The sequence below is a fragment of the Rattus norvegicus genome, chromosome 5 (assembly GCF_021556685.1).
Source record: "Rattus norvegicus strain SHRSP/BbbUtx chromosome 5, alternate assembly SHRSP_T2T, whole genome shotgun sequence".
Classification (NCBI taxonomy): domain Eukaryota; kingdom Metazoa; phylum Chordata; class Mammalia; order Rodentia; family Muridae; genus Rattus; species Rattus norvegicus.
The window spans coordinates 38521318-38593406 of record NC_141538.1 but is presented as its reverse complement, the minus strand read 5'-3'; the positions used below and the strand labels follow the sequence as shown (position 1 = coordinate 38593406).

The 72089-nt window shown below is 40.6% G+C and overlaps 1 protein-coding gene across 1 annotated transcript; it reads left to right on the top strand.

The window, feature by feature from the left end:
• Window positions 1-12189: 12189 nt before the first annotated feature.
• On the top strand, window positions 12190-61336 carry Atp6v0d2 (ATPase H+ transporting V0 subunit D2). The gene is made up of 8 exons (NM_001011972.1): window positions 12190-12416; window positions 27694-27865; window positions 48565-48743; window positions 51010-51089; window positions 52401-52478; window positions 57971-58147; window positions 59383-59457; window positions 61019-61336. The coding sequence occupies exons 1-8, from the start codon at window positions 12287-12289 to the stop codon at window positions 61178-61180; spliced, it is 1053 nt and encodes a 350-aa protein (NP_001011972.1). The 5' UTR covers window positions 12190-12286; the 3' UTR covers window positions 61181-61336.
• The last annotated feature ends 10753 nt before the right edge of the window (window positions 61337-72089 follow it).

Below are 72089 nucleotides of genomic sequence, written 5' to 3'. Positions count from 1 at the left end.
GGTAGGCATGGTGCAGGCAGGGCTGAGGATTCTATATCTTCATCTGAAAACTGATAGCAAAATACTGATTTCCAGGCAACTAGGAAGAGGGTCTTAAAGCCCACCTCCAAAGTAGGACACACCAACATGGCCACACCTACTCCATCGGAGCCATACCTTCAAATGGTGCCACTCCCTGGGCCAGACATACACAAACTGTAACAACAACCTAGAATCCAGTGGAGGAAATTTCCCAAGGAAATCTGACTGGGCCCAGACCTACAGCTCCCCTTACAGATATGGAGCTTGTAGGAGTTGGAAGCCTTTAGTTGTATTAATGTATTAATCTCAAAATGGGGTTCCTACCCTGCCTTTGATCATTCATTTCCCAGGTAAACGACACAAAACTTTTATATTTATAATCCGCACTGGAGCTGGACAGAAATCTACCCTCTATGCTATTATATCTATTTCTCTATCAATAACCCTGAGTTATAACTTCCATGTTCCATCTGAGCTGCTCTTAACTTCAACCGGCCAGTCCTCACGGCCATGTTTTCATGACTCACTTACCCCATGACTTCTCCTCCTCTCTCCACTTACTGCTCTCCCCTTCTCCTCATGCTCTCTGCTCAGACCCCAAGCCTGGCAACCCAAACCCTGCCTATCTCTCTTCCACCTAACTATAGCCTGCAAACATTTCTATCCACCAATCAAAGATAACTTGAGGGGTAAGGTTAGATAGCATCACTTGTGTACTCAAAGATTCTCCCGTCCCTGGAAGCAACCAGGCTTTAGGATAGTATTTAGCATTACAACAAATAGCAAAAGACCAAACCTCAATAGGATTTCTCCTTTCAACTCCAAGGACAAGGATTCCCTCCTCCCTTGTTCTTCTTTTATCAATGCACTGCCTGCTTAAAGATATCAATGATGACTGTTCTGGACATATTAAAAAAACATCAAAGAAGTCTGTATTCATATTATCCCAGCACCATTAAGATTATTCCAATAAGAGAAAAAGAACAATTCAACTCCATTCAGACAAAAGACAAGAGTCAGTTTGGATGCTGGAATGAGCCAATGCCAAAACCCTGGAGGTCACATGGGGAAGGATGTCCTCCCAGTATGCCATCCACGCTTACCTATCAATCTTCCAAAAGCTTGACTCCTCCCCTCCTACAGATACTGGAAGTAGGATCGAATCTTTCTGGATGATTTAGAAGATTTGAATTCAGTAAGGGAAAAGACAAGACAGAGAACTTAGACACATCTAAGTTCTACAATCTCAAAGATACTGCTTGGTATTTAGGCACATTGAAAGGGACATTGAAACTGCCTTTGTCATTGGTTTATCTTTCTTAAGTCCAGTTCTCTGCATAGCACTTTACCTGCCAAGGACCTGGAAGTCCTACTTGGTTTCATAATCAAACCTGCGCCCTACAGGACTCTTGGGCCAACAATGCCAATTTAGGCTCTATTGCCCTTCTAGTGTCTTGGCTTTGACCTTCCTGCTCGACTGCAAGCCTTTCTCCTCCAACCATTCGTCATGGTGTTTATCTCCTCAGCATAAACAAGAATATGTGCTTTAACATACTGAGATACTTCAGCTGAAGTGGCAGGATCATGAGTTTGAGGAGACCCTAACTTAAATTTTGGCTATTTGAACTTTGTTGGTGAATTGTGCTAGACATTTGGGGTGGGGGATGCTGATTTTCCTTTCCCTACCTCATGACAATTGTTTGTTCTATGATAATTTTTCCTTCCAAATTTGCTCTTTTTTTTCCTTCAATAGTTCGTATTTAATTTTTTAAGTTCATTTTAAAACAAGGTCTCATTATTTAGCCCAGCCTGGCCTGAATCTCTCTCTCTGTAGATCTCATTGACCTTGAACTTTCAGTTACCCTCCTACCTCAGCCTCCTAATTACTGGAATTACAAAACGAACCATCACACTTAGCTAACTTGTTTTTGGGACATGGTCTTGGGAACCACTGACTGGCTGGCCTAGGAGCTAAGGATGGCCCTGAACTTCTGATTTTCCTGCCTTTCCTTCCTGAACATTGGACTTGCAAGGAATGTGAAACCACACCTGGTCTATGCAGTTCTGGCGGATCAAATCCAGGGCTTCCTGAAACCCAGGCCAACATCCTACCAACTATGCTCCAACTCCAGGCCTTAGTTTGCTCTTTAAAAATATGTTCCATTTTTGCCTGACATGCCCAGACTCACTCATTGTCATATTTCTCTCTCAGTGATGAAATAGTCTATGGAATCAAAACTAATATTATTTAGGTTTATCTTTCCACTTGGTTTACATTTACTACTGAATACAGTATCCTAACTTTACGTACCAATCATTCCATCTTTTCCTCCATTGTTTCTGCCTTTCGTGAACTCCAAATGGCTTCCTGATGCTCAGATGCACTGTGTGATGTGAGAGTTCTTTTGACAAAACCTTTTCTCATTTGTGCTCCCTCACAGGTATGAGATTCACAAATTTCATCACAAGGGTCAAAAGTCATTACAGTGGCTCTCAGTGCTTTTGAGAATGTACAATAGGAAAGCAAGACCTCACTGTCTCCTATAAAGTTCACTCACCCTAATCTTTATAATCTGTCCCTATTACTTCGCATCTTACCAGTCAACCTGTTGGTTACCCGTATGAAGTCCCACACGGACACTATTTACTATTGTTCAAAATGATGAAACACAGCCTGCACCCACAAGAGCAAACCCATTTCAGAAAACAACAAACACAGCTCTAAGTCAAATTGAGTAACACTCCTTCTTTAAAAATTCATAAAATAAACTTTATGAATCACTTTTAGGTAATGGAATGAGTCAGAAACGGGATAATAACAACTCTGTTTTGATCACATTTCTGCCACATATCAATCTGTAATCCTATTTAATGTTTTTCTTGTTCCTTCAAATGAGGGCTTCTCTTTTTAAGATAATAAGGTCAGCTTTTATTATGCTATCATGAATTCATCATTTCCTACATGTTCAAAACAACTAGCTTATATGGTCGTAGAATACTCATAAACCAGAGAATTTTTCCCAAGGGGAAAAAGGCATTTTAAATATCTTAAAGCCACTTTAAAGTGATTTTTAAGAGAATTTGACTTACCAGATCTTAAATAAAAAATCCATACCCTGAAGAAGAGAGCCAACAGACCCCAAGTTCCCTGGGAAATTGTCTTATTTTGCAAAGAAACAGATTTTTTTTTATGCTTGAAGTGTCTGAAAACATAATGACCAACTTCAAAGGAACCACATCCTTTCCCACTCCAGTAGTCAGCGTGATATCATATCACATGATTCCCAAGGTGTCATGCTAACACTGTAGGATTGTTAGGATAAAACCTGCCTAGAAATCTTTCCTTTGAGACACTTTTTGTAGCCGTATAGTATAAAATAATGACCCTTCTACTCACTATAAATCATGTTAGTTCCTATTTCCTTATAAATAATACACTTGTCATGATAATGTCATTTAATTTTCCCACCCATAAGATTTTACGGGTTCACCATACCACTTAATCCTGTACCAAGACAGGTCCTGGGACCATGGCCAACAAGGCAGCAGATGAGAAAAGAAAACATTTTTTAGGTTATTAAATTTTAAAACACAAGTGAATTAAAAACATAATTTAAGATAAAGATTAATTGAATATTTCTGAAATAGCATAATAGGGAAGTTGAAAGGAAACCATGAGAAGAAGAGCTCTAAGCAAAATGGAACCAGTGACGCAGTAGTGGAACATGGGAGCCTCAAGAACAGAAGGGGCAACTGGAAGCAGGAAACTGACCAGTGAGGCAGGGGGAAGAGGGATGAGAGAGGGTTACTGGGAGATGAACAAAATGAAATATAATGATGCATATATATGGAAATGGTATATTGAAATCTATTTCTTTGCATACCAACCTAAACTTCAAAATAATAAACTTAAATAAAATATCATACATTATTATACTTTATAATTATATATATTATATATTATACTTTAAAAATAAGTGTTACATATAAGAATTCTTAAATCATTTTCCAAAGAATAGTACTCTCTCCGATTCTCAAGGTGTTAATTGCCCACAGAAAGGGATTGTGTCCAGTCTAATGTTTGGGAATGAATTGGGTTAAAGTTGGGCAGTTTTTTTTTTTTTATTTATTTATTTTTTTTTATTATCTTGAGTATTTCTTATATACATTTCAAGTGTTATTCCCTTTCCCGGTTTCCGGACAGACATCACCCTCCCCCCTCCCCTTCCTTGTGGGTGTTCCCCTCCCAAACCTCCCCCCATTGCCACCCTCCCCGCATAGTCTAGTTCACTGGGGGTTCAGTCTTAGCAGGACCCAGGGCTTCCCCTTCCACTGGTGCTCTTACTAGGATATTCATTGCTACCTATGGGGACAGAGTCCAGGGTCAGTCCATGTATAGTCTTTAGGTAGTGGCTTAGTCCCTGGAAGCTCTGGTTGCTTGACATTGTTGTACTTTTGGGGTCTCGAGCACCTTCAAGCTCTTCCAGTTCTTTCTCTGATTCCTTCAACGGGGGACCTATTCTCAGTTCAGTGGTTTGCTGCTGGCATTCGCCTCTGTATTTGCTGTATTCTGGCTGTGTCTCTCAGGAGCGATCTACATCCGGCTCCTGTCGGTCTGCACTTCTTTGCTTCATCCATCTTGTCTAATTGGGTGGCTGTATATGTATGGGCCACCTGTGGGGCAGGCTCTGAATGGGTGTTCCTTCAGTCTCTGTTTTAATCTTTGCCTCTCCCTTCCCTGCCAAGGGTATTCTTTTTCCTCATTTAAAGAAGGAGTGAAGCATTCACATTTTGATCATCCGTCTTGAGTTTCCTTTGTTCTAGGGATCTAGGGTAATTCAAGCATTTGGGCTAATAGCCACTTATCAATGAGTGCATACCATGTATGTCTTTCTGTGAGTGGGTTAGCTCACTCAGGATGATATTTTCCAGTTCCAACCATTTGCCTACGAATTTCATAAACTCGTTGTTTTTGATAGCTGAGTAATATTCCATTGTGTAGATGTACCACATTTTCTGTATCCATTCCTCTGTTGAAGGGCATCTGGGTTCTTTCCAGTTTCTGGCTATTATAAATAAGGCTGCGATGAACATAGTGGAGCACGTGTCTCTTTTATATGTTGAGGCATCTTTTGGGTATATGCCCAAGAGAGGTATGGCTGGATCCTCAGGCAGTTCAATGTCCAATTTTCTGAGGAACCTCCAGACTGATTTCCAGAATGGTTTTACCAGTCTGCAATCCCACCAACAATGGAGGAGTGTTCCTCTTTCTCCACATCCTCGCCAGCATCTGCTGTCACCTGAGTTTTTGATCTTAGCCATTCTCACTGGTGTGAGGTGAAATCTCAGGGTTGTTTTGATTTGCATTTCCCTTATGACTAAAGATGTTGAACATTTCTTTAGGTGTTTCTCAGCCATTCGGCATTCCTCAGCTGTGAATTCTTTGTTCAGCTCTGAACCCCATTTTTTAATAGGGTTATTTGTTTCCCTGCGGTCTAACTTCTTGAGTTCTTTGTATATTTTGGATATAAGGCCTCTATCTGTTATAGGATTGGTAAAGATCTTTTCCCAATCTGTTGGTTGCCGTTTTGTCCTAACCACAGTGTCCTTTGCCTTACAGAAGCTTTGCAGTTTTATGAGATCCCATTTGTCGATTCTTGATCTTAGAGCATAAGCCATTGGTGTTTTGTTCAGGAAATTTTTTCCAGTGCCCATGTGTTCCAGATGCTTCCCTAGTTTTTCTTCTATTAGTTTGAGTGTGTCTGGTTTGATGTGGAGGTCCTTGATCCACTTGGACTTAAGCTTTGTACAGGGTGATAAGCATGGATCGATCTGCATTCTTCTACATGTTGCCCTCCAGTTGAACCAGCACCATTTGCTGAAAATGCTATCTTTTTTCCATTGGATGGTTTTGGCTCCTTTGTCAAAAATCAAGTGACCATAGGTGTGTGGGTTCATTTCTGGGTCTTCAATTCTATTCCATTGGTCTATCTGTCTGTCTCTGTACCAATACCATGCAGTTTTTATCACTATTGCTCTGTAATACTGCTTGAGTTCAGGGATAGTGATTCCCCCTGAAGTCCTCTTATTGTTGAGGATAGCTTTAGCTATCCTGGGTTTTTTGTTATTCCAGATGAATTTGCAAATTGTTCTGTCTAACTCTTTGAAGAATTGGATTGGTATTTTGATGGGGATTGCATTGAATCTGTAGATTGCTTTTGGTAAAATGGCCATTTTTACTATATTAATCCTGCCAATCCATGAGCATGGGAGATCTTTCCATCTTCTGAGGTCTTCTTCAATTTCTTTCCTCAGTGTCTTGAAGTTCTTATTGTACAGATCTTTTACTTGCTTGGTTAAAGTCACACCGAGGTACTTTATATTATTTGGGTCTATTATGAAGGGTGTTGTTTCCCTAATTTCTTTCTCGGCTTGTTTCTCTTTTGTATAGAGGAAGGCAACTGATTTATTTGAGTTAATTTTATACCCAGCCACTTTGCTGAAGTTGTTTATCAGCTTTAGTAGTTCTCTGGTGGAACTTTTGGGATCACTTAAATATACTATCATGTCGTCTGCAAATAGTGATATTTTGACCTCTTCTTTTCCGATCTGTATAAAGTTGGGCAGTTTTAATTAAAGAGTAATTCCTGAGAGCTCATTGGCTGTCCATCTCTTTGAGTTCCTCAAAGCGAATGCATCTATCACTGTAACAGAGCCATCGGGGCTAGATATGAAATAACAGATGAAGGGCTAAAAAGCCATGTGCTATCAAGAACAAGGATGATGGGCTCTTATCTGTGAAGATAGTTGTGGTTTAGTGAAAACAGTGAGAAACTGGAAGAGTCAAATGTGTGTGGAATCTCTTAAGGGAGACTTTTAGCAATAGTCACTTGGTAACATTTTTAGCTGACCCCTCTTAAGGTGAACCAACTGAAAAGACACACTTGCTCCAATGTTCTGATGACCTCTTGTGGTTCAAAAGCAAAACCTCCCCTTGAAAAATCACTTCTGACACCCTGGGTAGGAAGAAATATTTTGGTACTTCAGTGACAACATTCCATGCCCCCTAACTTATCTTTAGGAGTCTCTTTCTGGGGTGCTTGTTACTAAGCCCTTACACCATATATTTCTGTAGAGGTTTAGTTTTTCACAGAAACAGTATTCATTACCCTAATAGGCACGGTCCCCAGTTGAGGGATGAGGCCACTCACACACCTCAAAAATATTAATTCAGAATTCCTCCTGTCAAAAGGAACTGCAGGGACAGACTGGTGCAGAGACTGAAGGAAAGTCCATCCAGAGACTGCCCCACCTAGGGAATCCATCCCATCTGCAAATACCAAACCCAGACACTTCTGCCAATGCCAAGAAGCACTTGCTGACAGGAGTCTGGTATAGCTGTCCTCTGAAGCTCTGTCAGAGCCTGACCAATACAGATGTGGATGCATGCAGACAAACATCAGACTGAGCATTAGGACTGAGAAGTTAGGGCAAGGACTGAAGGAGCTGATAGGAACCCCATAGGAAGAACAACAATATCAACCAAACAGAACCTCTGAAAGGTCCCAGAAACTAAACCACCAACCAAAGAGTACACAGGAAGGACCCATGGTTCCAGTCGGATATGTAGCAGAGGATGGCCTCGTATATTGCATCACTGGGAGAGGAGCCCCTTGGCCCTTTGGAGGCTAGATGTCCCATCATAGGGGAATGCTAGGGCACTGAGATGGGAGTGGATGGAAGGGTGGGGGGCACCCTCACAGAGGCAGGAGAGGGAGAGGGGATGGGGGTTAGTGGAGGGGAAACTGGGAAGGGGGTAACATTTGAAATGTAAATAAATAAAATAACCAATGTAATTCAAAGTATGAGAGAGAGAGAGAGAGAGAGAGAGAGAGAGAGAGAGAGAGAGAGAGAGAGAGGCTCTAAGAGTGGTGGCACGGCCTGAAGTCCCAACTCACAGAATGCAGAAGCGGCAAATGCATCTGTTTGAAGCCAACCTGTGTTATATAGCAGGATTCCATCTTGGAATAAATAAAAGTAAAACAACTATACAAAAAGGTGACTATCTTTCTCAGGTAACTCATTTGTTTCTCTGCTACTCCTACTTCAAGAATCTAGACTCAGAATTAGATTAAAAATGTCCTTAGGTATTGGAAGTAAACAGACAGTTGAGGATTTTGAGTGTTTTACTTTTGTTTTATAGTTGGGCCTACATGAATATTCTATTAACACAGGGGGTTTGTTTCCCTCCTTTTTCTCAGCAGATTGAGATATCTCCTAATAAGTCATACATACAGTGGTCTCATTGAAGAGTACGGAGCAGTCAGGAGGGAAGGCATGAACTAAATCAGGTCCAATTTTAATTAGTGTATAAACAAAAGAATAATGTTTGTTCCAGTACAAAAGGTGAACCTTAGGTTAGGCATTTCTGTAGTCACCAACAGGCCAGGTTTAACAACTAACCTCATGAAAGTCTTTAATCTTCTCTTCAGAATAAATCATTAAAACACTCAGAACTTCAGCTCACTTAGGAGGCTGGTACAATCAAAATACTTTGTATAGATGTATAAAATTCTCTTGGAATGAAAAGAAATTAAGCAATATAAAATTCTTTTAACTCTTAAAATTGTCTATTTTGGATTAACTGGTCTTGCTTTCAACCTCAGAAAGACGAGTGTATTTCTGAGGTAGCCATGGAAAGCCAGTGGTCTGGTAACAGATGAAAAGGTCCAGGGAACCAGGACTGTGCTCCACCTTGTGGTATGACAACTATTTGAAACCCAAGTCCAGAGAGTAAGTTTACTTTGCTTGGTCTTTCGGTATTGAAGACAAGCACAAGTTTCCTGGATTTGCTTACTGGACTCCACTTCAATCAAGTTGAGGTCCTTGAAGAAGAAAATATACAAAAAGTAAAGTCTGTGTGGCTGTTGAAGTCAGTGCGTCAGTGGAACATTTTCCTTAGACTGATAGGGGATGTTTGTTCTGGGTTTGTTAGGTTTGGTTTTTAAATAGAGAGGTAATTCAGGGAAAGTAGCTACATATTCATCCCTGAAAGAACTGAGCACATCAGCTCATAAGTCTGCCACCAAGAAACTGACCTCAGCTTCAGGAAAGGAGTGCCCATGCACACACTGCACAGCACAGCACAGCACAGCACAGCACAGCACAGCACAGCACAGCCCAGCCCAGCCCAGCCCAGCCCAGCCCAGCCCAGCACAGCACAGCACAGCACAGCACAGCACAGCACAGCACAGCACAGCACAGCACAGCACAGCACAGCACAGCACAGCACAGTGCAGGGGCCTTTTCTCAGACTGCTCATGGCTCATCTATGTTGTTGACAATGGCAGGATTTCCTTAGTTTTGTAATGATAACAACAAACACCTACATCACTTTCTTTCTGCACTCATTTGGTGATGGGTGCCTCAAGTGTTTGCAAGTCTTGGCTATTCTCAATAGCACCATAATAAAGCTGGCAGCAAAAATAGCCTTTTGACATACTAATGTCAAGTCCTTTACTACACAAATACAGTCGTGGAACTGAGAACACAAATACTGTTTGAGCTCACTTACATGTGGCCTCTGAAAAGCTGAAGTTTTAAACAAGGGGTAGAACAGCCAGGGATGGGGGATTGGAGGGCTGTGGAGATGGCAGTCATGGGGGACACATTTTTTTCATGGATAATGTAATGTGATGGATATAGTTAGTAATAGTGTATACTTGAAATAAAAGTGGAACAATAACAACATGTGGCTGAACTTTGTTCTACAGAATGGGAATATTTTGTTTTGTCTTGTGTGCTGATTCACATAAAAGCTTTGAAATACTGTGAGTGGAGAGGAGGCTCAGAAGTTGAGAGCATTTCCTGCTCTCACAGAAGGCTAGGTTTACGTTTCCTGCATCCACATCAGGTGGCCTGCAACTGCCTGTAATTCTAGCCCTAGGGAATCTGATGTCTCTGCTGTCCTACTCAGGCACCTGCACTAATCAGCAGACATCATACACACATATATATGTATTCATATGAATATGTGTCTTAGTTAGGGTTTTACTGCTGTTAATAGACACCGTGACCAAGGCAACTCTTATAAAGGACAACATTTAGTTGGGGCTGGCTTACAGGTTCAGAGGCTCAGTCCATTATTGTCAAGGCAAGAACATGGCAGCTAGAACAAGAACCAGGCATGGTACAGGAGGAGCTAACAGTTCAACATCTTCATTCGAAGGCTGCTAGTGGAAGACCGACTTCTAGGCAGCTAGGATGAGGGTGTTAAGCGCATGCCCACAGTGACACACAAACTCCAAGGCCACAGTTACACACCTACTCCAACAAGGCCACACCGCCTAACAGTGCCATTCCCTAAGCTAAGCATATACAAACCATCACAATATACATATATAAATACCTCTTTCTAAGTTTCTAAATATTAAAAGGAAAGGTCCATTTTGCCTGTTTTCATGGGATACATACTCCTATCATGGTAGGCCAAGAAGAATTGCACGGGAGCACACTGATGGGTGGAATGTTTCCCTCTTGGGTAACGGGGTAGTTCATTGCTATAGTTTGCTAAGAGTGTTCTAGGGCTTGATTCAATAATTAGAACACACACAGAAAGGAAGAATGAAAAGAGAAAAATTACCATTCAAATCAAATAGATCCAACATCAAGGAAAGAAGTAATAGAGAAACATAAGAAAATGATAAAACATTGTTGTCACATAATGTGTAAATTTCCATCCATTTTTAACTATGTAAAATGACAATGTACATCCAAATTAGACCTGTGAAAATGATGAAGAAGCTCATACGAATGATTCATGAGAAAGCAGGTTAAGGATGTTTGCAGATGGTGGGATTGTAGGAGAGCTGTGGCAATATAATAAGAACCTTGATCTCCTGTCAATCGTGGAGATTCAAACATGAACCGTGAGCAGAGCTAAGAGTTTGATTCTCTGTGGTTAAAAAAAAAAACACAGCAGAATTTGCATGGATTAGAACTTTTCTACTTGCCAGTATTTCCTTCGGAAATACTGAGGGAGCCCAGAGAAGTTCTGACACCTTAACTCTATGTGAGCCCTTGACAGAATACATAGGAAACCCTGTCCCAGAAAATCATGGGGAAGACATTTGCGAGTTTGTGAGCTGAGTCTATGGGAAGAAGAAGCAACCCTTTTAGAGTGTCCAACTCAGCAGTTAAGTACCCGCTGCGTTAACATCTCCTGCGTGGCCAGCTGTGCTTTCTGAGCTGCCTTGCGGCTTTGGAAATCTAACTTGTTATCTGTGACTTGGGGAGTCATAGCAACTGTCTCAAAGTAACCATGGGGAGCAGGGGGCGGGGACAAAGAGCATATAATCAGCTGCCGAAATGTGCAAAGGTAGTAGTTTATTAGAATGTAATTGTAAGGCTCTGAATATAGACTGGTTAAGAAATACCTGGCAGCCCTTAGCAATGTCAAGACATTGCTAATTTGTTTAACAAATACACTATATTACAGAATTATCTTTTCTGTCTATAAACAGTTGTTGTTGTTGTTCTTGTTTTCTTTTTAAATGCTTTTTTGCTTATTTTTATTTTTTGAGACAAAAGTTTCATTCTGCAACCCAAGCTCTCCTCACATTCATGGCTAATCTCCAAGTATAGTCTCTCAAGTGCTGTGTTCTAAAGGCATGAACCATCAGCATTTTTTCAGTGTTTTAAGAAAGGAAACTTTTGGGTGGGGTGTTGTGGCTCATGCCTTTAATCTCACCATTCAGAAGCTGAGGCAGGTGAATTTCTAAGAGTTCAAGGCCAGCTTGGTCTATAAAATGAGTTTCCAGACAGCCAGGGCTGCTACACAGAGAAACCCTGCCTCGAAAAACAAGAAACTTTTGTTCATATTAACAGCCCCCCCCCCAAATGAAATAAATATAGCTTAGGATTGTTGTTCAGATGTAGGAAAGGTACATTTACAACAGCATCCTGGTGTTACTGGCAAAATTGGGCATGACCTTGGACTGTGCCAGGGAAGAAATGCCAGGACCCCTTCTTTCACCTCTCCTCCTGACAGCGAATTCTCTCCGGGTGCTCTTAGACCATTTGGCTGACTCACTGTTGCTGTAAAAACAAAGTCGTATGAGGCACTGTGTTGACTGCCTCTGAAACTGGAGCAAACTAGTCAGTAGCACCCTGACTATCAGCTGAGCGACCACGACACCCACACTTCCCCAGACCAAGGCCAGTTCAGTGGCTCTCCAGGACTCAGAGCCGATTCAGCCTGAGCAAGATGCTTGAGACGGCAGAGCTGTACTTCAATGTGGACCATGGCTACCTGGAGGGCCTGGTGCGAGGGTGCAAAGCCAGCCTCCTAACTCAGCAGGACTATGTCAACTTAGTGCAGTGTGAGACCTTGGAAGGTAAGCCTCTCACCTCATCCCATTCCAACAAACAAACAAACATGATGTTGCTCTCTGGGAGGAGGGGAAAGGGATTGTGATCTCCTTGGCAGAAGTCCTGAAGAGGTTTTTGGTCCTGGTGTTCAGATTCCCAGAGGCGTCAGTTGTGAAAAGAAAAAGATCTCTGGTTCCCATATTCTCTAGATGCAATTTAATATTTCTTTCCATTATGAGAGCAGTAGGGATAAACCATGTGGTATAATCATCACCTGAGACACTTGACACCCAGAAACCCAGAAACCAGCGTCCCCTGAAGTTGTCGCAAAAATTTTCAAGTATATTAAAGTTTCTATGGTTTGCGATCAGAGTAGATGGTACATTCATCTTTTAACTTGATTTCTAACGTCTCAATAAAGAATAGTTTTTAAGATATTGTGATAATTACACTTTAAAGTACTGTGTTCCCTTTGTTGTCCTATCTATTTTTATCCGCGTAATTGCAAACACTATTGGTAAGAACCTTAGCCAACCAGCTTAGAGTCTGTGTAGAAAAAAGAAACAGGTAATACGTTTGGCTTGGGGAGAATTTTTTTTTTTGGTTCTTTTTTTCGGAGCTGGGGACCGAACCCAGGGCCTTGTGCTTCCTAGGTAAGCGCTCTACCACTGAGCTAAATCCCCAGCCCCTTGGGGAGAATTTTTATCTACCTCCAGTTTTCCAGTATTGATTTGAGAGTTTGCCTGAGATTTGCCTTTAGGGCTGAAGGGCAAGAACAAAAGAAAAGAAAAGCCAGGAGTGTAGTGGATCTACCATGGGTTAAAATCCTGACTTTGACCTCTGCTACATCTGAGTTGGTGACCTGGTTTTTCCAAGACTCTGAGCCTCCCTCAGAAGCCCTCCCATACACACTGGGTAATAATTCCTATTCAGTTACCAAGGGAAAAATAGCTAAGCTCCATAAACAATAATTTCCCTCAGTTCACATTTTTTCTCAAGCCTTCACAAAGAATGTACATGGGTAACCATTTTTATTAATAAACCTGCTTTGCTTATTCATTTTCAGAGACATCTAGATTATTCTAGAAGACGTAAGCAAGCACTAAGGAAAAAACTTTTAGAAAAGGAATTAATTAGTAGGTGTTGTGGGGTAGAACAAACCATATTTAAAAAAAACAAAAATCTGATGGTGACTTTGCTGGCTTCCTTGTAAGGCTGAGGGGAGCTGAGATCACTCTTGCATAGTTGGGACTGGTTACAGCCAGAGTCAATTGCCCAAGGTCAGATCAGCCAGCCTTGCTCTACCCTCCATTTTCTTTTTTTTTCTTTTTTGGTATAAATAGATCTTTCAGATGATAATTCTATTGACTCCAAACAATGTTACATAATTCCAAGTACAGCATATTCAGTTGGGAGTTTGGTGACTAGAAAATGTTAATTGCTTATAAAAATGCATGTGTAACTTAAAGTAGGGGGAAACAGGAACCTTAACACAGGGCAGAATACTTAGTCAGAGAGAAGTCAGCCATTTGAATAAATTTTATAGAGTTTTGAGTCAAGCCTCTAAAAGCAATAAAACATGCTAATTGAAATCCAACCAACACTTAAGGTGGCTTTTGACACCAAACACATACTGCTCGAAGAAGAATTCAGAGAGAAATCAAAGAAGTTGTGTCAAAGTCAGAGAGATGATTCTAGGACATGAAAAGTAAAGAGGACACAAATCAAGATTTAAAAGTGACTGCCAGGGCCAGTAAGATGGCTGAGTGGATCAGAGTAAGTTCTGCTCTTACAAGGGGACCTGAATTCAGTTCACAGCATGCTCACTGGACAGACAGCTCACCATCATCTAATCTTGCCAGCTCCAGGGGCATCTGGTGCTTAATGCCTCCCAAAGCACCTGCCTTCACATGCAGATACCCAACCCCTTACATACATATACACAGAGTTTAAAATGAAATGAATCTGTTTGGTTTTTGTAAGTTACAAGACTTTTTGTCATAGGGAGTTATAACCAAAAGATTCCATTGAAAATGAAAGAGAAGAGAAGAAGGAAATGTATATAGCATATATCTAGCCTAGAAGAGTCACCTAGCTGAATTTAGTATCAAAAATTTTCAGACCCTTTTGGAGACTTCAGGATGCTTCTATACGTGTGCCCACACACATAACTTCCCAAACAATGCTAAAGCAGTGATCCTCCTGACAGCATCCCTGTATCCAAGTTAGGAACCCTGCCTAGCATCATTGCTGTATAATAACTACACTTCATGATTTTCTACCTTTCTTTTCAACATGCAGCTTTTCAATTATTAAATTTCCAGATATCTGTCTATAGACTCAGAACTCAGAAGAGCAGGCTGACCCAACAGAATCTCATGATAGTTTATAGGGATTGCCTCCAACCATTCATGATTCTGTGTGCCAGTGTGCCAGACTACTATTTGGAGGTACCCAGAAATACTGAAAATCAAAAATCAGTAAACCACATTTGAGTTATTATAGGTGCTGAAAAAATACAAATAAGAAAACATTTTTACTGAATTCTGTTATTTATTATTATTATTATTATTATTATTATTATTATTCGAATCATTCCATTTGTTTACATCTCAAATGAGATCTTACTTCCTGCTTACCCATCCACAAGCCCAACAACCTACAACCTCGCTCTCCTTCCTCCCATTTGCCTCTGTGAGGGTGCTCCCACACACACACCACCCTCTCTTGCCCCACCCTTCCAGCATCCTCCCTACACTGGGGCATCAAATCTCCAATGGGTCTCCCCTTCCACTGATGTCAGACAAGGCCATCCTCTGTTACCTATATACCTGGAGCCATGGATTCTTCCCTGCATTGTCAGCTGCTGGCTAAACCTCCCAAGAAGCAGTCATACAGGATTTCTGTCAACAAGTGCCTCTTGGCAACAGCAATAGTGCCAGGTTTGGTGTCTGCAGACAGGATGCATCATCGGGTAGGGCAGTCACTAGATGGCCCTTCCTTAAGTCTCTGCTCCAGTTTTTGTCCCTGTTCTTCCTTTAGACAGGAATGTTTCTGGATTAAAAACTTTGAGATGGGTGCGCGGCCCCATCCCATCACCAGGGGCTGTGCCTATCTACTAAAAGTGGTCTCTTCATATTCTATCTCCCCTTCTCTGCTAAAATAAGAAAACTTTTAAAGACTTTTTAAAATGTGTACATGTGTATGTTGCATTTGTATGCATGAATGTATGTGTATGCCACATGTATATGTGTCCACAGAGGTCAAAAGAGAGCATAGGATGCCTTGGAGACCACCAAGCACAAGGTGGAGGACCACCTTATATGGTGAGAACCAAGCTGCAAGAGTAGCAAGCACTCTTAACCTCTGAACCCTACCTCAAGCTTCTCAATTAAGAACTTCTTGTCTTCATATAGCAGAGGACACTGAAGCTTAGGATGACTGCAAGTAGCCTACAGGCCAGCAACAGCAGCAAAAATGTCTTTTTGTGCATTAAAATTCTACTCAAAGGCACATAATGTGTATCAGGAGATATGGCTCAGTGGGAGAGTGCTTGCCACTAGCCCAACCATGAATAAAGCTCTGGGTCACATCTCCAGCAACACACACACACACACACACACACACACACACACACACACACACACACACACACACACACACACAGATCCATGAATACAGCCATGACGTTTTGATGTTAACTCTGTTTTGCTAATAGAAATAATACAGACTGCCTACTTAGTTCATTTCTAACATGTTAGAAAATAGTCCCCAAAAGCAATGTATCTGTTACTTCTTTGAATACGCAGGTACCTCATGAGCTAATTCAGGGTTAAGAATCAGTCAAGGGTGGAAAAAATTTCCTGAACAAAACACCAATGGCTTATGCTCTAAGATCAAGAATCGACAAATGGGATCTCATAAAACTGCAAAGCTTCTGTAAGGCAAAGGACACTGTGGTTAGGACAAAACGGCAACCAACAGATTGGGAAAAGATCTTTACCAATCCTACAACAGATAGAGGCCTTATATCCAAAATATACAAAGAACTCAAGAAGTTAGACCGCAGGGAGACAACCCGATTAAAAATGGGGTTCAGAGCTAAACAAAGAATTCACAGCTGAGGAATGCCGAATGGCTGAGAAACACCTAAAGAAATGTTCAACATCTTTAGTCATAAGGGAAATGCAAATCAAAACAACCCTGAGATTTCACCTCACACCAGTGAGAATGGCTAAGATCAAAAACTCAGGTGACAGCAGATGCTGGCGAGGATGCAGAGAAAGAGGAACACTCCTCCATTGTTGGTGGGATTGCAGACTGGTACAACCATTTTGGAAATCAGTCTGGAGGTTCCTCAGAAAATTGGACATTGAACTGCCTGAGGATCCAGCTATACCTCTCTTGGGCATATACCCAAAAGATGCCCCAACATATAAAAAAGACACGTGCTCCACTATGTTCATCGCAGCCTTATTTATAATAGCCAGAAGCGGGAAAGAACCCAGATGCCCTTCAACAGAGGAATGGATACAGAAAATGTGGTACATCTACACAATGGAATATTACTCAGCTATCAAAAACAACGACTTTATGAAATTCGTAGGCAAATGGTCTGAACTGGAAAATATCATCCTGAGTGACGTAACCCAGTCACAGAAAGACATACATGGTATGCACTCATTGATAAGTGGCTATTAGCCCAAATGCTTGAATTACCCTAGATGCCTAGAACAAACGAAACTCAAGACGGATGATCAAAATGTGAATGCTTCACTCCTTCTTTAAATGAGGAAAAAGAATACCCTTGGCAGGGAAGGGAGAGGCAAAGATTAAAACAGAGACTGAAGGAACACCCATTCAGAGCCTGCCCCACAGGTGGCCCATACATATACAGCCACCCAATTAGACAAGATGGATGAAGCAAAGAAGTGCAGACCGACAGGAGCCGGATGTAGATCGCTCCTGAGAGACACAGCCAGAATACAGCAAATACAGAGGTGAATGCCAGCAGCAAACCACTGAACTGAGAATAGGACCCCCGTTGAAGGAATCAGAGAAAGAACTGGAAGAGCTTGAAGGGGCTCGAGACCCCATATGTACAACAATGCCAAGCAACCAGAGCTTCCAGGGACTAAGCCACTACCTAAAGACTATACATGGACTGACCCTGGACTCTGACCTCATAGGTAGCAATGAATATCCTAGTAAGAGCACCAGTGGAAGGGGAAATCCTGGGTCCTGCTAAGACTGAACCCCCAGTGAACTAGACTGTTGGGGGGAGGGCAGCAATGGGGGAAGGGTTGGGAGGGGAACACCCATAAGGAAGGGGAGGGGGGAGGGGGATGTTTGCCCGGAAACCGGGAAAGGGAATAACACTCGAAATGTATATAAGAAATACTCAAGTTAATAATAATTAAAAAAAAAAAGAATCAGTCAAGGGCAAGTGCTGGGTTCTAAGTTAAGGACATAAGGACTTCTGTTTAGTTTTGTGGAGTATGCACTATATAAACTATGGGGTAAAGAAGAAAAGGCAGTGCTTGTTGTCACAGCACAACGTTGAAGCAAGTGCATTTCACAAAAGAAAAGCTAACCTGGTAAAGGCTAATCTTATTTCCCTTTTTTAAAGTCTGTCGTCTTTAAACATCTTCTGATGTGATAGCAATGGACTGTTCTAGAATCACTTACAAAGAACACAAAGTATTTCAAGTAAGTTTAGAGGGCAGAAAAATATTGTCTAGGAAAGCTTTAGAGAGTCTTCATATTCAGGATTGTGCTGGCTTGAGAGCCAATGTGCTCAGAAATACTCACCCAGTCCAAGTCTGACCCTGACTAAGGCAAGCACTAGTCATGGGAGCCACTGAGTCAGTCTTTCCTGGGAACAAAAGAAGGAAGCTGTTACCATGTTAAAAGCTAACACTATGTTCAGAATCTCAATTGCAAATGCTTATGCAAATTGTCTTAGCTCTTAGAAAACGACAAGATGGAGACAGTAATACCTGAAGCTTAGTAGTGAGTAATATTTTTTCTGAACATGATGATAGTGTGTGCTGGCTCTGGGTGTGGACAAGACTCCAGATAGTATTTTCATATTGTTTGCTTTGCCAGCCTCTTTATATTCCTAACAATTGGGTCTCTTTAAAGGGATTGATCTCCAGTTTTTCTCCAACTGTAGGAACTAATTCAAGCCACCATACACTAGTCACTTTCTAGCTAAGCAAGTAAACATGGATAAGATATAGTGTCTGTCTTTTAAATGTCTTTCATTCTAGAAAACGAAATGGCTAAAATAAACTCTTAAGAAGGGCAGTTGGGAAGAGCTCATCAAAATTTCAAATACATAAAAAACAGTGCCTGGAAATTCCATATCCCATCAGACTTGCACACATATGAGAGGACATCTGTGCAAATACCCCTCGTGATAACAGCGAAAGATGGGTGCTGTGTTAGGTAATTTTCCACTGCTGTGATAAAATTCCATGACCATGGCAAATAAGGGAGGGTTTCTTTGACCCTCTGTTTCTGGAAAGCCGAGTCCCTGATGGGAGGCATGGTAGCTGGAACGGAAGCTGAGAGCTTCCATTTTGAACAGCAAACAGCAATCAGAGAAAAAGAATGAGTAGTGGCACTGAGGCTTTGAAACCCCAAGGCCCGCCCTCAGTGAAGAACTTCCTCCAGCAAGGACACTTGTCCTTAGCCTCCCATAACAATGCCACCCACCATCTTGGGGACCAGGTAGTCAAATGCCAAAGCCTATAAGGAATATTCTCATCCAAACCTCAGTAAGTGTCACTCAAACTCCCATCTGTAGGGAACTACATAACTAAGTCTGGGGACATTCCTTTAATCGAATATTCCACAACTGGAAAAAATGAAAGCTAGAACAAGCAAGTCTAAGGCAATAGAAGTGAAAGATCACCAAGGCACATGAAGTGAGCTGCGCGAGGAGAGGGCCGTGCAGAGTGTGGTATGTCTTGGCCTCTTAAAAGGTGGTAGGTTTTTTTAAATGTATTTATATGATTATGTAGCTGCAAAGACTGTGTAAGGATTTGAAGGAAACTCAATACAATTGATTACCTGAAGACAAAAATTAGTGCTGGAGGAGTGTCAATATGGTAGATAAGAAATATAAAAATTTTCTCAGTACACACACATACACATGCATACATGCAAACACACACACACACACACACACACACACACACACACACACACACTCAAATTAAAGAATAAATTCTGTGCCAAAGAGGAGATATAGGAGATAGGCTTTTATTCCACAGACTTTTCTCTGAACCACCGCACACGATTTGTGCCTCGCATTCTAGCACATACATTTGTGGAAGACACCAGTGTCTTTCACTAGGCCACAATGTCAGCTGACTGCTGCCTGACCTTTCAAGCTTCAAGTCCAAAACATTTTCCCTCTTTTAGACATATACCTTCATTCACAAATCCCCTTCATCTGATTTTCCTGGAAAATGGCTGTTCCTATCTAGCTACAGATATTATTAGTAAGGGAAAATCACTAAAAATTAAAAATTAAAAATAGTTACAATTTACACATGAAAGTGAACCAAACTTGAAAAACAGTATTTGAGGAATACTTACCCAGATGGCTTTGGAGGAAGGCTTAAGACAGGTAAACATTCTGGGCAGGGGAAGAAGCCAGTGACTTACAAGAAAGCAAAAGGCAAGTGAATCAGTCTGACAATAGCATTGCAATAACAGGGGATGAGTTTGAAGTTTGGATTGAAGAAAGCCTTGAGGTGCCTTGGAAGTCTGATTATGGAGGTCAGTATCAGAATGCTGAATGTAACAATGGGTGGGGACAAGAGTCATGGCTGTGTCCAGCAACAGACTTGCTGCCATGGAAAACGTGAACACACCACTCCTCCAGGCCTCAGTTTCTTGGTCTACGAAATGGGGATCAAGGAAAAGTTAAGAGACGACAGACATTAAAATCATCTTATTAGCAGTAAAACACTCTATGCATTCTATAAATCTTATTTTAAATTCCTTAAAACACCCAGTGGCTCTTGTAAGAATATGGCGAGATCGAAACAGTTCTTAACAAAGAGTAAATTTTATGTCACAAGTTTCTTAACAGCAAAGAGCCTAAGAAATTCAATTAACAGATTGACACAAGAGTCTGAGTGTCAGATGAGCCTCCTAAACATGAAACGAGAAAGGTGAAAGTCAATGAAGGGATTCGGGAGATGGGAGATGCCTTCACTTCCAGCAGTTGGGAGGCTGAGGCAGAAGGGTTAGGAGGAAGCAAGAGGGGAAGAGTGGGAGAGAGGAGTAGGCAGCAGTAAGGGGGAGAGGGGAGAGGGAAGGGGAGCAGGAGGAGCTGGAAGAGAGAGAGGAGAGAAGGAATGGAGGATGAGAAGGAAGATTCAACATGCTAAAGCACCAAAGAGAACTAAGTTTTAATACTGTGTGAATAATATCAAGCTAGCAAACCAGACAAAGAAGTACCTGGTTTTATACATACTAATTGCTTTTCTCATTGTTGTGATAAAATGCCTGAAATACATAACTTAAAGAAAGGCTTAGTAAATCTCACAGTTTTGGGGACTACCAGTCTACCTTGGATGCTTAGAAGTACTTGCTGACAGGAGCCTGATATAGCTGTCTCCTGAGAGGCTCTGCCAGAGTCTGACAAACACAGAGGCAGATGCTCACAGCCAACCATTGAACTGAGAATAGGGTCCCCAGTGGAGGAGTTAGAGAAAGGACTGAAGGAGCTAAAGGGGTTTGCAATCCATAGGAAGAACAACAATAACCAACCAAACCCCCAAGAGCTCCCAGGGACTAAACCAACAACCAATGAGTACACATGAAGGGACCCATGGCTCCAGCCACATATGTAGCAGAGGATGGGCCTTGTTGCGCATCATTAAGAAGAGAGGCCATTGGTCCTGAGAAGGCTCAATGCCCCAGTGTAGGGGAATGGCAGGATAGGGAGGTGGGAGGGATAGGGTGGGTGGGTGGGGAGAGCTCCTCATAAAATCAGAAGGAAGGGGGAATGGGATAGGGAGTTTCCAGAGGGGAAACCAGGAAAGGGGATAACATTTGAAATGTAAATAAAGAAAATATCCAATAAAAAAAGAGAAGACAATGGGTCAGTCCATGCTGCAGGAGCTTGTCTGTGATCTTAGAAGCAGAGCAAAGACTGGTTCCTAGAAAGGGCTATGATCTGCCAGGCCTTCTCCCAATGGGTTTCCTAGCTAGACCTAGTAGACTCTCTGGCCCAAAGGTTCTACAATCTCCAAAACAGCACCAGCAATTGTACACCAAGTATTCAACCTATGAGCCTGTGGGAAACACTTCATATTTAAACCAGAACAACTATATGCATTAAAAATCTAGATAATTATTAAATCTAATGTTGGAACTGAGTATAGCGGTTGCAAAATTCTTCATTTAGAGGATGAAAATCAACATTCTTAGAAAATGAAATTGTTTAGGAACTAGATGGATACACAGAAGAGAAAGTTAACGTTTTCAAGTAGGTTGTATCTACTGCCTCTTCATATGTCGCATTTGTCTTTTTAAAGATGAGGAATAAACCAGTTATCATTTTATTTATCCCTCACTATAGCTTGAATGTATAGAATCTATATCCTTCTTTCTATCTCTCCCTCTCTCTCTTTGTCCCTCCTCGCCTCACCTCCAACCATGTGTGTGTGTGTGTGTGTGTGTGTGTGTGTGCATGTGCGTGTGCGTGTGCGTGTGTGTGTGTGTGTGTGTGTGTGTGTGTATGTGTGTGTACGTGTGCACGCAGGTGAGCTGATGCATTGAGGCTGGAGATGAAGCTCATGCCATGCAAGTTTTCTAATATTTTCTGGATCAGGAAACTGAGTTAAGAAAGAACAACAGGCCTTCTTAAACTTGGCACCAGCAGAGCTGGAAAACAGAAAAGCTTCAGTTGCTGCGCAGGGCCCTGGATGACAGTGTGTCTAAAGGAACCTTCATGGCACAACCTCCAAGAGGGAAGAGATCTTCCTTTTTGTCTGGTGGTCATTTTTTTTATTTGATTTTTATTTTGACTTTGTTTTTTGTTTTTGTTTTTTGTTTTTTTGTCAGAATCTCCCTAGAGAGCCCACATGGGCAAACTCTTGATCTTTCCTCCTCAGCCTTCAGAGGACTAGGCTTCCAGACATGTGCCAGCACACATAGCTCTCGATTTTCAAATGTAAGAAGCAGGTCCAAGCAGCAAGCTTCATAAAATAAAATAGTTTTCCAGAACTCTCTGCCAATCAGTGAACAGAAGGTAATGGCCAGGTACTGCCTCATTCACTAGCCACCTGACTTTGGATCAACCCCTTGAACCTCAGTAGCAATGTTTTACACTCTGACCACAAACATGCATTCAGGTATACACAGATACACTCCACCCGGCGAGATACTCTACAATGCACTCAAACAACTCAACAGATTTCTTTTATTCTATTGCTGTTTAGAAACTATTACATTCATGCAGTATGTAAGGACACCACATTCTGCAAAACATCACTATTTTCTCACTTAATGAGGAACAGACTACTCACTGCACTACTTCTACTAATAAAATGGTACTGCGAACTCCACACACTGCTCTGAGGGCAGCTCTCTTGTTTCATAATGTCTTAGAAGATCTGTGTCTTTCTCTTTACAAAGAAATAATCAACGCCTTTCAGTTCCTACTGTAAAGATACCTGTTTATCCAGATGCACTTGATTGCAAAGCCCGTTGCTGACACATCTACCTAGGTGAGCATTTAGGAAGAAGATGCGAGAGAGAAATTAGTGAACTTGTTTTGAAAACTATACAACCCTGAGTACTTCTGCAATGTCTGTTGGATCATGTTGGTGCTAGTGAAGGAAAGGGGTCCCTTACTCCATTTTCCAGGACTTCAGCATTCCAAGATTCCTCCAGGGTCTGGAACAGAGGAGTTGTTTTACTGCAACTTCTCACTGGCAGAGAGAAGGGTTGAAAGTTATTTAGCTTAAAAGAAACATATGTCACTGAGCAAAATATCATGGTTTTGAAAGAAATACCATCACTTCTGTAGCTTCTGTTGGCAAATAATCTTCAGTAGTGAAGAAACAAACTGCAGAATTATATAAAAATCTGCACTGCCAAAGTGACAGCCAAACAAGGCATGGCATGAAGTGTAATTGCTTAAAATTGAGCTAAAAAGGTTATTGATTCAATGAAGAGTATCTGTGATACAAGATCTACTGAAGACACTGAAAAAGAATGCCAGGCCATGGATCTCAACCTCTCAAGTACCATGTGATCCTTCTGCCAGCTGTGAGAGCTGTGCATTCATTCACAGCTCAGAGAGGCTTCTTCTTAGCCTCAGGGTAAAGGTAACAAGCTCTCCTTGTGACAACCTGCACTTATTTCTTCAGATTTAATCCTTCTGGTCTCCTATAATCTTTTTTGAATGGCATATTAACACATATCTTTATGTTGTACATATTTTGTATAAATTAACTGATTTTTACATACATGAAAAATAAGTATTATATATCAGTGAGATGCTATTTGTCATGTATATTCAAAAGTATATATATATATATATGTATATATATATATATAATGTTCTTGTGATGCTTTAATCTTCAATGATGAGTTGACAGGATTTGGAGTCTACTAAAAGATATAGGACTCTTAATGGGGGCAGTATTGTTTCCTCTGAGTGGATCCCAGACTGAATACAAATTATTGAGTGGATGAAGCCAGCTGAGTACCAGCATCTCTCTCTGCTTCCTAATGATACAGTACAAGCAAATGCCTCACTCTACCGCCCTCACAGCCTCCCTGCCGTGAGGATTCTATTGCTTCCTTTTAAAATGCTTACCTGTTTTATTTTATGTGTATGAGTGCTTTCATTACATATATCTGTGTGTACCACAATCCTGGTGGCATTGGAGCCCCTAAAACAGGGCTTATGGGTGGTTGTCAACCCTCATGTGGTTGCTGGGAATTGAATCCTGGTTCTCTGTAAGAGCAACAAAAGTTCTTCACGGCTAAGCCATCTCTTGGTTCTCTATCCTTTCTCAAACCATGAGCCAAAATAAACCACTTTTTCTTCAAATTACTTTTGTCAAATATTTTGTCATATTTACAAGCAAAGTAGCTAACACACCCTTCATTTATTCTGTTATTTACTTGGTTTATTTGTTTATGCAGGATCTTGCACTTTATTCCAGGCTGGCATCAGGCCCCTAGATGCCAAGATTACAGACACTCCCAACCATGACAGGCTTCCATAACCTTATACTCTAACTATTCAAAATTATTCTGGTTTTTTAATCCATAGCACACAAATTTAATCTGTGATCAGACTACTGTGCAAAAAGCACACTGAAACGTTTTACTCCCGTCTATAATGCCAACAAAAAATGGAGCATTGTTGTTTGTTTGTTGTTTGAGGTAGGATCCTACTATGTAGACTGGCCTAGAACTTACTGTGTGACCACTATGTGACCACTCACTATGAGGTCAGGATCCTCAGATGCACAGAGATCTGTCTGCTCTGCCTCTGCCTCCCTTGTCAGTGCTGGGATTAAAAGCGTTCACTTCACCCTCAGTTTCACATGATATACTGAAACCTCTACTTACATATCGTTGAGTTGTTCAGCTAAGCAAATTAACATAAGCATTACCTCACATACCTTATGTTGTGAGAAGTTTTTTTTTTTTCCAGAGCTGGGGACCGAACCCAGGGCCTTGTGCTTGCTAGGCAAGCACTCTATCACTAAGCTAAATCCCCAACCCTGTGAGAAGTTTTAAAACATATTCTTTCGATGATTTGAGATACAGAATTTCTCACTATTTACTAGTTACCTTGTTCTTCAATAGCTATATTGATAGAACCCTCTTCCAGATATGTGGGACCTTCTAACCAACTCTTGCTCAAGACCAACATCTTCCAGCTCTATCCCTGGTAACCACCAACCTCTTCTCTACCTCTATAAGCACCAATCTCAGGCTTCACATCTTAGTGAGATAATACCAAACGTGCCCGTCTGTGTCAGGCTTATTTTTCTAAATACTATCTCCTCTGGGTTTATCTGCATCATCATACATAACAGGATTCCCTTCATTTTTAAGGCTGAATAATATTTCACTGGGGTTTAGCAAACATATTCTATGTGCATGTGTTGATGGACATCTGGTTATTTCTGTAGCTGTTTCTGTGGTTAGCACTGCAATAACATATATGTGCAAATATCTCATCAATGTGCTCCTTTCAGTTCCTTTGAGTATGCACCCAGTAGTGAGATTATGGTAGACATATTTTTAATTCCCATATCTCCCATTTAACTGTTCATCAAACCACAGTGAAGAAGGCTGTTTAGAAGGAGCCGATGGAACTTGTATCATGATTTGTTCACATCTTAGTGGGTTGGGAATCAAAGAAATTAAACCAGAATCAGATGTCAACTTCAAAGCCTACTCACAGTATCCTATTCCAATATCTGTTAAATAGGCCACAATCCCAGTCTTCCAAAGCAACACCAGCAGCTGAGAACCCAGTGTTCAGAGACCCGAATTTATAGGAAGCATTCAAAACATGGCAGGTGCTATACCAGAAATATTATTAGCAATGTGTTCTCAAATTCAGATCAATGAACTTAAGGAATTTTGTCACAGAAAATTGAGGCTTTACAGAGTATGTAATAATGATTGCACTGATGGACAGCAAAATGTAGAATTTGAATGAAGTCAATTTGAATGAATTTAAAGTCAGTTAAACATTGCTTTGAATTCTAGTTTGTTTATTTCATTCTAGAGAGTAGGGCGGGATCAACAGTAACAAAATATGGCACATGGCCTTTTGAGGAAGGACAGACATTAAAATGAAGCTGGAATTGAGTCTAATTCTCTACCAACATAAGCCATTGACATTTAAAGAATAATGGTGCAGAAATGATGCTTGAGCCTTAGAGCACAATATCTTCTCTTCTAGTTTTAGTATAAATTCCATATGACTCCACCATTTTGCCCCCCCAGCACCCCCAGACTTCAGCTTCTTCATCTGTAACAAAAGAACACTGAAATCAAGCCATGATGGCTGTCTACCTGTTGTAGTTAGTTAGGGTTTTACTGCAGTGACCAAGACAAGTCTTATAAAGGACAACATTTAATTGGGTCTCGCTTAATGGGTTCAGTCCATTATCATCAAGATGCATACCAGCATCTAGGCAGACATGGTCCAGCCAGAGCTGAGAGTTCAACATCTTCATCTGAAGGCTGCTAGTGGAAGACTGACTTCCAAGCAGCTAGGATGAGGGTCTTAAACCCATACCCATAGTGACACACAAACTACAATAAGACCACACCTACTCCAACAGGGCCACACCTTTGAATAGTCCTACTACCTAGGACAAGCACATACAAACCATCACACTACCTCACCCTGTATCTATGTCAGCTCTTCCTAGTCTCTCTTTTCCTCGAGGGGGACAGAGCTTCAGCATTTTCAATTTCCCAAATTACTTACAAAAGATCAAATCTGGTCAATATAAAGCCACCTTTAGTGAGGGAATGTTCTACAGAGAAACAGAGCTAAGAGAATTAGGGTATGTTACAATAGGGAATTTCACTAGAATGGCTTATAAACATTCTGGATGGTTGTATAATGACCACCATTTGCATACTGGAGGGACTGACAACCCATTGGTGATCAGTCCGTGGAACATTCTCAACATAGTGCTGAAGGCCTAAATGATTCCTCCAGAGAGTCTCCTGGTCCTGAATTGACAGGTTTACAGCAGTGGGCAACAGCAGCAATAGAAGAGATATACTTGACCCAGCATAAAGTGAAAGCTATCACTTTTCCTCAGACCTCTGTGCATCTGGACATCCACCAGAAGGTGCAATGTACTCTGAGGGAGAGCCTTCTTCCTTTAATTAACTTTTCTTGGAAGTGATCAGCCCAGAGGTGTCTCTCAGTTGACTCCAGATCCTGTTAAATTGACAGTCAGGCTCCTCTTTCAGACGGTGCTTCTCATTCTGAAGGGAATTCACATAGTAATAACCACTCTGACCTAAGGAATTGTTTGTTTACTTTCTTGTTTTTAGCTGTGTGAAATAATAGTTTCTTAAATAATTTTGTATTCTTATGGTTTGCAACAATATCAGCTTTTATATGGACTCTTTCATTTCTTTGAAGATCAGCACTCTTCTCTAGAAATGTGTATACCTCTGTTAAAGTGTAAGAGGATAGCAAATATGCCTTTCCCTTAAAGTTACCACAAACACATCTCCAAATTTAACTTGACCTGGAAGTTCTTTACATTTCAGATTTGAAAATTCATCTCCAGACCACTGACTATGGCAACTTCCTGGCTCATGAAACAAACCCTCTCACTGTTTCCAAAATTGACACGGAGATGAGGAAGAAGCTATGCAGAGAGTTTGACTATTTCCGAAATCATTCCTTGGAGCCCCTCAGCACATTTTTCACCTACATGACGTAAGTGGAGCTCTGCTAAATCCCAGTGTGGTGGATGATGACCCCTAACAGTTGTAAGTGGGACAGTGGGCCTGGGTGTGTGTGATAGACCTTAGTATGGTCAGTAGTTTTGAATACATAGAGATTTTAGCAACTGGTAAATTCACAACCTAGTTTTGTAATAGAGAAGACATCATGAATATAAAGCGGATGTCGGGTGGTAAAACCCCAATGTATAGTGTTTTTGTTCTCATGAAAACAAAAGTGAGGCTAATCCTTGAGGTGTTAGTGCTGTGGTATATCTGTATGACTCATTCATATCACTCCTAGGGTAGGAGAAGACATTACAAATTGTTCTAAATGGCAAGCCTACCTTTCTTACAGTATAAGTGCCTATCTGGTCCTGTTCTCCCAGTCCAAGTGCCTCTTGGCATAGATGCACATGTTTTAGTCCCTTATCGGTGGTTTCAATTTTTCAATGTGTGTGCTCCTCATTCTAAGGGAAATTACAATGCTCACATAAATGACACTTAAACTGTACCATTGCTCACAGGAGCCATTTGAACTAGCTTTGTACCATTCTAGTTATCCTAACTAAAATCAAGGACTTACAGATGGATATGCTGTATATTATTCAGGTCAAATTTAATTATAAGGTACATTATAAATAATAGACCTAAGTTCTATACACGTGCCTCTACTCAAGTATGCTATGCATTCATAGAAAGATAATGTACATGATGGATTGTAAAAGTAGTCTAAAAGTAGAAAAATAAAATGAAAGAACAGGACTTTTGTTTGTGATGTTGTGTTCAGCAGTAGACAGAAATAAGGAAAGTGTTAATGAATCAAATAAAGTGAGCACTGGGGTGCATGTAAAATAGCCTGGGAGAAAACTATGGAGCTAAAGATAGATTCTGAGGAACAGGAGTAAAGGTGAGGACAGATGAGCAAATGGCAGAGGGGCCTTCTAAAAGGGTGGTTTCAGCCTCTGCCTTTATGACTGACTGTCAGTACAACAACAGTGGTGCTACTGTGCTGTAGCCCCATTCTCTTCTTCCATTTACTCATCACCCCTCCTTCCATTCTGCAAATATGATCAGCTCTGGACTTGGACTACTGAATAACTAATGGAACTATGGGTATCCAAAATGGCTACTGAGGCTGGAGAGATGGCTCAGTGGTTAAGAGCAACGGCTGCTCTTCCAGAGGACCTGGGTTCAATTCCCAGCAACCACATGGTGGCTCACAACCATCTGTAGTGGGATCTGGTGCCCTCTTCTGATATATCTGAAGACAGCAACAGTATAATCACATAAAATAAATAAATAAATCGTAAAATGAAATTCAAAATATCTACAGAGCTGATCGAAATTGGATGGATGCCGGATGCTGTGCTTGACTTTAGACTGAGGAGAAAATGTGTCAGTTAGAAAGACTTCTACCATTATATGAGATATGTATGTGAACATAAATTGGCAACTAGAAAATACTCCACAGAAATGGAACTGCAACCTAAGCTTGGCACGAGCAAATAATCAATGTGAACTTTCTGTCATTGGTACTGGAGTAGACCAAAAATAAAGAAAGGCTCAGCTCTGAGGTTTTCTATGGTATTGTGATATTGGAGGATCAACGTCACTTCAAGAACAATATTATCAAGAAAAAAAATATAGCCAAGTTGGTTGTGCAGTGGGAGAGTATTTTCTAGCCTGGGAAACACCCTGAGTTCTATTACCCATGTTTCATTAAAGAAGGAAGAAAAGAAGGAGAGAGGGAGAGATCTAAGGAAGGAGAAAAGGAGAGGAAAAGAAAGAAAAATCAAGAGGCATAATTATAACTTTCCCAGAGGCCAGAAAAACATAAAAATTGCCCTATTCTACATATCCCTTTAACCCCCACCCAGTTCTCCCGAGTGTAACCATTTACTAATTCCTTATGTTTTTTCATAAAAATATTTACACGCATGGGTGTCTAATAACACATGCCCTAACCATCGCTCCATATCATATTACAAATGTATACAGACAGCATCTTCTGGGCTTTTCTCTCTCTCTCTCTCTCTCTCTCTCTCTCTCTCTCTCTCTCTCTCTCTCTCTCTCCCCCCCCCTCTCTCAATATTTCTTACGGATATCCCTGTGAACATCATTCTCCTTAAAGAACCATATAATTCTGTGTTTTAAATTTGCCATGACCCCATTTACCAATCATCTCTGGACAAGCAGCTAAATTATTTTCATTTCTTTCCATTGCAAAAATAAGTTGCAATTAGCTACTTTTTTGCAGTGATCTCTAGGATCAAACCCCAAGGCCTTATATTTCCAAGGAAAAGTAATTGCCCTGTTAATGAGTCGTATCCCTAGACATCAAGGTACAGGGAATCTGGAATAGATTTCTAAGCTCAGTTTGTGGTACTGGAGGTGATGAGTCAAAGAAATATGTTTTCATTGGTATGTTCTGTTTTGACACAGGCTCCCTGTGTCTAAATTAGGCAGCCTCAGACTCACTGTGTACCTCAAGCTTCCTTGAACTCATGATGCCGTTGCTTCAGGTTAGGAATGTGCATGTTTAACTTTGGTAAATATTGCTAAACTGATCACAACAGAACAACACCAACTTTAACCTTCAAACAAGGAGGCTTGCATTTCTATGCAATTGCCAACATTCTGCACTGTCTCCCACTCTGATAGATTCTTCTTTTGATTTTCAATTACTAATGAGTAAAACTGATTACCTGATATTTACTTGTTACTAGACTTAATTCTTTGCATATTTTGTTAGAGTTTATAGATCTCTTTAGTTGATATACATTCTTTGTAGATTTATATAGAAGTCATTTTTAGTAATAATAGGTTGCAAAGTTATTTTCTTGGTTTGATACAATTTAATATTGTAGTACTCACTACTGGTATTGGATGTTTTTGGTGCTGAATATTAAATTCAGGATCTCACACATACTAGACAAGTGCTTTGCCTCTGAGGACACCCCAGACCCAGTGATCTTCATTTTTTATATTTATTTGTGGTGTGGTGTGGTGTGTGTGTGTGTGTGTGTGTGTGTGTGTGTGTGTGTGTGTAGGACATTTATGTGTTTGTTTGTTTGGCTTGGGTTTTTGAAACAAGGTCTCATGTAGCCCAGTCTGGGGTAGAACTCAGTATGTAGCCAGACAACCTTGAACTCCTTATCCTCCTGTCTCCATGGTCTAATTGCCTGGATTATGGGCACGTACTACCAAGCTTTGCCTTGTATTTTTTGTATTTTTTTCTTGAGATACTCTCACTGTATAGCTAAAAATGACCTTGAATTTGTGTTCTTCCTTACTGTACCTCTTAATGGCAGGATTACAGACATTTGGTACTGCATTCATACCCCTCTCTGTAGGACTCTTTGAAGAAATGAAAGTATAGCTAAGTACCCAGACAGGAGCCTGATATAGCTGTCTCCTGAGAGGCTATGCCAGAGTCTAAAATATACAGATGCAGATGCTCGCAGCCAACCATTGGATTGAGCACTAGGTCCCCAATGGAGGAGTTAGAGAAAGGACTGAAGGAGTTGAAGGGGTTTGCAGTCCCATAGGAAAAACAATATCAACAAACCAGATGCTCCAGAGTTCCCAGGGACTAAATCACAAACCATTGAGTACACATAGAGGGACCCATGGTTCCAACCACAAGTGTAGCAGAGGATGGCCTTATCTTGACATCAATGGGAGGAGAGGCCCTTGATCCTGTGAAGGCTATATGCTCCAGTGTAGGGAAATGACAGGGCAGGGAGGCGGGACAGGCACTCTCATAGAAGCAGGGGGAGGCAGGATGGGATAGGGGGTTTCCAGAGGGGAAACCAGGAGAGGGAATAACATTTGAAATGTAAATAAATAAAATATACAATATAACAAAAAAATTTACAGAAAAGGAAAAAAAAGAAGTGAAAGAAAAGAAAAACTGTCCTAGAGATTCCAGAGATCCCAAGCACGATGTTCTGCCATTTTATTTTTTCTTTTCACACAGGCCTACTAATGGCCAGGCTTCTCTAAGCTACTAGCTGATCCAGAATTTAAAGACCTGCCAAGGATCTGGGATTTCAGAAATGTAGAACTAGGTCTTATAACTGTTGAACTCCTGGGGAGCGAACCAGGCCCACCACTACACTAGGCAACAACTCTACCACTGAGCTATATCCCCAACCCATACAACGTATATATATAATCATACATATATGGTCAAATCATATAGCTCAGACTATACTAGATATGCAGCCCAAGGTGGCTCTGATCTCTAATTCACCTGCCTCAGCTTCCTGGGTGCTAATATTGCAAATGTGAATACTATATGTACCTCCTACAGAGCTATCTGTGTTTTGCCTCACAGTATCATCCTGTGGTGTGACGTGTCAATTCTGGCAGAAGCTTGTTGCTTTCTGCAGAGCTTAGAGATTAGTTTCAATAACCAACTGTGTACAAATGGGGAATGTTGTCCCACAGTTCTGAAATATTTTTTCTTGCACTGCCTCCAAAATGTTCTGTGAATTCAAGTGCCCATCTAGCCTCCATGAACCTCCAACAGTCAGAATTCTATCTTCCACTAGTGTTCCTGAGGCAACACTATAGCACTGTCAAAGTCAACCCTAAGAGACACAGTCTAAATTTAAATTGATTATCTTAAGCTTTGCACATTTTATATGAGATAATTACTGTACATGAGAAACTTATTTTGAAAATGTGGAGCAGATATTTTTAAATCCTTCATAGCAAGAATATCTAAAGGTTCTTCATACTATAATTATGCACAGTTTATGAAACAAAGGAACAGATACAGCACCGCATTACTGAAGACTGTTTAATCCAGGCTGAGATTGTTTTATTTTTCTTCCTTCCCACCCACTACTTTCCAGAAGCATTTCAACTGCTCATCTCTTTTGGAGCCATTTAAAAGCACTCTCTCAAAAAGTCAAAGCATTCTGATATCAAGTCAATAAAAATTTTTAATACAGTAACCAGAAAAATATAACCTTTAGGACCTGTGTAGTAGTCCTGACCTCCACCGAGTGCAGATTAAAAATATTCTGATAAACAATGCACCTACCATACTAAACATGGACAGACTTTTGTTGTGACTACAGCTTTAAATAAGAACAGCTACTTATATAGCATCTATGTCATATCAGTTGATAGAAGTAATCTAGAATTTATGTTAAATACATGAGACAATTCATACAGGCTACTTACAAATACTATATCATTTTACCTCCTTAAATATCTGGAAATGTGGGTGTTGGCCAGGGAGGGGTGTTTCAGAATGATTCTTACCTTGGGCACAGAGATACATGAAATGGGAAATCTTGGATTTTTAGATGAAAAATACTGAGAATTTCAGGTTAATCTGGAGAAATCTTTAAAGATTCATTTATGCTTGGTAACCAGTCTTGACCATCCCAGTGATGGCCTACAGCTCATCTGCAGGCTTTGCCCTATGTTCAGGTTCTTCCAGCCTTGAAGTACTAAAGTCAGGCAAGTCCTCAGCCGTCTAGACAGGAAATGAATACCTTGGGTCAGGTCCACTAAGAACTATCTGAAAAAAGCATGCAGATGGGTCCTTGGTTGGTGAAAAGCCAAGATAGGATTCGGCAACAACTATCAAAGAGCAGAGCATTCAGTCAGTCAGTCAGTCAGTCAGTCAGTCAGTCAGTCAGTCAATCAGTCAGTCAGTCAGTCGGAGGCACCTAAAGGCTTGAAGCAACAGCTCTGGCATTCAAGGCTCTGCAGAGAAGGCAGAACATAACCAACAACTAAAATGTGCATAACTGAGACCTGAGTGTGTGCTTAGAAATACAAACTCATTTCTTCTGCATCTGGACCCAGATATAAAGAGAGTAAGGAGGGGCTGGAAGAACAAAAGGACATGGCCAGGTTCAGGGCTTTGATTCAAGTAAAAGCCAAGAAAGGAGGTCTTTCACAGAGATGCCGGTGTTCATGTGCTTCTTATGTGCCAATCTGTACCCCTCACTTGATGGTCACGGCCCTACATGACAAAGGAGTACTTCCCTGCTGTGAGACCAGAAGACAGAATGATTGAAGGCTCCCACCGCAGCTGACTGAATAGCTGAACAGTTTAACGTCCATGACTTTATACTCTTTTCACATCTGGCCAGTGGGGAGTCCTTAGGACGGTTGCTCACAGAGCTCATTCGATAACTGCCAATGCTGCTATCATACCTACTCACTGCAGCATTGACAAAGAACTGGCCCGAGTCTGCATGACTGGTGACTAAGCACCCAAGTACTGCGCTCCAAGCAGTCATATTCAACATATACTTCCTTTCTTCCTGATTTTTTATTAATTTGTTTTACCTGTCCATTCTTCCTACCTCATGGAGTAGAATGATGTATTTAGGAAGATATCATAAAAGGTGTGTTCAGGGGATAAGAATTAAAGCATAGAAAATGTTGAGGAATTTTTTTTTAATTTGCACTGGAAGCCTTTACAACTGAGATGGGGAAGAGTGGATGGTGGCTAGATATTTCTAGAAGTTGAATTTCTTTGAATTTAGTATATGACTAAGGAAAAGGAGGAAGCAGTGGTTCCTAGGCAGTTTAAGCAAGAGGAGGGGATAATTTGTAAGAATTTATTTTTTATCTGTAGATTTAAAAATAAACTAAAAATTCCATGTGAATTAAAGTATATAATGTAAATAAGTCCCCATTTATCTCACCTTTACTTGACATCTTTCTACATTCTCTCTCTCTTTCTCTTCATTTTTAAAGAACTAAAACCACTGTTAATTTGGAATATTAGCTTTCCTACATTCACTGTCAGTTTTTTTCCAGCATAAGTAATGTTCTAACATATTTTTAAACACCTGTAGAGCCTTCTGTCTGGTTCTAGACAAGTTAGAGGCATTAAGTTTTGTGTTCCCTTTCTCCAAACTCTGCTTAGTACATTTTACACTCTTGTTTTCACATTCAAACTTCCAATAATATTTTGAGATTGACTGACAATATTGGTAATTAAACTTGACTATCAATTGGATTGGACTAAAGATGCCATGAGATAAGTAAAGCACACCTGGTAGATGTGTCTGTGAGAGATTTTTTTCATCAATGTCTAGAACTTAAAGGTTCTGATCTAATCAACAGTTCAGTCCATGGATGGATTAATATTTTGAATAAAGTATTGGAAGATGATGGATCTGGGTCCAGTTGAAGGAAGTGGGAAACATGTCTCTAAGGGCTTGCCTTTCCTGGTCCCTTCCAGTCTTCACGATGTCAGCTGTCAGAGCTGTATTGAGCTGATCAGATGAATGTCATTCAGGTACAGGTAGACGACGTTTACTTCTGCCGACTCTTTCTCAATTCACAAAGGGCTGAAAAGGTTTGGGTTGAGCTTATATGAACAAGTGTAGCTGACCCAGCTCCCAGGCTAGTACGAGTGGAAAAGCTTCACTCTGCCACTAACTTTCCACTGTGGAGGAGGGAACCCTCTTAAGTGGAGGGTTAGTCAGGCTTCCTCTTGAGTCGTTTATGTCAGAAATCCCATGGGAAGTGTTAGCTGCAGATGCTGACAAAGCCTTAGCACTTAAAGTTTCCCGGCCATTCAAGAATTGAAAACTACCAGTGCTAATCTGCAGAATCAAAATCTGTTCTGCCTGAACTGTGCAGTATTCGATGATCACAATACAGCTATTAAGCATTCAGTGGAGGTTTGCACAAGACTCTAAGATTAGAACTGTGTTCTAACTGTGGAAAAATTATTTAAGGTGCAGATTCCAAGAGTGCACCAAAAGGAGGTATGATTTAGTGGGTCCTGAAGCGTGTCTATGATTCTGCGTTTTGTTTTATAAGCCTTGCAAATGAACATATTGCATGATGGGAAACTCTCACATCCCAGTGGCTCCAACATGGTTCTACACTATGCTACATTGAGACCACAGGGAAAAAGTCCTTTACTCACTCAAAGCCTTCGTTTCCCTCTGATCAATAAATGTCATTTTGTGCAATACAGAGTTGTGCGTTTTGTAAAAAGGAATCAGGTGCGTATGTTGTGATAGCAGCTGCATGTAAAATGCAGGGCCTTCAGTTTAAAGATGTTTAATAAGTTCAAGAGAAAATAGAATATGATTAAATTAAAATAGGTCCCTGGTGTATTACATACAACACAGATTTGTGAAAATCACCACTTACACATGTGTGATTACACAACAGATAAAAACATCCATTGTATCTTCGTTCAAGCATGTTCAACCGTGCTGCATCCAGGGCTGTGTTAATGCCGGTGGTCCCTGTTACCACCAAAGGCCATGGAGATGTCTGGGGTCTGTACTGACCACTAACTCCATGTCGATGTCCGTGGTCCATGTTGTAGCCAGAAACCAGGTGGAAGTCTATGATCCATGCTGCCGCTGACTCTAAAGGGCAAGGGGGGCTTCTTTTGCTGTGGTATTGATGACTGCAGACTCACAGCTGAAGACGCGATTCATAGAAGGCTTCTGTGACAACTTCTTCCACCCACACCCGCTACTCCACTCCTCCCCACCAAAATAATCTAAACAGGAAGCCATTGAAAAGAGCTCCTAAAAATTGTAACAAGGATGTTGCAGTGTAGCTCTTCACAGTAAGTGACTTCTGGCAGGGAGGCAGGTGGGGGACTTTGTTTCATAGTTTTCTTCAAGTGTCCGCTGGGAGTATGACTATGCTTCAGTGATATGGGCAACATGAATTGACTTGGTGTTTTTTCTGTTTCCTCCTTCTCCCTCTTCCTCCTCCTCCTCTCCCTCCTGTTCCTCCTCCTCCTCCTCTCCCTCCTGTTCCTCCTCCTCCTCTCCCTCCTGTTCCTCCTCCTCCTCTCCCTCCTGTTCCTCCTCCTTCTCCTCTCCCTCCTGTTCCTCCTCCTCCTCCTCTCCCTCCTGTTCCTCCTCCTCCTCTCCCTCCTGTTCCTCCTCCTCCTCTCCCTCCTCTTCCTCTCCCTCCCCCTCCCTCCTCTTCCTCCTCCTCCCCCTCCTGTTCCTCCTCCTCCTCCTCTCCCTCCCGTTCCTCCTCCTTCCCCTCCCCTCCCCCTCCCTCCTCTTCCTCCTCCTCCTCTCCCTCCTGTTCCTCCTCCTCCCACTCCCCCGCCCCTCCCCCTCTCTCCTCCTCCTCCTCATCCTAATTCCTCTTCTTTTGTTTTGGATGAGGTAACAAGGGTGAAGGATGAACCCCGGAGGACTGAGAAGAGGATGTGATCTGGGTGCGTTATGTGAAATTCCTAATTAATCGATAAAAATATTAATGTTTAAAAATGTTCAAATGTGCTTTAAGAAAGCAAATTTTATTTGCAAATGCCACCTGGGAGACTGAGAAAAGATGCACAAAGGAGGCCAATGCACATGCTCAGGCTCTTAGGAGGACCTTGTAGTTCTATGCAGAAGTGTCCAGGTGAATCCAACAATGAAAACAGAAACACTGGTACAGCCGCTGAACTGCCTATGCCAGCCAAAACTTAGCAAAAGTACCGTCTGAGGATTAAGGATGTTAAGGTAGTGGATGGGGAGGAGTTTAGGAGGTCATCCCTGCAACAGATCTTCAAGTGGGAGCCAAAGACAGTCTTTCCTTTGGGCTTTGTCCAGGAACTGTCAAACAATCAACTATCCACCAGGGGGCGGAGTAGATCCTGGTAACCTGATTTCCAACATACCGTAGCTCTTCCTAGCAATTGCTTGGGAGATTTGAGGCTGTTTCATAACCTTGGTTCTCAGGACAGAGGTTGACATCTACCTTGTTAGTGATCCAGATATCTCTTGCCCTGGTTTTATTTTATCTTCTTCTTCTTTTTTTTTTTTACCTTCAAAGAAGCAGTGTGCTTTTAAAAATTAGTTTTTAATTTAGAATTTAATACTCGCTACCACCTAAAACATCTCTAAACACCTTAAATGAATCGGGCTAACCTAATTCTCGCAACGAGCATTCCACATGGCACTAACATTATTATGTTTTTAGAAATAAGAGAGCATACTAGGTATCCGGTTCCTGAAGCTCGTGGTAACAATGAGTATGTTTTGAACACACCTCTTCTACATGTTCCACGTGAAAAGTTACATATGTACACGCATTTAATATCAGCAAAATTTTATTGTTTGTTCAGACAATAGTAATACACCGTAGACATTGTCTATAAGTTGTCTCATTTTCAAATAAAAACTTGTAGATATGTGTTATGCACTGAGTATACTATTATACTATGTTGGGTGCATGATAACTTATTTAATCCTTCCTTTTTATGTTTCAACAACCAATGTCACTGTATCCACTCACACTCTTTCATGTGATATAATTTCTCTAGATTCTCAGAAGTAAGATTGCTTTATAAAAAGATATTCAATATTTATAGTTCAAACTTAGCAGGCTGTGCTTCTCTCCAGATCCTCTCCTATCCACTGGGATTTGTTTTGTTTTCTCTGTGTCAGAGACAAAGAAAGAAAGAAAGAAAGAAAGAAAGAAAGAAAGAAAGAAAGAAAGAAAGAAAGAAAGAAAGAAAGAAAGAGAGAGACAGAAAGAAAGAAAGAAAGAAAGAGACAGAAAGAAAGAAAGAAAGAAAGAAAGAAAGAGACAGAAAGAAAGAAAGAAAAGAAGGAAAGAAGGAAAGAAAGGGAAAGGAAAGAAGTCTAAAAAGATGAGATGCTGCCACTTTTTACTGTGGGAATCTGGCTATGGTAGATGTGCCCACATGTTTAACTTACAGGAAGAGAGACAGAGAGAGACAGACAGAGAGAACTAAGCGCTGAAATTAGAAGCACACCATACAACAGGTCTTATGTGGGAGGCTTATTAAAAGTGTGGTCTTTTAATCAAGACTATGGTTCATTCAAAGGAGGACATGTAATGAAGGTGACAATGGGAACGTTTCGCCTCTGGCAGCTGTTGTCTCTGTGACCTTCCAGGCTGACTATGGAGGTGCCTGATGGTCCCTAGGACTGGCCATGGAGGAGCCTGATTACGGAGAGAAAGAGAGAAAGAGAGAAAGAGAGAAAGAGAGAAAGAAAGAAAGAAAGAGAAAGAAAGAAAGAAAGAAAGAAAGAAAGAAAGAAAGAAAGAAAGAAAGAAAGAGAAAGGAAGGAAGGAAGGGAGAGAGAGAGAGAGAGAGGGAGAGAGGGAGGAAGGAAGGAAGGAAGGAAGGAAGGAAGGAAGGAAGGAGGGAGGGAAGAGTCACTTCTATCTGTTGTCTATCTATGGATAGTTTTCTTTCAAGTTCTTGGAATGCTTCATATCGGCTAGATGATAGAAAATATTGGAGTCATCTCTTTAATATTATGACCATTCTGTGAATAGAAAAGTTACAGAAAATACAGGAAATGAGCAATTATCACTCATGGAGAAGGAACTCCAGGCTGTCAGTTAATTTCCTTTACTTTTGTTAACACTATCAGTTCACACACTTGTGTGAACATGGAGAAAAAAAAAACATTGTATCCCCGTTCTTCTCTAAGACTAGAAAGGAAAGAAAGAGAAAAAGATAAAGGGAAAAAATGCTTGGTAAAGTCCCCGTCTTCGCAGATGGGTAAGAACGATGTCTCACCATATGTCAAATGAACACATGGAATGACTTAAGAGCACACAGAAGTGACAGAGCTAATAGTCGACTCCAGATCGCATGTCCCATTAAACGTTTACTAAAAATTTGTGAGTGAATGCACTGAGGATTCTTCACAGCCATCATGCTTCTGCCAGTGTGCACGCACAGGAACCATAGGCGAAGACAGAGAAGACGCACAGTCAGAGGGAGAGCCCTTCTAGGTGAAGACATTTAAAGCTTCACTTTATGTGGATGTGTGAGCACCTGCATGTCTGTGTGTATGTGTGCACGGGGCATGCCCAGTTCCAGAGGATGACAGAAGAGGGTGTCAGATCTCCCTAGAACAGAGCAGTTGTGAGCCACCTAACATGGGTGCTGGGAACTGAATCCCAGTCCTTTCCAAGAACAGCGAATGCTCTTAACCATTGGAAGATCTCTCCAACCCTGAGTTGGAAACACTTAAAAAGCTAAAATGAGAATGTATCTGACTACAGCCTGAAAGGACTAGACATACTGGAACTTTTAGCATCCTTATGTTTTTAGAAAAGGCAACGGACACAATGACAATGTAGAAAAATGCAAAAACTTGGGAGGAATTTTCAGCAAGCCTGGGCACTGTCTTAAATACTAAAGAGTTTAACAGTTCTAGAGTTTGGGCAATACAAGGTTAGCAACCTTCTTGTTTTATGTTACTGTTTCAGTCAACGCTAAATACAGAGTCATCTTTTGGTATTTTATTTTGCTAGAAGGAAAAAAAGGATGGGACAACAAAATTCAATAGTTCTGAAAAATTAGTTTTCACTTCCTCTATTTTAAAAACGGGAAGCTTCAGAGAAATAAAAATGTTACCGAAAATGCAGAGGGAGCAGAACGTTTGTGTGTGCTGAATCTCAGCAGCACATTTGCAAGTCACACAAATGTCAGGGCTTCCCCATGGAGCACATTTGGCGAGCTCTGGATTGAGCAGTTCCATGATTTGATTAAACATTTGTCACGTTAAATCTTCACTTGAAAATTATTAAGTTGGAAAGATACAACGTGGTCCTTACTGTCTTTGTCAAACTGAATGACAGGGTAGCCTGTTATGTGTGAACCAGTACCTTTCACTGGGGAGTTTTCCTGGGGGACGAAATACATTTTAAAAGGTATCAAATGTAACACCCACCACACCTTTATTAGAAAACAGTTGCATCTGAAAATGTATGTTGTTTCTTTCTCTCCCCCTCACAGGTACAGACATGATCCAGCCAACATATCTAAGAGCCCTGACAACCTAAGACAATTATTGCCACTGACTATAACTGTGCTTTCCAGATAGAAGGATCCTGATACAGCCTGTAATGTAGAAAGGCACTGCAGCGACCAAGCTTGATGTAAAGATGTGACTTTCAAGTTGGCAAGATCTTAGTGAGCAAAGTCTACCAGTCATGATAAGTAGAGTTCCATTCCAAGGATCTACACAGTGGAAGGAGAGAAGTGACTCACCTCATGGTGCCCTCTGACCACCACACATCCTAGCATGCACCCTCCTAATCACAAATCTGTCATAAAGATGTGACTTCCAGGATTAAACCACACCCCGCCTTTAGACCCTATATCTAGTATCATCACCACAGTATACACTGTTTGTTTTGAGATCAAAGGGAGGAGTTCAGTCTCAATCTGGAAGTGCTTCCATTTACAAAAGTAAGTCCAAGTCTGTTTATGTACAGAAGCGATTGTAATGGAAGACGGCCACTAGCAAGCGCTGTCGTCATTTTTGTTTTGGGTGTTTTATATTAGCCTGTTTTAATTACACAAAATAATGAGGTCATTGTAACGTTTTCACATATGTGTATAATGTTCTTTAATAATAGTTTTCAAAGTTAACAAATTTATTGTTGAAGACATAGATAACATTGAACTTTTTACTTAAAAAAAAATAGTTGTCTAGAATAATGACCACCCAAAGACATGTAGGATTCAAAGGTACAGAACTGGACACACACACACACACACACACACACACACACACACACATACACAAAGAGAGAGGGGGGGAGGGGAGGAAAGAGTGTGTTGACTGGCTTTTCAAAATATTTATAAATCAAGCACCTGAAGCTAATCCCCCCAAATCATAACCTTCTCATGTTCTTTTTTAATTTTAATTTTCTTTCTTGTTAATATGTCACTACAAGCACATTCATGTAGATGTCAAAAGATAACTTTGGCGAGTTGGCTCCCTCCTTCCACGGTGGGTTCCCAGGAAGGATTACACTCAAGTAAAAGCCATTGAACTATCTCCCCACCCTCTACTCATGGACTTTTGGAGGTCTCACCCTTCCACGTGACTGCTCTGCATCTTGTCCCTACCGTCCATCTACCAAGAAGAAAAAGTGAATTTTGAAAGTGTTCTTTCAGTTGGAAGTAAATGTGAAGCCACATATGAGGAAACCTCAAGCTTAATAGAAGGATATAAACACTGTGAACGTTTTCATACTAAAGATATGGCTTTTGACTTTCTACTTCTATGCCTGCAGAGACCAACTTACAGGGAAATCTCTTCTCAGAGTACGTGGCCTTACTTTATGGAAGGCACTCTCCTGTGTTTTCCTATTATTACTAATCCTGAGGCTAACCATTGAAAATTGAATAAATATTTCTGTTCTTACGCTGAGGAAATGGAGTGCTTGTGAACTGGCTTTTAAGTGGCAGAACTGGGCTTAGAACCATGTTTATCTATTCCCAAGCCTCAGTTCCTTCTAATGTGACAACCTTGTTATGATTTACAAGCCGCTTTGATATGCATGGTTTGCTTTAATTTGCCCAGTGGCCCTAGTAAGCCCTCCCTTCTTGTCCTGTGGTGCCAACTTCGATTAAAAGAATGTTCTATTTCCCTCTGTTTTAACACTTGTTTGCGTACTCCCTTCGGTCTTGTACCCTACTTCACTGTGCCTTCAAAACTGTGTAAGCTGCTGAGTCCCTTCCACCATATCCCCTCCCACCTTAGTCCCTCCCATCTTATCCAGGCACTTCCGGTTGCCATCCTCACCCCGCTCAGTCTGATGAGTCTTCCTTTTAGCACACCTACTCAGTGTATCTCACTAAGTCTCATTTCGGCCCCCAAAACACTCTTCAGACATCTGCTCTATTCTTTCTTCTAAAATGTGAACTTTTTCCCCCTTTCAGTGCTGTGGGTCACATTCCAGACCTTGGTACAGGCTAGGTAAGCATTCCAGCACTGGGCTATATCCCCATTTGTTAAAATATATACTTTCTTCTAAGTTATCTTACCTTATTTTTTATTGGATATTTTATATTTACATTTCAAATGGTATTTCCTTTTCCTGTTTCCCGCCCATAAACCTCTTTGCCCCATCCCCCCTTCCCCTTCTTCTATCCACCCACTCCTTCCTGCCTCCCTGCCCTGACATTACCCTACACTGGGGCATCGAGACTTAGCAGGACCATCGGTGCCCAACAAGGCCATCTTCTGCTACATATGCAGGTGGAGCCATGGGTCTGTCCATGTGTACTCTTTGGATGATGGTTTAGTCCCTGGGAGCTGTGGTTGGTTGGTATTGTTCTTACGGAGTCTAACTCCTCCAATGGGGACTCTGCTCCCAGTGCAATGGTTGGCTGCTAGCATTCGCCTCTGTATTTATCATGCTCTGGCAGAGCTTCTCAGGAGACAGCTATTTCAGTCTCCTGTCAGCATTCACTTCTTGGCATCAGCAATATTGTCTGGGTTTAGTGGCTGTATGTATATGGCCTGAATCCGCAGGTGGGGCAGTCTCTGGATGGCCTTTCCTTCAGTTTCTGCCCCAAACTTTGCCTGTGTATTTCCTCCTATGAATATGTTTGTGCCCCCTTCTAAGAAGGACTGAAGCATCTGCATTTTGGTCATCCTTCTTCTTGAGCTTCATGTGGTCTGTGGATTGTATCTGGGTTAATTCAAGCATGTGGGCTAATATCCACTTATCAGTGGGTGCATACCATGTGTGTTTTTTTGTGATTGGGTTACCTCACTCAGGTTGATATTTTCTAGTTCCATCCATTTGCCTATAAATTTCATGAGGTTATCTTCTGCTGAAGAGGTAATCATAGACCAATTTCAAGAATGCCTGTACAGATGGAATGGAAATTTATGTTTGCCCTTGAGAGCAGAAGGAGGTCACTGTCACTTTAAGAGGGAAAGCAGTGGTGCTGCTGATAAAGCCTAGAGATTGCCAAGAGAAGAGAAACATATCCGTGGCATTTGGGTTGGGCACTGCTGTGGATCATGGGATTTTGATGTCTGTGGGAAAAGGAACAGTCATAAAGAAATCTCAGAGTCCAGATCATAGCTGGACACATAACTCAGTGACAGGAGACTGTTATGGCATCTCAGAAGTCTGGTCCAATCTTCGGAACAGTAATGTATAAATTAAAAACAGGCATCTATTTTATTTTATATTATGCATCAACAATAAAACTATGTGTGTTTAGAAGAAGCAAAGACCATACTCTCAGAACCATAGATTTGAAACCCATGAAACCCATTTCTTTAGAGCTGAAAATTCGTGACTATTCTGCTTCCACAATAGAAGGAAAAAATGTGGCTGATATTGTTGAGTAGTGGGTATTGAATTAAAATTGCAGTGGGCTGGATATTTGGTTAGAACACACACAGGAACTTCATTCTCTCAGCTGAGAAGTTCTAACAGAAATAGTGTCCTCTTAGCAAACCCAACTAGTACCCAGATGTTGGCTCTAGCACTATTTGCTCAAAAATAGGATCAAAATATTTCCTCAGAGAAATAGCTGAATCTAGGGCTGGGACAGGAAATGTGCAGAATTAGCCTAGACCACTTTATAGTGCCAGAAATGGAGGAAGTGCTAAGAACCAAACTACAATGACACAGTCATGTGAAAGGAACATGAGGCCAAGTGAAAGAACTCAGAGTAGCCAAAGCTGGGACAATCTGTGCCCAAAATAAAGGAAGTAGCATTGAACTATCATCCCAGGTAGAAAATAAACACCATGGGTTAGTGTCGGTGCAAACAAATGATTAAATTAATTAATAAGTGATGGAGAAACAATCTCCATTGTAGAAAAATTCCTGGAATTATTGCAGATTCTCTGTACTAAGGGCAAAATCGTCATCACCACTTCTCAGGGACAATGCATGTAGAGACAAACACTCAAAAGATGCAACATGGAGAGAATAGATGGAGCAGTTTTACTTTGGAGAAACCTGGCAAATGCTACCTTAGCCCAGAAATCAAGTCAATATCAAAGATGCAAAATTATGTTAACATCTACCCTTGATACAATGCAATGAATCTTCTTCCTGGTCCTAATAATCTATGCTTACAAAACATATTCTAGCAGCAAGGCATCCTATACCACACCTGATCAGTACTCCACAAATTATCCAGGGCCATCACTGACCCGTGTCTTCCATAGAAAGCATTCATCTCTTTTCCCCCGAATAATACTTTTATTGATTCTCTGTGAGTTTTACATCAAATACCTGGTCACAATCCCTTCACAGTCCTTCTAGCAAACATTTGTCTTTTTCTATCTTACACCCACAGTACTTAGCAAAGGGCAGCCGTTTCACAGTCGCTGTTAATGACACTGACATATTAAATTTTTTATCTATAAAAGGAAGTTTTTCTAACTCAGTAAAGTAATAACTCTGAGCTGACTTTCAGCAACAGCCCTATGAGTTCAGAATCTGGTCATTGTTGTACAGAAAATATGTTTTTCAAGACTCTTAAACAAGCTAAAGAACAAGTGAAAGTCCAAGAGGAGAGAGGAAATCTGAGACCAAAGGGAAATGCTGGAAGTGTCTGGCTTGAGCTGGTTGTTTTATCTAAACTGGATAAAGGAATTGAAGCCTTGGCTTTGAACGTGGTTGTTTATCTACCCAAGGCAACACTGTGTAGGCATTTTACACAACCTGAGGAAGTGGTGGATACTTGGAATGGAAAAGAGGTTTCACAGAGAGGCAAGTTGGCATTACTGCCAACAGGTTGCTGCCAGATTTGAGCAAGATGACCTGAAGACACATTCCACAGCCTTAGACTCCGTGCCCCGAGCTGTGACGTCTCTGCAGTAGACTGTCAGGACGCCTGAGGGAGAAACGCTTGCACATACTAAAACTCTACAATGATTAACAATCACTTGCAGTTTTGAAGTAGGGTCTCACTCTCTGGATCAACTTGGCCTCAAACCTGTGTGGCCCCTTCACTTCATGACCTAGTAGCATTAGAGGCGTGTTCCACCGTGCCCGACCTAAAACCTACTTTTAACAACTTAAAGTGTTTTGAAATTGAATGATTATAACATGATTTTAGGTGTTTTCATGATTTTCCCAGATGCTAATACCAGAGGGTATTATGTAGAAAGGGACTAAAAATGGGGATATTGGCATAGACCATGAGTAGAAGTGAACATTACTCCACCTGAGTAGGTACTGATCCTGGCTACTACAGTACCTATGAGCAAAATTATCTAAAGCGGGAATTTGAACTAAATAGATAACCAGGCCTCTTGTAGCTAGCCACCATATCACCACCAGGGAGCTTTATAGATATTATGGCTAGAGAAAGTAGTCTGTCATTTGATGAATGTCCCATGTCCAAGGGTTGATGGTGTTGATGAACCTGGTATATGTGTGTAATGAGAACAAGGAGTGAAGGAGGGGACAGGAAAGTGATACCTCCCAATCATTCATTTCCTAAAGGACACTAGGAGAACTGGTGTTATAGTCCCATCTGAGAAACAAGTCCACTCAAAAAAGGAAGCTGAAATAAAGCTCAATCCAATCAGTATTACCCTTGTCCTTTTTTTTTTTTAATAGGAAGCCAACTTCTGTCGTAGTGGAAACATACGCACATGCAATACACACAAGTCTGCACCTTCTGAAGCCCATTACATGTGGGCAAATCTTCTTCATACCACTGACTTAAGCTGGACAATGTCATCTGTGCGTATGCTCGTACATTTCAGAGGTGCTGCAGGGAACATCAAGTGCCCAAAGCTTACCAAGGACTATTAAGTGATAGCAAACCCTTTATCGGGTAATTTCTTTTGCGCTTAGAGGGACAGTTAAGTAAATAATACCATGCTGGAATCATTTTCAACAGATAAAGTGGATTCTAAAATTTCACAAAGTCTAAATGTGGTACCGCTGTTTGGGAGGTAAAGAAACTTTATAGTCAAGTGCTTTTAATGAAGGGGATAATTGTCTCCTTCAAGAATGCTAGTTAGAATTCTCAGTGGGGTAAACTGTAGACTCACCAGAGCGAAGAAGACTTTGCTCTTCCAAATGGAAATGAATTGGTGCTCAGTGAGCCTGTAAACCATGCACTGAGCTCCAGCAATAGCATTTCCAACTATTCAGGTTCAGTGAAATCTGTAACAAAGTATCTCACTTTTCAAATCTATATGGTGGCAATGATGCAGTCTTCCACCACTGTTAAACTAGAGGGCCTCTGTCAATTCATCAGTGGACTGTCCCCTCCCTCCTCCAATCTGCCACCTTACTCTCTCCACTGCTTCTTTCCCCTTGGCATTGCACACCATTTCTTCTCTCTCAGCTGAAACAAATATGAACGATCTCTCTCTCTCTCTCTCTCTCTCTCTCTCTCTCTCTCTCTCTCAATCTCTCTCTCTCGCTCTCCTTCTCTTTTCCCATTTCTTTAAACATATACGTATCAGGCTCTGCCTGCCTTTCTTCTTTTACGCTCCCCCAAGCATACCTACTGAGTGCTTTTACTATCTCAGATGGACTCTTAGTACCTATAGCCTATGGATGCCTATGTCGGTGTCTACCTTAATATGCCCGTGTTCAATGAAATCTCCTTATAACTTTCTAGAGCCTGTTGGAGTTCACTGCCCTAGCTCTCTTCCCATCTGGCCATTCTAGTCCATACCCTTCAGCTCTTGAATGGTAAGGAGACTTCTATAGTTTACAAGGGGAACACTTTACATACTGTCTTAGAGTGCCTACTGCTTTGAAAAAAAACACTGTGATCAGAAGTAATGAAGATAGGAAAGGGTTTATTTGTCTTACATATCCTGAACGTCAGTCAATGAGGGAAGCTAGGGCAGTAACTCAAACTGAGCAGGGACTGGAAGCAGGTGCTGATGCAGAGGCCAAAGAGGGATGCTGCTTACTTGTTTGCTCAGCCTGCTTTCTTACAGAACTCAAGACCTCCAGCCCAGGGACAGCCCTTCCACATCAATCAGTAATTAACAGAATGTCCTATAGGTTTGCCTATAGCCCAGTCTTATGGAAGTATTTTTCCTAATTAAGGATCCTTCCTCTCAGATGACTCTAGACTGTGTAAAGTGGACATAAAACAAGCCAGCATATATGCTGTCTAGGAAGTGAGCTTAATCCCTTTGCCTTCTAGCTTTAACTTGCCCTCTTCCTGCCTCTAGCTATCTTAGGTTACACTTCTGAAGCTTTCTATCATCTTCTTGGGTATAATTCATTCTGTCCAAAATATCTGTATACACTGAAACCATCTTCTTCCCACACTGTCTCTTCTCTTCTAAGAGCCCCCAATTTACTTGTGGTCCTAAACACTAAAAACAGCATAATATAAGGATTAAGAAGTAGTATCCTACAACACACGGTATGAGTTTGGATCTCAGCTGTCCCACTTCTTAGCCATAACCACTCTCGTGGGCTACTTTTGCATCCATCTGGGCCTCTGGAGATAATGACAGAATCAACATTACAGTGATTTTTACCTAGATCAAGTAAACTAACTTTCGCAAAGCATATATTCTACAGGCATATTCTTCCACCATTTTAATATTGAACACAGAGACTGTGACACAACCATATGCCCTGTAGGTGAAGCATTCAGCATCCCACATTGTTCTTAAGACCAAAGCGCTATCCAGCATGATCCAGCATGAGCAGACTCCGGCCTGCCCCAGTGGTCAAGTGTGTGTGTGTGTGTGTGTGTGTGTGTGTGTGTGTGTGTGTGTGTGTGTGTGTGTTATTCTTTTTCAAATATCCTTCCTTCTACCTTGAAACACTCACGTCCCCAGATCTTTACCCTTTATGTCACAATATCCACTCCTTCTTTAAATTTCAGCCTGAATGCCATCCCAGGGAGTCTAACCTGTGGGCTCAGCTACAAATCACCACACCGTTCAGCACTGTTTTTCTAACATTTGAGTACTATTCCAGGTGCAGCTATATGATAGACAACATAATTCTACTGATGAATGGGGCATTGCAAAAGAAATCCGTGAAAGAAGTTCTAGCCAAGTGTCACCCATTGGGCCGCTTCACTGAAATGGAAGCCGTCAACATTGCAGAGAGCGCCTCAGAGCTCTTCAAGGCTGTGCTGGTTGAAACACCATTAGGTATGAATACTTATTTGTGAAATGGCCTGTGCGTGGGAGCAGAGTCATTAGAAAACACACCTTCAACATGCAACATGTGTCTGAATGTAGTTTTATACTATTCAGATTCATACTGTGTGCAGGATATCTGAGCTGGACATGGTGGCACATACATACATATGTGGAAGGCTAAGGCAGGAAGTTGGGAGTTTGAGATCAGTCCAATTACAAAGAGAGACCCTGCTTCCTGAAAACAAAGAACACAACACAGCAAAAAGAATCGTCTAGGCCTAGGGCCATTGCTCAATTGGTAAAGCACTTGTCCTGCAGGCATAACAACTTTGAATTTGAGCCTCAGAACCCTTGAAGAAAACACAAGTGTTGTGTCACATTCCTCTAATCCCAGCACTGCAATGGCAGAGAGCCATAGGCCTTGCTAGATGGCTGAGACTTGACAAACTTCAGGCCAATAAGCGACTCTATCACAAAAACACGGTGTGTGGCTCTTAAGGAATGACACCTAAAGTTTCCCTTGACTTCCACTTGTATACACACACACACACACACACACACACACGTATGGGCACCCACGCATATAGGTATACATGTACAAAAATATACATAAACGCACAAGCAGAAAAACAGATAAAGTTCGGATAACCTTACATTCTCATTTCTCAGAGGAAGGCAAGTGAGGTGATCTGATCTTTGTCATTGATAATCATTCAAATTAGGGAAGGGGATGGGGCTCATATCCCAACTTCCAAATCCTTATGCTTTCTACGAGGTCATAGAAATTAAATGAACTTGTGAGGTCTCAAACTATTGGTTTCCTTTCTGTGTTCTACACAATTAGTTCTTTATCCTTTCATATTAAACTCTTACTAATTCGGGTCATATCTAGGGAGCATTTTGTTTTAAGAAGTTTAGAAATGTCATTGTTATGAGCCACTTGGGAGCTTCTATGAAATTATCTAGATCAGTTATGAGATGACTTAATTTCATTATAATTTGGTGCTGATAATAATGTCATTGTTCAAAATGTTAAAGGGGAAGTTTTCATGCATTATCTATTACTGTCAGGAAATCTAGAATGGTAGCAATTCATTGTTGATCATCGGCAAAGTAGCTTTATTTTTAATTTGGGGAGCAGGGGGAGCTGAAGGGATTTTCAACCCCATAAGAACAACAATATCAACCAACCAGACACTCCAGAGCTTCCAGGGACTAAACAACCATCCCAAACTCTTGGGATGGACCTCTGGCTCCAGTCATATCTGTAGCAGAGGATGGCCTTGTCCAGCATCAATGGGAGGAGAGGCCCTTGGACCTGCTAAGGCTTGATGCCCCAGTGTAGGGGAATGCCAGGGTGGGAAGGTGGGACAAGTGGGTGGTTGGGTTGGGGAACACTGTCAAAAGCAGGGGGAGATAGCGGGTTTCTGGAGGGTACACTGGGAAAAGGCTAACATTTGAAATAAATTAAAAAGTATCCCGCGTCAAAAAAAAAAATGAAATGTCTCATCAGTCAGCACTGGTAGCTGTTCTGGAGGACCTGGGTTCGATTCCTAAGTACTCACACAGTGCCTCAAACTATCTGTAACTGCATTTGGTGGGGAGCCAACAACCTCTCCTCTGAAGGCACTGGGCATACACAAAAAATACAGTGTATTTTATAGGCAAAATACCCATTTAGATAAAAATATAAAAACCAAAATAAAATAAATAATTTAGAGAGCAGGGTTAAACATAGGGTATTTTTTCATGCTAAGAACATGCACTATACATGAACCTATGCTCTGAATCAAAATGTTTCCCTTCAAAGAGATAAGTTAAAAAGCCTTTCTGTATCTGGGTCACCTTTCTGTATCTGAGGCGCAGGTAGTATAGACTGATGGAAACCAGGCCGGTCTGGAATGAGTGAGCTGTGAATAGGAAGCTGTGCTCTGCCGGTCCCTGTACAATGACTTGGGTAATTTAGTTTACCCCAACACCCTCACTTTATATTGCAGGGTAACAGGTTCGAAAATGAGCCTAAACATAGTTTTAGTAAAACAATGAGCCTGGTATAAACTAAGGTACAGATGGTAAATATTGTTATAAGGAAAGGATATAAGGAATTTCAAAAAGTTAGCCTTCAGTGACTATTTTCAAGGTACTGTGAAGATTAAATAAGGTAATGTGTATCTGCTGTTTGGAATAGCAAGCAATGTCTAGGGTTCACACACAGTAAATGCTTGATGAATATCAGGTTTGTACTGTCTTGTAATTTATAGCCTTTTTCTTTCAGCTCCATTCTTCCAAGATTGTATGTCTGAAAATACTCTTGATGAACTGAATATTGAATTACTGCGCAATAAACTATACAAGGTAATGGTTTTCCCAAATGTATTTTTCTTGATTGCATAATATAATAGAGTTGGAGTTCATTATTAACAAACTTAGTTCGTTGGCCAACTTCTGCAATTATTAAATCATGCCTATTTGGAATATCACCTCTATTGGTTTTTTTTTTGTTTTTTTTTTAGTTTATATGCATGTATGTCAGTTTCTCCTACCTAGCAAGATTTTTAAGAATAAATAGCATATCCTATTCTTCTGTATCCTTTGTTCTTTGTCCAATGTGTAGGATAGGATATAAGGATAACGATAAATGGGTAGATAAATATGTGAGAAAACTTATATCAAAGGCAACTGGCATATGCAGTAGGCATTCTGTTTATTGTGTCTATCTCTGCTGTAGATCTTGTTTCTGCATCTTATAATTATCTGTACATAAAAATAGTACAGATAATTAAGCCCATGTCAGCATTACCAACTAGCAGATTCTATGTCATATATAACACTGCATAATCTGATTGTCTGAATTGTATTGCCACCATTACATACAGAGTAAACTGTATATTATAAGCTGAGCAAAATCTGCTAGTATACACAGTCATAAACTAACATGTACTACTATGTATGAAAAGAGTGTATTAAGCTCAAATACATGGTCCTCTCAATATTATTTTATTATATGCAGTCTTTCATTCTGTAAAGAGACACTTGAGCTATAAGGAGGCATTCCTGAGACACAACCAACAGAACATAGTGTCCTGTTATAAGTCCTATAAGCAATTCATGGATCTTAATTCACTCAGTCTAGTAGCAAAGCTATAAGATTTGTGCAATCTTGTTCATCATACCAACCTAAGGAAGATGGAGAGAAAAGGCTTTCGTTTGCAGAAACAACTTAGTAATGATTTAGTTGAGTATTAGACCTGGAATGCAAACACAGGCAGTCTAACCTTACAACCTAGATGTATTCTCACAGTCAAAGCCAACGTGTCTTACGAGATTTAATATCAGAGTCACTAAATCATCTACAGAGCTCAGAGAAGGACTTGGCACTCTTGTTAGAATAGCTGGAATCAACTACATAAAATAATCCAAGAATAGTACAAACGTGATCGTTAAATAATTAGACATTGCGATAAGTGCAGTTTTGTTCTTTTATGGAGTTCTTTTTCAGTCTGGCCATGGGAATATTAAATTCCTATTAAATTCACTATAGAATATCCTATGGTAGAAACACTTCAGTTTCCAGTAAAGCATTTTATAAGCTAGGAAAAGATGACCTAGAAGTTTCCAGAAGGAAAATTACTCATTTCATTGTTAAAAATCTCCCTTCTTTCCAAGTCTTACCTCGAGGCATTCTACAAATTCTGCAAGGATCACGGTGATGTCACAGCAGAAGTTATGTGTCCCATTCTTGAGGTAAGAAGGATCCAATAATGAGTTGACATACTTGGGTTTTTTTTTATCCTAGAAGTTACTTGAAAATTCAATCAGGGATGTCATTTGATGTCTTAAGAGTACTGCTTTCTTAGAAGCTAGCATTGTAACTAGGTGGGTGAACCTAAGGGGCTTTGGGCTCCATCTCTAGCAATGCACAAAACAACCAAACAAAATGACTATCAAGGAGTGGTTATGATTCATGCAGATGGATATGTAGAAAGCAGGTTACAATTCAGTAAACATTTTGTATACTACTCACACCTGGTAGATTATAATATCCACTCAGATTCACTCCAAGGAGGGAACACTGCGGAGCAGGAAACCCTGTCTACTCACAGTGGCGTAATCCTTTTACAGACTTTAAACAAAGCTTCGCTCGGCAGCCCTCCACCATGCCAGCCTCCAGCAGGAAGAATATAGTTTAAAACACACAATAGCAGGAATTCCATTATGTGTGTAACTCCACATCCACACCCCCCCAGAGTTGATGTTGCATCCTTTTACAGTTTCTTTGTATCGTCAAAGATCCCACCCATGCTCAGAGGTCCTCCTGACAGAAGGTTGACATCTAAGTGCATGGGAGTTTGGGTGGACATCAAGGGAGGCTGGTGTTCATCCCAGATTGTATTTAACATACATTTCTCCATGACCTTCTAATCCTCTTGACAAATGAAAGGAATACCACTTTCATGTTTTCTGAATCCTTATTTTGCCCTTTGAAACTAAGTTCTATCTAGGGAATATTTCTATTCTCTTTTTTTTTTTTAAAAATGGACTTCTGGTTTCAAGCAAAGTCTATTAAGCACTATCCTTTAAGCAAAAAGAAAAAAATTACAGGTGGCATTTGCATATATTTTCAATCCAATTCTGAAACTGCTTTTGATCTAATTCGTTCTCAAAATATATACTCATTTCAATTTTATAGTTAAAGTTCCTTTGTTATTCCTTGCTGAGATGTTTAAAGACAAGCAGCCCTTGAAATAAAAATCTTACCAGTGTCTGAAAAAGTATAAAAATGTGTTTTGCTATAATATATTATGAAGTGGGAATTTAACAAATAAAAACATTTTTTTTCATAACGCAATGTGACAAGTGAAGTGGACATGCTGGTTATATGATGAAGAATAAAGGAATCTTCAGCAGTGGTTTTCTCTCCTCGCATAGAATTAACTGCTTACCATTTCATCCATAGTTCCAAACTGCACTTTCCAGTCGGTATAATTCTGTAGGTTTAGTAACAGTGTGTCGATCTATGCCCAGGAATATGTAACATAAAAGTTTTCATAAAACCTATAACCTTATGACTCTTACCAGACAACACTGTCCCATGGGCACAACTCAGTTGTAGCACCCTTACCAAAAACAAGTGCATGAGGTCCTGCATTCAATCTTCAGCACTGTCTTGGTCGGTGTTCTACTGCTGTGCAGAGATGTAACCAAGGCAACTATTAGAGAAAGATTTAAATTGGGTGTCTGCTTACAGTTTCCAAGGTTTAGTCCATTGTCATCGTGACAGGAATCATGGCGGCATGCAGACAGATGCTAGAGCAGTAGCTGAGAACTACATCCTGATCCACAGGCAGAGACAGATAGACAGAGACACTGGGCTTGACACAGGCTTTTGAAACCTTAAAGCCCAGTTCCTGTGACACAGTTCCTTCAACAAGACCACACCTCCTACTTCTTTCTTTCTTTCTTTCTTTCTTTCTTTCTTTCTTTCTTTCTTTCTTTTTTTTTTTCCGGAGCTGGGGACCGAACCCAGTGCCTTGCACTTGCTAGGCAAGTGCTCTACCACTGAGCTAAATCCCCAACCCCTCCTACTTCTTTTCAAATGGTACTACTCTCTGGTGAGTAAGCACTCAAATATCTGAGCCTATAGAGGCCATTCTGATTTAAACCACCATGAGCACTTAAAAGGAAAGGACGAAAATCCAAAACTTAACATTACCATGTGCTAGATCACTATGTTAGTGCTTTGTATAAATGAACTCCCTTGGACTTCAAGACTGATATTTTAGAGCCTATCTTTCAAAGGGGTCCACTGAGGCACACAGATGGCTGAACACATCCCTAGAGACATATTAGTAGTAAAAGTCAATGTCAGGACTTGAGCCTGACAGCTTGGATTCAGTCCTTATATATTTGTCTAAGGTGGCATATTGCTTCAACACCCATAGTTCTTTTGTGTATAAAAAATATTAATTCATAAGCAATATTCTACTGCACGACCTGTAATAACAAGACTATGCAATTAGTATGCCTCTGCAATTCTCAATAGTGTTTTGGAAAAAATGGTTATCAGTAGAAAAATTTGACTACTACATACCTAGTGTTCTTGTGTTTTCTTCCCTACTCCAATAATATCAATCGCATAGAACTATCTTTATACATTTACATAGAAGTATCAGCTCCACAGGGCAAGCAATTACTACATTTCTAAAAATAAGCTCAGATGAGAGTAGTCAGTTTTACGTGAGCTGAAGATCACATACTTGGCCTCTTCATAATTCTGCAGCTTCGGAGCACTACAACTAATAATATTCCATATATATCGTCTTGAATGTCAGTTGATGGGAGACCTCAAAAAAACTTGCTGTAGTAGAGGAGAGCATTGAAGAGTTGGGAATGTAGTTCAGAGGGAGAGTGCTTATCTAGAAGGCAGGGATCTCCAGGTTTAAAACCCAGCCCTGCAGAAGAGGGGGAGAAAATGCGGAACAGAAGAGAATATAAAGAGAGAGGAGGAAGAGAGAGGAGAAAGAGGAGCTTCTCCTATAATCTCAAGTTGGGTCAGACTTTGCTTAGAGATGATCAAAGAACATGTTTTTAAACTTTTAAAATTATAGTCATTTTCCCTATGAGGCTCCGCGTTCGTGCCAAGAGCTTTCAAACTCAAGGGAAAAAGAACGTTAAAGTATAAAAGGAATTCAAAAGCAAACATCCAAATAGGCAGGAAATAGAAGCATGTGCTATGAAAAAGCAGGCTCTTTGTGGGAACACCCCTTCCTCTTCAGTGTAGGTATTATATCAGCATGCAGGGGTATGGAATGGAACTTGTGCTTACAAGCTAAGAAATAAACTAGTAACAAAGGCGAAGCGTAAGAAATGAATGGATTATTCGGATAATCCATTATGTTGAAAGTCTTCTTTTGTCAGCCTGACTTTTCCCCATATACCTGTTTATTTAGTGTTCCACTTGCTTACTTATCCCTAAGTTTAATCTGTGACCATCTTCCAAATGCCCCACACTCCCTCGAGCAGCAGTCCCCTCTGATGAGGCCCCTGCTGTCTTGATGCCTGCAACACTGCTTAGCCCGTCATATTTCCTTCCTTAAAATTCTAACATCTTACAACTAGAAAGAATAACTGAGACAGCTACCCACATGCTGTTTAGTTTCAAGGATTCTTATTGTCATGAACAATCCCGCTTTCATTTCTTCTCTTTTCCCTGGAAGTTCCAAAATGATTTACAAGACCGGTTATATGCAGGAGCCAGATTGTAACTGCTTTTGCTTCCAAATAAGGCTACCCTGCTTCTGACCCACCCATAATTTCCATGAGACTAATCAAAAGGACCAGTGGGAGCACTCACTCCGCGATGATAAGAAACACCTGTTCTAACAGAAGCATTCCATTAAAGCTGTTGCAAGCCTAGCTTTGTCACTAGCTAGTAAGTGTGGAAAGTAATGAAGGACAGCACAGAGCCAGTCTTTTCAGCTTTCTTGTGCTGGTGAACAGCCGTGGATTCTTGTTGAAGAGCAGACTGCCGTTCCATTGGTTCCAACTTTAGACTATGGCTTGAGATTCTGCATTTTCCCCATTGACGTCAAAAGCTACTGAGCCATGACTTCGAGTAGCACCACTGTAGCAAATATTGTAGGAAATTCAAAAGTGATGAAATCAAACAGACTGTTCTGTTAGATTCAATAGATAGCTAGAATACTCCTCTGTGACAGGCATCGAGTCCAGAAATGAGCAATGGATTAAAAAAAAAAAGACATGATCCTTCCAAGAGTTAAGAGGAAGAAGTGGAAAAATACAGGGACAGGCTTCAAATGACATAGTAAGTACAAAATATTTCAACAACTTGAAGAATTCTTAAGTCCAAAGGCCAACAGCCCGCATAAAAGGTAGGGCCCTTGAGGGAGTAAAAAGGGCCTGGGAAGAAAGTAGTAAGAGGCAGAGGATGGGGAGGATCCTGTGAGATGCTTTCATCTGGACGTGACGTAGCTGTTACACACATGAACATACAACAGTTGTAGTTACCTGTATAGTCCTGCATAAGATCATTTGTGAACTGTTGGCAGTTGATGTGGCTACTGGAGGAGCTATTTTTCTGTAAGAGTGTGATGTGGCTGTTGGTAGGTTCCCCATACCCCAGTGGATGGCCCCATACCCGTTTGTGTATAGGACAACCAGTGGGTTAAAAGGTAAATATGTGTATACCATATAGATACATACACAATATATAGTATACTATATATAAATATAATTATTATATAAATAATAAATTATATACTATATACTATTATATAAATAATATATAATATATAGTATAAATATAAAATATTTTCACAATAAAAAAGAGGAAGATGGAACAGTTAATGTAGATCTGAGAAAAACTGAGGAAGCAGAAACATGAAGAACAAAGGAATAGGAAAGAAATCTTAAGAAAGCACGAGTGCAGGAAACAGGACTGGTAGAATAGGAGCTCAGTAGCCTACAGTGTTCAGCACAGATCATGAGTACACACTGACCTTCTTAAGGATCCTAAGGAATCCGGCCTTACAAGGAAGACAAATCACCCCAAGACACGCGATTCTCGGCTACAGAATCAGAGATGCCAGGTCATTAAAAAAAATCCAAATCATGAAAATACAGATGGTGTAAAGTATAAGGTTTAATGACATAAAATGAATAAATAAGGCTAGGGATTTATGGTAGAGCCAGTGTGACGTGCATAAGGCCCCTACGTCAGATCCCCAGCATCTCAAACAGTAACAACAATACCAGCCATGGCGGCAGGAGCAACGAGAAGGGGTTGGTAACATGGAGAGATGCATGCTTTTGCTGTGTTCACACACCCCGGCAGACATAGTCACTCACATTGCCTTACTCCCTCCCTGGCTGCATGATCCTGGCATGATTCCCACCTTTATGGAAAATACGTCGGTGACTCTGGTAACATACACGAAAACAACTTGCGAGTGGCTACTCATTGCAAGCAACCTGGGAAAGAAAGCTTTCCCAGGTGGGAAAGCTGGGAGGGTTTAAGAGCCATAGGCTGTCCCAGGGCTGCACAGCTTCCTCCAGCAAACAAATTTCTCCCTTTCAAGAGGAGACTAAAGGGACACTGACGCATGCCCACTTTGTAATTAGACATGGACAGTAGATCACTTCAGAAATGCAATTCTGCGTGTAGCTTGTACTGTGAACGATGATGAGCTTTGCTACCTTATGTCTCTTGCGTTCAGTTTGAGGCCGACAGACGCGCTTTAATCATCACTCTGAACTCATTTGGCACTGAACTGAGCAAAGAAGACAGGGAGACCCTCTTCCCCACCTGCGGCAAGCTCTATCCGGAGGGACTGCGGCTGTTAGCCCAAGCCGAAGACTTCGAGCACATGAAGAGAGTGGCAGATAATTACGGAGTAAGTCACTTCGCCAGCACCCTGAGTGCCTTGTATTACTTCAGCACGGGCCCTTTAGAAGCTCACACATCCATTTAGACACCTCATCCAAAGTTACACCCAGATGGCAGCAGGCAGAGCCTCTTGCAGTAATTATGCCTCCCAGAGAAACGCTTCAAGTTTCCCGTCCAAGCTGGTGTCTTTTAAGAATCCTGCCAAGAAAGCCCTTGTTTAAATCTCCCAGGAGTGGTTATCTGAGCGCTTCTTGAAGTACCTTTTAAAGCAACTTTCCCAAGAGGCCAAGGCGAGCTTCTAGAAGTGGGAGTTCATGTCAAAACTATATAAAAGAGCCTGACCCCAGTGCTCCTTTCAAGTACCCACTGGGGAAACAAGAGTCAGGGTGGAATAGCTATAGAGACGACAAGAGAATATGGGATGTGTGTGGTTTTTCCCAACCCCTTTGCTTAATGGCAGAAACTGGGAGATGAACAGAACCGTTGGCTCGCTCTCCCTGCTCCTGCATTCAGCACTCTCGGACAGCATGGAGTTCTCCACACATACATGGTTATACTTCTCACCCAGGTCCCACCTCCTCAGCCTTGTGGGTAGTCACACATATCACCAGCTTTTCACAGCCTCAGCTTAAAAATTGACACTGGTGTTTCCTTGTGGGTTTCTGTGTTTTTCTAGGAGAAATCCAGCAAATACTATATATAACCCTCCTAAGGATGCCACCTATAACTGAGGGCAACTCTTCACTATAATATTAAGAATTGCGCTTCTTCCCAGTTCCCACACTTTCTGCACTTGAAATTCCTTGAGGCGTTATTAGTTGTCATCTCAAGGAATTCACAAACCTATACTGGTCAAACTGTAAGAGTTCATTGAGTCCGATGCATTTATGTGTGAAAATGTTAATGTACAACGAGAAAAATGTAGCTTTTGCCTTGTACTTGTATCCTTGAGTATGTGAGAAAGTGAGAAAGGGGAAATTTTAACCATTGCTTTGGTTGTTTGGATATTTCGAAGGGTGCGGGGATGTCAGAAAGTCAAAGGCCTAACCAAAAGCATTCAGGCCTTCAGTTACAAATTTTCTTTAAAGTGCACACGCGCGCACGAGCGCGCGCGCACACACACACACACACACACACACACACACACACTAGCAATATCTACATTGCTAAGAAGATATATTCACATGCGTTTGTAAAACCTGAAGAATCCTTTACATTTAAACTCTCATCTTTGTTTTTAAGGTTTACAAGCCTTTGTTTGACGCCGTAGGTGGCAGTGGGGGAAAGACACTGGAAGATGTTTTCTATGAGCGAGAGGTATGATAGAAGTGAAAACGTTATCATTTATGTGCTGCTGCTGCTGCTGTTGCTGTTGTTGTTGTCGTCATTGTTGTTATCATAAACTTTATCTATTGGAGTTTCTTTATATAGTTTATCAGGACAATTGATGCTTTTCTGTAAGTATTGCATATTTTCACTTCCATACAGTGCCAGAGCCCTGCAGCTAGGTATAGTTTCACATAAATTGTCTTGTGAAGAGTGTGTGCTTAGTGGGAGCTGTAGAAGTGGCTTTTGCATAGTTAGTAAAGGTTCCCCTCATTCCCTCATTCACGGAATCTGCAAGAAAGGTTTTTCCATAGTTAAAATGCAGGTATAGCTGTATCCACGTGGGAATTATTCATATGGTGACCCAGAGATTATTCCCTTTCCCTAAAAAAAAGTCCAAATTACTTAATCAATTGTCCTCAGGTCCTTGGCGACTATATTATTTAAAGAAGAAAAAATTTATTCTTCCTAATCAAGTTTGTTTCTACAATTCTAGATAAATTTTCTATTATTTTTCACTTGACTGAAACCAGTGGCCTACCCGTGCCTATTGGTTGAAATTAAGTAAGAACCAAAGGTCAATGTTGGGATATCGCCACTTGCAGCTTGGGAACTTTGTTCCTAGATATTAGGCATTTTCCAACAGTCTACTTCCACAGAAAGAAGTAGAAACAAGGCAAAGAATCCAACATATTAGGGATCTTTAAAAACTACACAGACTGTAGCAGCACAACAAAGGGACAGTCAATGAAGCTGCTCCTTACAAGAAACACAAGTGTCTACAGAGTCAGCCTCCACTTCTGACTGCTTTGCTTATGGTGAGCAGAGCAGCATCAGGTGCTGCGCACCTCTTCTGCGCAGCGTAAGGGCCTGTGCATCTCTTCTGCGCAGCATGGTGGACTGAGCACTTCTGCGCACGCAGCTTGGTGGGCTGCGTGCCCGGTGTGCGTCTTTTCCATCCTAAAGTCAAAGTGGAACAAAGTGAAAGACCTGCTCCATTTCCAACTTTATTCTAGTTGTAAGAAATTTAATTTTCTTTTGCTTACTTAATTTTGAATAACAAAGCAGTGCAGCTGCATGGACCATAGCTACAGACCACCATTAAAAGGTCACAATGTCAGTCTGGATTCCAGTGCACTGTCGCATTGCTCTGAGAGGTAGACAGCCTTAAACACCTCCACAACCTTTTCTGAAGTTGTGGCCAAGAAGGGAGACTTTACCTAAATGAGGCTAGCCCACCAACTGAAAGCCAGATAAATAACACTGCAAAGTTAAACATACATTTCCCAAACGCACCTTTCTGCTAGGATGCGAAACCTACCGTGTGAGTCCATAAACTTACTTTGTCCGTTGACACTTTCGACATTTGTCTGTGTGACACTTCCTTAATATATGCTGTTTCCTCTGATCCCACTATTGGTCCAACTTGCCCACTACTTAAGAACAAATCAGTACTATGGAAGCAGAAGCCATTTCTAGTTTCTTCATTACTTCATAAATGTGGTATGTTGTAGACAATCTGATGGTCCGTGTCGTCTTTTTCCTTCCCTAGGTACAGATGAATGTGCTGGCGTTCAACAGGCAATTCCACTATGGTGTGTTTTATGCCTATGTAAAGTTGAAGGAGCAGGAGATGAGAAATATCGTGTGGATAGCAGAATGCATCTCACAGCGACATCGAACTAAAATCAACAGCTACATTCCAATTTTATAAGCCAGGTTGGAGGCCACAAGTGCAGAAATGACAGGAAGTTATTGAACAAAGGAAAGGGGATTGTGTTACATTATGTAGATTATATAAAAGTCAGTCATACCACTTTTCTCTGAACTGTGTGTCCACTGGAAGCCCAGTAAACAGACTTGAAACAAAGTGTTCCTTTCTTGTTTTCAGCAAACCCTAATTACTGTTTCACATTTATGGCTTATTGCTCACTGACCTCGCACACTCATTTTAATTGACCCCGTAGCTCTTTGCGTACTTGGATTTAGTCATTCTAACATCATGCCTAAACAGGCGCTTCGTTCCTTTTCCATTCTTCTCCCCAAGCTCAAACACTGAGTGGCTGCTTTGCCTTTTAACTGTTTGGTCCTTCCATGCATTCACAAAAATGCAAAGCTGTGGGTAAGTAACGAACACCACGTTTGGTGAAAAAATGTTGCCTTCTCTTCCCCCAAGACTTTTGTAATCCTGAGAAAGATAGATTCCCAAAATGCAAGCATAACTAAATTTGTAACTAAATTAGATTCTCACAACACACACGCACACACACACACACACACACACACACAGAGAGAGAGAGAGAGAGAGAGAGAGAGAGAGAGAGAGGAACAAATTATATAGATATTTATATCAATGGTTCTGTCACAATTTATTCAAGAAGAAAATCCCATAAATTGTACCCCGTTCCTTCAGAAGAAGAGTCACAGGTGTAGTGTGGTTACTTCAGAAACCAATGCTCAGAGGCTGCTCAGAAAAAAGAAATTAGCAAGATAATGTCTCCAGGCTTTTCTTTAAATATCAAAAGTGTTCTTAAATATAGTCTGTGTTTGATATACTTCAAGAATTAAACATGTCCAGTCAACTCAAAGACGCAGTAGGTAAGAGCGCCTGTTGTCAACTCTAAATCCATGAGTTCAATTCCTGGGAGGGAACTACAAGGAATTACAAGATTGCCTTTAACCCTTTAACCTTTACTCACGCACCCCGCCACTTACACACACCTGTAAAAGAATTTTAAAGAAACGTGCAAAAATGATTTGAACTTTTTTTATTATCAGCTGTCTATATAAACACACTGTCTAGAATAGTATGAATAAACTAAGTAGCACAACATTTGTAGAATACTCATTTATTAGTATAAAAAATAATGATTTGTTGAAGTAAGAAGAAAGCCAAGTGCCTACTCCCCGACTGCAGATGCGATGTACCCAGCTGCCTCCCACCCACACCAACACCTTCTCAACCATGCTGGACTGTCTTCTCCAACCATGAGCCAAGAAACCCTTTCTTTTCTAAACAGTTGCATCAGCTATTTTGAGGCAGCAACACAACCCACTAATACAGGAAACTGATACTGAGGTTGCTGTGATGAACATTATGTGATGGCCTTTAGAGTTGGTTTGAGTGAGAAATAAGGAAGATTTGAGGATACCATTTAAAAATGCTAGAAGGTTGTAAGCAATGACTAATAGGCCATTCTGATGCGAGTTTGGAAAAGCAGACTGCTCAGAGAAATCCAGAGAGCGGAAACCTTCTCATGAGGATTCTGAAGCACTCTGGTAAGCACTCAGCTAGAAGCCATTCATGTGATGTTCTGGCAAAGAGTCACAGTATTCTACCTGTGAAATAAAAACTTTACAGAAGTGCCTGCTTGTAGAAGAAATTTCAGGACAGGATAGCATTCAGGCCACGCCATTTTATCACTATCATCATTTTTTTCCTCCACTTCAGCAAGTGGAAATACAACACACACACACACACACACACACACACACACACACACACACTGCTAGAACATATACATGACCTTGTCACCTTATTAGAGAACATCATTGTGAGTGTTTTTATCCTTTTATTCTTTATAACAGATAACTCCAACAGAGTTTTGATGTCCTTTTGAATGATGGCATGGAGCAAAAAAATAGATACTGTGTATACACAAAAAGAAAGTGTAACACTTATACTGGGGGTAAAATCTTTTTTCCTAAATCATTTCTTCACATTTTCTTTATTCTACCTGGGCTCTCATCAATTATTTCACACCTTCTCCTCTGTCCCCAGTTACTTTCCAGTTTCTACTATGGATTGAGAGCATGGTAACTAACTGAAGACCAAGTCACTAGAGAGTGTCTCAACAGGGATGATGCCTGGTGCTTATGCTAGGGAAAGTGAAATGGAACTATTTGTAGAGGGAATAAGGAAGAAGGACCACGTAAGCCACTGTGGCCATCAGTGTATTGCAAAGTTATTACTCCTCAGAGAATGGCAGGTCTCCCAGATTCACAAGTGCCATTTAAAATCTGTAATCATGGACTACATGGAAAGATCAGCAGGAGCTCTACAGCAGTGGATAACCTCAGCACCTGCAAGGCTGCTTAAATTAGTGGATAGCGAGGCTTTCATCAAACTGTAGCATGCACATGCCTTTCTTACAAGCAACAGTGTGATGGTAACAGAGGCGCCAATGAAAATCTTGATTTTCAGCAGGGAAAGTCATCTATCTTTTTTTTTCTGTCAGCACTGGGAATTGATATTGTACGGTAAACGTCCGTTCTATCACTGAGCTCACACCAGCCCAATCCTTCTTAGCTTTTGAACAGCAATTTTACATTTTCGTTAATGTATATATTTCTGTTTGCTATGAATGTTAAACATTCAGGCTTGTCTTAGTGGAAAGGATGTATATACCTCTTTTCTGCCTAGCAGGCTGGGAGTGGATGCAGTTAATGGGTCAGCTGCGCTATCTGTCCAACAGGCCATACCAGAAACCCCCAGACTATAACATAATAATGTTTATCCCAGACTCTTCCTCCCTAAACCTTTATCTTGAGCATGGCTTCTCAGTGAATAGAGCTCATACTTAGGGGAAATGTCACATGTGCTTTATAGCTTGGGGACCTCTATGCTATCTGTATAACCAAAAGCACATAAGATCTTCCCCCTAGGTCCTTAAGCTATAGAACCCATCTTACAGAAGAGGTCACGTGTACTTGCAAAAAAGTTTCGATGAAGTCACACCATAATCTTTATTTTATGCATGAAATTGAAAACATTGTCACCAGAAAACCTTTTTCAAAAATTATACTGTGCTTAAATCTGTCTAAAATAAACTACCTGGCATAGACTGTAAAAGTTTGAACCAAAAACAGGTAACTAAGCCATGTTGAACTGGATTCCCTTTTTCCCTCCAGCAGATTGTTACTTCACTGGCCATGGCATTTGTAGAGACTCCCCATACACACACACACACACACACACACACACACACACACACACACACACATATACACACAGACACACACAGACACATACACACATAAACACACACACACAATTTTCTCTTGTAGATTTTCTAAAATTAAAGCATCCAATTATCCAAATTGAACTTTGCTCTTAAAGCTGAGACCCTGACTCACTGTGTAATATGCTGCCTGCTTCATATTTGGGTTGTTTCAATTTAGACTTTAAAACAATTTTGTTTTTCAAGAGAGTTTATTCTAGTTCGGAGTATCTCTGTGATACCATCATGAACTGTCCATTTGGTCAATGGGGCAAAAGATACTTTAAAAAGGAAAAGACTTAACAATTTGGAGAGTTTGTTTTGTTTTGATTTTTTTATCTGTTTATTTTGTTTCCTTTCTGCCCCGCTGGAGATCAAGCTTTATCGATGCGTGAGCACTGCCCCACTGAGCTGTATCCACAGACAGACCTTTAGTAATATTTTTAGAGAGATTTTTAAAGAATTCTTTAGCATTTTTCATAATATTTGAGGAGACCTGAAAGCTCAAGGGCCATGAATCTCACTCCAACACTCTAGATCCTTTGACTGTGCTTGAAGATTTACCATGATGGGGTGATATCTGCAGTTCATGCTGAATAAATCGTTCAGAGCTTCAGAAACCTGTCAGCAGAAACATCTCAGGGGGAAGCAGGCAAGATCATGCCTATAAACATAAACTGTACTCTAAGGCATTAACACCACAGTTTATTCCCTGCGCTGGGTGTAATTTATGAGATATTACTCTTACATTAGCAATAAACATTTAACACCAAACCCTAGAATACACTTAATCATTTGGGTGCACAGGTAGTTTAGGAATCTGATGACCACCAAGTCCTTCTCTTACAATAATGACTATCTTCACAGTCACAGAATTTGCATAAAGTCTTTGACCTATTTGTGAACTCTAGGGTAGAAGACTCAACTGCCGAAGCTGAGAAAGGAAGAAAATCTCAGGGTAGGGAGAAGTAGATGGAAAGGATTTTAATTTTTAGCATAATTGGCCTGTGAGATAGCTCAGCAGGGAAAAGGTCGAGTTGAATCCCCAGGTCCCACATGGTGGTAGAAGACAATAGACTCCACAAGTTGTCCTCTGACTCCCAGTCCTGCACAGGCGTTTGTACCTTTACCCGCCTCCAAAACAAACAAAAGTCGAGTACTCCATTAACTTGTCTTATCCAAGGGCATTTATTGAGCAGAACAAGAGGGCTTCAGAAGAAGGACTCCACACCTGGCCGACAAGGTGTCTGTCAGTCATGAGGAGGGCAGAGGAACTGAAGTCACAACCATTCTGAGCGCCAACTCAATTGAGATTATAACCCAAAGTGCTACAAACCGCTTCCTAAAATTGATTTACACAGTGGTCCTGTTTTTTTGCAGGAACAATGGATAAAATTTTTGCGAAATGGTTAAGATAAATGCTGGTTAGAGTTATTTCCTGAAGCCTAGCTCTAAAACTGAATAAATAATCAAGTAGAAAAAAAATACTTTTGAGGCTTTATCGCCAGAAATAAAAAGGAAGTTGCATTCCGGGACTCCCCCGATTTAAATTAGAGATGAACCAGTTCTATTTTATAGTCATCGGTTTGCTTAAAGCTGGGTAAAGTGAGTCAAGCAGAAGAGTAAGAGTGGTCGAGACACACGTGGGACCCCCGTAATAAACACTGAAAATCTGGTAGGACAGCCAGAAAGGTCAGGCTGTCCATTCGGAGAGGACTGCAGAAGCCCCTGTGTTGAGGAAGTGGCCCGTGCTGTTCTGGGTAAGGCGGTTTTCAGGAAAGACTGTGGAGAGAGTAATTGGCTCAAATCGGTAGCAGCTGGACACTGCTGACCCTGCCTGAGCCCCACAGAGGCTGTGCTAAACACAGGAGCCGTTTGAAAATGTGGGAAAGCAACAGGAAGGAAAAAAGGGAAGCCTCTGTAAAAACACAACATAGGAGAGCTCACTTCAGAAGGAACCTCAGTAGAGCATGATTTAAAACAAAACAAAATAAAACAAACAAACAAACAAACAAACAAACAAACAAAAACTAGCCCCAGCTAGGAGCCGTGAAAATTGTTCATTTGGAGGGATAGGATAGTTAGGAGGAAAAAAAATAGGTTAAAAAAAAGTCTCACTGATATCAAATGAAAACCACAACCTCTTTAATCTTCTTTAAGTCAATTTAAGATAGTAACAATTTGGGGTTGGGGATTTGGCTCAGTGGTAGAGCGCTTACCTAGGAAGCGCAAGGTCTTGGGTTCGGTCCCCAGCCCCGAGGGAAAAAAAAAAGATAGTAACAATTTTCCATAGTCCCCCTTTTCCTTTTCTTAGTTTTGGGCTTTTTTTTTTTTTTACATATTTCTCTATTGGGATATAATTGCTACACCGTAAGCACTTAATGTAATTAGGAAAGAGTAGACTCAGGATAAGAAAACAAACGGTACCTTTAAATATACCTGTGGGCACTGTGAGAGCAGCTAGGTCAGACTCTGAGGAGTCAGAGAGGCTGGTGCCAAGGCTGGACTCCCCAGCAAGGACAGGAGCACCCTGCTGGGGCTTAGCGAGGCTGCCTCAGATACTGGGTTAACTGAAGTGAGTCCCACCTCTGTGGATGTAGTTGCAGGCACAGCAGAACAGCACTCCATTTAAATGAAAAGTGTCAAGCGTATAAACTGATATAAATTGAGACATTTTCTTTTTAGACATCCCCTGCAAAAGAGTGAAAACAGCCCCATTAACTTTTAAGAATCAGGTAGTACTGTCAACTGTAAGTCCAAAGTCAGAATCTAAGAAAATGACTTTTTAAATATTCACTTGGGGGAAAAAAAGCCAACAAATGGGAAAATACATGACACATTTATTTTTAAATCCAGAGTCTCTCAGCTAGGGTGACAAAGCACAGCTTTCCTGTGGGTTGCAGTGTAGAGATCCTCACCTCACAGCCCTCACAATGCACCCCTTCTCTATCCTCTAACCTCAGTTACCTTTTCTGCCTACCCCATTATGCTATGCCGATGTTATTTTAGTCATGTGCAGTGTCTTGGAAAAACAACTAACTTAAAAATAAACAAGCAAAACAGAACATGAGTAACAAGGCTTTCCCCCAAGAGATTGATACCATGTCCAACAGAGGACATTTTTCTGTTTCAATGCTACCCTTTATGGACATCAAAACACCTGTCAATTTGTATGTTCTTCAGAGATAAGCATTTATCACATTATCTATATCAAAGTGAGGCATTCTCTCTCTTAGAGCAAAATCTAAGTTAAAAACTAACAAAATATTTCTATGAGTAAATAAACATAAATGATTTCTTCTTAGAAAGGGAATGATTTATTTATTTTTGAAAATGGTAATTTTTTTTAAAAATCACATCTCATGATGATGATAGAGGACTTTAAGAAGGACATAAATAACTCCATTAAAGAGATACAGAACAACACAGGTAAACAGGTAGAAACCCTTAAAGAGGAAACACAAAAATACCTTAAGGAATTAAAGGAAAACACAACCAAACAGGTGAAGGAAATGAACAAAACTGTTCAGGATCTGAAAATGAAAATAGAAACAATAAAGAAATAACAAAGGGAGAAACCCATGGAAATAGAAATCTAGGAAAGAGATAAGGAGTCATTGGAATATGCATCACCAACAGAATACAAGAGATAGAAGAATCTCAGAGATAGAAGATACCATAGAAAACATGGAGACAACAGTCAAAATGCAAAATGCAAGAAATTCCTAACCCAAAACATGCAGGAAATCCAGAACACAATGAGAAGACCAAACCTAAGGAAAACAGGTATAGAAGAGAGTGAAGATTCCCAACTCAAAGGGCCAATAAATATCTTCAACAAAATTATAGAAGTAAACTTCCCTAACCTAAAGAAAGATATGCCCATAAACATACAAGAAGCCAAATAGATTGGCCCAGAAGAGAAATTCCTCCCATCACATAATAATCAAAATACCAAATGCACGAAACAAAGAAAAATATTAAAAGCAGTAAGAGAAAAAGGTCAAGTAACATATAAAGGCAGACCTATTGGAATTATACCAGATTCCTCATCAGAGACTCTAAAAGCCAGAAGATTGTGGGCAGATGTCATACAAATACTAAGAAAACACAAACGCCAGACCAAGCTAGTATACCCAGCAAAACTCTCAACTAACATAAATGGAGAAACCAAGATAGCCCACGACAAAAACAAATTTACACAATATCTTTCAACAAATTCAATCCTACAAAGGATAAAAATAGAAAATTCCAACAAAAGGAAGGAAACTACACCCTAAACAAAGCAAAAAATGTAATCTTCAAACAAAAATGCATGGAACAAAAGAATATTAAAAGCAGTAAGGAAAAAAGGTCAAGTAACATATAAAGGCAAACCTATCCGAATTACAGTCAGATTTCTCTAAAAGCCAGAAACCAAAACAAACCCAAAAAGATACCCACACAAACATGATTCCACCCCTAACTAAAAAATAATGTGAAGCAACAATAACTATTCCTTAATATCTCTTAACATTAATGGACTCAACTCTTCAATAAAAGACATAGACTAATAGACAGGATATGTAAACAGGACCAAGCATTTTGCTGCATATGAAAAACGCACCTCAGTGACAAAAGCAGTCACTACCTCAGAGTAAAAGGCTGGGAAAAAAATTTTCCAATCAACTGTTCCCTAGAAATAAGTCTGAGTAGCCATTCTAATATCGAATGAAATCAACTTTCAACCAAAAGTTATTGTAAAAAGATAAGGAAGGATACTTCATACTCATCAAAAATCCACCAAGATGAACTCCCAACACTGAACATCTATGCTCCAAATGCAAGGGCATCCACATTTATAGAAGAAACTTTTCTAAAGCTCAAAGCACACATTATACCTCACACAATAATAGTAGGAGACTTCAACACCCCATTCTCATCAATGGACAGATCATGGAAACAGAAATTAAACAAACACAGTGAAATTAACAGAAGTTGCAAACCAAATGGATTACACACACACACACACACACACACACACACACACACACACACACACACAATATTTCATCTTAAAACAAAAAAATATACCTTCTCCTCAGTACCTCATGGTGCCTTCTCCAAAATTGACCATATGATCTATCACAAAACAGGCCTCAAAAAATGTAAGAAGATAGAAATAATCCCATGCATCCTATCAAATCACCATGGACTAAGGCTTGTCTTCGATAGCAACAAAAACAACAGAAAACCCACATATACATGGACAATGCTCTACTCAATGATAACTTGGTCAAGGGAGAAATAAAGAAAGAAACTAAAGACTTTTTAGAATGTAATGAAAATGAAGATACAACTTACCTAAACTTATGGGACACAATGAAAGCTGTGCTAAGTGGAAAACTCAGAGCTCTGAGTGCCTCCAAAAAGAAACTGGAGAGAGCATATATCAGCAGCTTGACAGCACACCTAAAAGCTCTAGAATAAAAAGAATCAAATACACGCAAAAGGAGTAGAAGGCAGGAAATAATCAAACTCAGGGCTAAAATCAACCAAGTAGAAACAAAAAGGACTATACAAAGAATCAACAAAACCAGGAGCTGATTCTTTGAGAAAATCAGCAAAATAGATATACTTTTAGCCACACTAATCAAAGGGCATAGAGAGCGTTTCCAAATTAACAAAATCAGAAATGAAAATGGAGACATAACAACAGAAACCAAGGAAATTCAAAAAATCTTCAGATCCTACTACAAAAGCCTTTATTCAACAAAACTTGAAAATCTGGAGGAAATGGACAATTTCCTAGACAGATACCAGGTATCAAAGTTAAATCAGGATCAGATAAACCATCTAAACAGTCCCAAAACTCCTAAAGAAATAGAAGCAATCATTAAAAGTCTCCCAACCAAAAAAAGCCAGGACCAGATGGGTTTAATGCAGAATTCTCTCAGACCTTCATAGAAGACCTCATACCAATACTGTCCAAACTGTTCCACAAAATAGAACCAGAAGGAACACTATCCAATTCCTCCTATGAAGCCATAGCTTCTACCTAAACCACACAACAAAGACCCAATAAAGAAAAAGAACTTCATACCAATTTCCCTTATAAATATCAATGCAAAAATCTCAATAAAATCTCGCAAACCGAATCCAAGAACACATCAAAATGATCACCCATCATGATCAAGGAGTCTTCACCCAGGTATGCAGAATGGTGTGGGTCAGGGTCAGCTCTCCTGCTCTTAGACCCTCAGGGCCATTTCTGCCATGCTGTCCTGGTGAGGGGTGGAGCCAGCTCTCCCAAGTGTGACAGCCAGTGAGGGGTGGGGCCAGGTCTGCACAGATCTTGGACATTAACATGGCCCCAGGTAGCACCCCAAACCAGGGATGTCCATGCATGGCCTTTGGTGGTAACATTGGCCACAGACATCCATTCCCACACTCTACTGCTGCAGAGCCAGAGACCCAGACATGACCCTCAGTGGCAGACTAGGCTTCTAGGCTATTCACATCAGGATGGTCCTCACTATCCTCATCTCGAATTCTACATCTCTTCACTGGGCACACACCTTCTCTTTCTCTTCCATCTCTCCACCACTTACTTGCTCATGGAAGTGGCACTCAGGTCCTCTATGTGTCTTCTGAGTGATTCCAGGCAAGGAGCGATTTATTTATTTTTATTTTATCCCTATGTGTGCTTTTACCAACATATATGCTTGTGCACCATGCATATACAGTAAAGTCTTTGGAAGCCAGAAGGGAACATTAGATCTCTCTGTACCTAAGTTACACGTAGTTGTAAGCTGCCTGTGACTGTGACCCCTTAGAAATGAACCCAGGTCCTCTGCAAGAAAAATAAGTACTCTTAACACTGAGACTTCTCTCCATGCCCAATATACATGATATGTCAAAGTCTCTGTTATTCAATAGTCTAGTTCTGTATTTTGAACTAACAACCTTAGTGTATTATTCCCAGTATCTTATTTTGCTTTTTATTCAATACAACTTGCTAAAAAATATCTTTAACTCATTGTTCTCTTTCATAACAAAGTTCTCAACCAGAGGTTTTATATGTTTGCTGATTTATTAAAATCTCTTCTACTTAAAAAAAATAAAGAAGTTGTGTAATTGAATTAGGATGCTGAAATGTAAGCACAAATGGATGTTTAGAAGTAGAGAATCCCTCACTTACCGATGCTCAATTTAGAATGTTCACCTTTTATCCTACTTAAGTGTTATTGGAATAGTTTAAAAATACATTTTCTTTTTTCTCTAGAATGCCAACTGCTTATTCCATCTGATTTTTAGAAATTGATTACAACGAATGACATACGGCTGTCTAAGTAATGTAGTGTACAAAAATAACATCTTGACTTCTGAGAAAATGCATTTCTCTGCAATTCCCGAGTCGCTCCAAATTATGCTACTCTAAGTGTCAGTGTTTACTCTGGGGTTTAGACTCAGTCTTTGAACACAGGATTGCTAAACCTTTGCCATCATCTGTCTGTCTCCCATCAAGGCTGCAAAGATCACGACTCCTCTCACATGACCTTTTTCGTGAATGTTTGCTCCCACTCAGCTGAATTTTCTGTAAAGACCTGGGCCAGAGGTTAATTGTTATTGAAAACATACTGA

Excerpts from the sequence above, each read along its gene's own strand:
- Atp6v0d2 (NM_001011972.1), top strand. The coding sequence starts at position 12,287 with ATGCTTGAGACGGCAGAGCTGTACTTCAATGTGGACCATGGCTACCTG. Across the intron at positions 51,090-52,400 it reads TGCGCAATAAACTATACAAG|TCTTACCTCGAGGCATTCTA; the intron begins GTAATGGTTTTC and ends CTTCTTTCCAAG. Across the intron at positions 58,148-59,382 it reads GAGTGGCAGATAATTACGGA|GTTTACAAGCCTTTGTTTGA; the intron begins GTAAGTCACTTC and ends TTTGTTTTTAAG.